This window comes from Bos javanicus, chromosome 5 (genome assembly GCF_032452875.1).
Source record: "Bos javanicus breed banteng chromosome 5, ARS-OSU_banteng_1.0, whole genome shotgun sequence".
Taxonomy (NCBI): domain Eukaryota; kingdom Metazoa; phylum Chordata; class Mammalia; order Artiodactyla; family Bovidae; genus Bos; species Bos javanicus.
The window spans coordinates 45,590,921-45,663,009 of NC_083872.1; the positions used below are offsets into that span (position 1 = coordinate 45,590,921).

A 72,089-nucleotide genomic window follows, 5' to 3' on the forward strand; every position below is an offset into this window, starting at 1 on the left:
GGACCTAGAGATGATCATACTAGGTGAAATCAGAAAGACAAATGCCATATGGTATCACTTACACTGGAAATCTAACATATGACACAAATGAACTTATTTCTGAAACAGAAAATTCACAGAGAACAGATTTGTAGTTGCCAAGGGGTAGGGAGGTTGGGGAGGGTTGGACTGGGAGTCTGGGACTCGAAGATGCAAACTATTATATACAGAATGGATAAACTACAAGGTCTTACTCTATAGCACAGGCAATTATATTCAATATCCTATAATAAATCATAATGGGAAAAAAAACCCCAAGAATACTCCTAATTCAGAAAGAGAAGTCAAAATACCAACATTAATAGAACTTGGAAGAAGGTGACTCCAACTTCATGGATGACTTTGAGGAGTTCAAGATTTCAGTAGACGAAGTAACGGTAGATGTGGTGGAAGCAGCAAAAGAACTAGCACTAGATGTGGAGCCTGAAGATGTGACGGAATTGTTGCAATCTCACAATAAAACTTCAAACGGATGAGGAGTCACTTCTTATGGATCAACAGAGTGGTTTCTTGAGATGCAATCTATTCCTGCTTAAGGTGCTATGAAAATGCTGAAATGACAACGAAGGATTTAGAGTATTATGCAAACAATACACCAGCAGCAGGGTTTGAGACGATTGACTCCAATTTTGAAAGAAATGCTACTGTGGGTTCAGTTCAGTTCAGTTCAGTCGCTCAGTCGTGTCCGACTCTTTGTGACATGAATCGCAGCCCGCCAGGCCTCCCTGTCCATCACCATCTCCTGAATTCACTCAGACTCACGTCCATCGAGTCGGTGATGCCACCCAGCCATCTCATCCTCTGTCATCCCCTTTTCCTCCTGTTAAATACTACCAACCAAACAGCATTGCATGCTACAGAAAAGTTGTTCATGAAGGGAAGAGCTGACCCATGTGGCAAACCTCACTGTTGCCTTATTTTAAGAAACTGCCACAGCCTTTCTGGCTTTCAGCAAGTACTCCCCTGATCCATCAGCAGCCATCAACACTGAGGCAAGACTCCCCACCACCAAAAAGATTAGGACACGATGAAGGCTGGAATGATGATTAGCATCTTTTTAGTAATAAACTACTTTTAAATGATGTTTGTATTTTTTTTAAGACATGTTATTGTACACTTTATACACTATAGTATAGTACAATTTTTACATGCATTGGGAAACTAAAAAAATTCGTTGACTTCCATTACTGCAATATTCACTTTATTAGAGTGGTCTGAATTAAACCTGCCAATAACTCTGAAGTGTACCTGTAGCTGCTGCAGACATACACGGACCTGGTACTAACAAGAAGATGGTATTTCCAAAACTATCCTATCATTTCCTCAGATCAGTAGCCAATTCCCCACCAAGAAGTATATGAAGAGACAAATATAAATTATGATACATCTAGAGAATGAATTGCTGCTGGCCTATGAATGTCAGAGTTGGACTGTAAAGAAAGCTGAGCTGAAGAATTGATGCTTTTGAACTGTGGTGTTGGAGAAGACTCTTGAGAGTCCCTTGGACTGCAAGGAGATCCAACCAGTCCATCCTAAAGGAGACCAGTCCTGGGTGTTCATTGGAAGGACTGATGCTGAAGCTGAAATTCCAATACTTTGGCCACCTGATGCGAAGAACTGACTCATTGGAAAAGACTATGATGCTGGGAGGGACCAGGGACAGGGGGAGAAGGGGACGACAGAAGATGAGATGGTTGGATGGCATCACTGACTCAATGGACGTGGGTTTGGGTGGACTCCGGCTGTTGGTGATGGACAGGGAGGCCTGGCGTGCTGCGGTTCATGGGGTTGCAGAGTCGGACATGACTGAGCGACTGAACTGAACAGTGCAAGACAAATAGTAGGGTCACAGTCTTACTCTTTTGCCATTGAAGATGCTGTATTCTCTGGCTATAGAAGGCTATTTGCTGCCTCCTCTGCCCTTATCTTTTTTTTTTTTTTTGCCCTTATCTTTCTAAGAACAATCCTTTGCACTCCAATCTTTCTCTTCCCCACCCCATTTAGACCAGGTTTTCTTATATTTCTCTATATTTAATCCTTATAATTTTATTCACTGTGGTTTCAGTTGCCTCTTGTACACCAATGACTTCAAAGTCTGTTAAAATCCATCTCTCCTCAGAAGATACTCTTTAAAGCATCTCACTTAAACTTTGTCATACCAAAAAGTTCTTTATTCATGCACTAAAACCCGAAATTCCTTGCTGGCTTCTGTATTTTATCACCATTGGTGTTCATCTCCTCCAAACTGGCTAATATAATCCACTGTCTGTCTTTCCTTCAGCTCCCACACCTAAGCCACTAACCAATTCTCCAATTATTCCTTTTAAAAACTTTTTGGGCTCCCTTTCTCACCACAGCTCCAGCGAATCACTTCATGCTTACAGAATCAAGCAGCATACACACTGGGCGGGTTGGCTCTAGCTCTAACATCACACTTCCTGAGCTATCTTTCACACAGCTGTCAAAATTTGTTGCTTTAACCTAGATGTCCATTATCACACAGACAGATAAAGGAACTGTAGTACATATACACAGTGGAATATTACTCAGCCATTGAAAAGGAATCCATGAGTCAGTTCTAATGACATGGATGAACCCAGAGCCCATTATACAGTGAAGTCAGTCAGAAAGAGCAATATTGCATAGGAACCTGGAATGTTAGGTCCATGAAATCAAGGAAAATTGGAAGTGATCAAACAAGAGATGGCAAATTTTAGCAATCGAACTAAAATAGACTGGAATGGGTGAATCTAACTTAGATGACCATTATATCTACTACTGTGGGCAAGAATCCCTTAGAAGAAATGGAGTAGCCATCACAGTCAAAAGTTTGAAATGCAGTACTTGGGTACAATCTCAAAACCGAGAGAATGATCTCTGTTCGTTTACAAGGCAAACCATTCACTATCACAGAAATCCAAGTCTATGCCCTGAGCAGTAATGCTGAAGAAGCTGAATGGTTCTATGAAGACCTACAAGACCTTCTAGAACTAACACCCAAAAAAGATGTCCTTTTCACTGTAAGGGACTGGAATGCAAAAGTATGGAGTTAAGAAATACCTGGAGTAACAGGCAAATTTGGCCTTGGAGTACAGAATAAAGCAGGGCAAAGGCTAATAGTTTTGCCAAGAGAACACACTCGTCATAGCAAACACCCTCTTCCAACAACACAAGAGAAGACTCTATACCTGGACATCACCAGATGGTCAATACCAAAATCAGATTGATTATATCCTTTGCACCCAAAGATGGAGCTCTATACAGTCAGCAAAAACAAGACGGGGAGCTGACTGTGGCTCAGATTATGAACTCCTTATTGCCAAATTCAGACTTAAATTGAAGAAAAGTACGGAAAAACCACTAGACCATTCTGGTATGATGTAAATCAAATCCTTTATGATTATACAGTGGAAGTGACAAATACATTCAAGGGATTAGATCTGATAGAGTATCTGAAGAACTATGGATAGAGGTTCGTGACATTGTACAGGAGGCAGGGATCAAGATCATCCCCAAGAAAAGAAATGCAAAAAGGCAAAATGGTTGTCTTAGGAGGCCTTACAAATAGCTGAGAAAAGAGAGAAGCGAAAGGCAAAGGAGAAGAGGAAAAATATACCCATTTGAAAGCAGAGTTCCAAAGAACAGCAAGGAAGGAAAGAAAGCCTTTCTCAGTGATCAATGCAAAGAAATAAAGGAAAACAATAGAATGGGTAAGTCTAGAGATCTCTTCAAGAAAATTAGAGATACCACAGGAAATCTTCATGCAAAGACGGGCACAATAAAGGACAGAAATGGTATGGACCTAACAGAAGCAGAAGATATTAAGAAGAGGTGGCAAGAATACACAGAAGAACTATAAAAAAAGATCTTCATGACCCAGATAATCACCATGGTGTGATCACTCACCTACAGCCAGACATCCTGGAGTGCGAAGTCAAGTGGGCTTTGGAAAGCATTACTACAAACAAAGCTAGTGGAGGTGATGGAATTCCAGTTGCGCTATTTCAAATCCTAAAAGATGATGCTGTGAAAATGCTGCACTCAAAATGCCAGCAAATTTGGAAAACTCAGCAGTGGCCATAGGACTGGAAAAGGTCAGTTTTCATTCCAATCCCAAAGAAAGGCAATGCCAAAGAATGCTCAAACTACCGCACAATTGCACTCATCTCACACGCTAGTAAAGTAATGCTTAAAATTCTCCAAGCCAGGCATCAACAGTACATGAACCATGAACTTCCAGATGTTCAAGCTGGATTAAGAAAAGGCAGAGGAGGCAGAGGAACCAGAGATCAAACTGCCAACATCACTGGATCATCGAAAAAGCAAGAGAGTTCCAGAAAAACATCTATTTCTGCTTTATTGACTATGCCAAAGCCTTTGACTGTGTGGATCACAATAAACTGTGGAAAATTCTGAAAGAGATGGGCATACCAGATCACCTGACCTGCCTCTTGAGAAACCTGTATACAGGTCAGGAAGCAACAGTTAGAACTGGACATGGAACAACAGACTGGTTCTAAATTGGGAAAGGAGTATGTCAAGGCTGTATATTGTCACCCTGCTTATTTAACTTCTATGCAGAGTACATCATGAGAAACGCTGGGCTGGAGGAAGCACAAGCTGGAATCAAGATTGCTGCAAGAAATATCAATAACCTCAGAAATGCAGATGACACCACTCTTAAGGCAGAAAAACAAAAAAGAAATAACAAGCCTCTTGATGAAAGTGAAAGAGGAGAGTGAAAAAGTTGGCTTAAAACTCAACATTCAGGAAACTAAGATCATGGCATCTGGTCCCATCACTTCATGGCAAATAGATGGGGAAGCACTGGCAAAAGCGACAGACTTTATTTTCTTGGGCTCCAAAATCACTGCAGACAGTGACTGCAGCCATGAAATTAAAAGATGCTTGCTCCTTGGAAGAAAAGTTATGACCAACCTAGACAGCCATTACTTTGCCAACAAAGGTCCGTCTAGTCAAGGCTATGGTTTTTCTAGTAGTCATGTATGGATGTGCGAGTTTGACTATAAGGAAAGCTGAGTGCCAAAGAACTGGCACTTTTGCTTTTGAATTGTGGTGTTGGAGAAGACTCTTGACAGTCCCTTGGACTGCAAGGAGCTCCAACCAGTCAATCATAAAGGAAGTCAGTCCTAAGTATACATTGGAAGGACTTACGCTGAAGCTGAAACTCCAGTAATGCGAAGAACTGACTCATTTGAAAAGACCCTGATGCAGGGCAAGACTGAAGGTGGGTAGAGAAGGGGACGACAGAGGATAAGATGGTTGGATGGCATCACCGACTCAACGGACATGAGCTTGAATAAACTCTGGGAGTTGGTGATGGACAGGGAGGCCTCACATGCTGCAGTCCATGGGGTTGCAAAGAGTCGGACACGAATGAATGAACTGAACTGAGTCAGAATGAGAAAAACAAATACTGTGTATTAATGCATATATATAGAATCTGGAAAGATGGTACTGATGAACCTATTTACAGGGCAAAAATGGCAATGCAGACATAGAGAACAGACTTATGGACATGGGCTAGCAGAAGGGTGGGCTGAATGAAGAGAATAATGGAAGGATATATACCACCATGTGTAAAACGGATAACCAATGGGAATCTGCTATACGACTCAGGGACTCAAACCGGGACTCGAGGGTAAGACGTGTGAGGGGCATTAAAAAGGGAGAGGATATATATATATATATGTATGTATATACACACACACACATACCTATGGTTGACTCATGTTGATGTATGGCAGAGGCCAACACAATATTAATACTGTGAGGCGATTTTCCTTCAATTAAGTTTGAAAAAAAATTACACTGCTTTCCTTTACTCCCATTTAGAACAGCAGAGCGGCTCTCTAGTAACTACCCCCTCTGTACTACTTTATCTTCTCCATTTCCAGTATGTAAAGACACTCATTTCTTTCTGTCTAGTTTTCCATCACTGGTTGATCTGCTCTGAGAATCTAATTAACACTGACCTGAATAAAAGAGAAATATAAATCAACAGTCCATACATTTTAAAGCAAAATACAATTTTTTATGTTAGTCACTTGGATTAGTATGGATAACGGAGCATGAACTCTGTGGTTAGAAATGAGGTATTGGATTTTTGCTTATTCTGACTGGCCTTCCCCACCACTGAAGCATTAAGAAACTTGGCAACAGGGACTGGGTTTATTCTCTCGTTTACTTTTTGCTACTCCCCTCTCCTCCAAGCACAGCACCTTTCTTATTCAGAAGTTTGACAGTAACAGAATTTCCCATTATGAACTTAGTTCTCCCAGGCGACATAAAGTAACACACTATAAATAGAAATTTGAGTGAGTAATAATGACAGATGACAAAAACACTGAAGGCTTTTGAAAACTCCTATAACCTTTTGATGTAACTGAATACATTATTCATATTCAAATTTTGTAGAATCTGCATTATTTAGTTTTCAGGAAAAAAAGGCTGTGTTCTGACTCAAACACTAAATATAGATAATTTTGCATTTAAGACATTGTATAAGGAAAATCAGGTTAAACTAAGTTTAACCTGCTTTTGTAAGGTTAAAAATCAGGTTGACCGTTTTGTAACACAACAAAAGAACAGTAAAAATTCTCTCCATACCCTTTCAGACAATTCTGCCGATAAATGATAAAATCTTTATACATATTAAATGATACTATGCTTTCCTAAATCATTCAATTGTCCCAAATGAAAGTTCTGAGATATTTAATGCTCATTTGATGACTCCCTCTCCTCCAGTAGAATCTAAGCTCTGTGAGGACAGAACATCCCTGCTCTATCCCCACTAGCATAGTAAACAGTGCCTGGAACATAGTAAATATGATACCAAATGCGTTTGTTGATGCTTTATGATACAAAATGTGCGTGGATACCCCTAATTTTGGAAAAAATAAATCATTTCCAAGGTCAGTAATCTATAGGTAACCCAAAGGATTTTAAGGGACCAAGTTCAGAGTATGTGCAACATATGGAATGCTTCTGCAGAATTAAGAAAACTGACCTATTTAGCAGTATTTTATTTGTACCTTTCAAAGATAAACTAATGTTAAGCCTACAAACTTAGTTGTTTCATTAACAGGTTTAGAGTTTTGACAAGTATCATCAATATCATAACAAGGACTCATACATTCTTCTTTTAATGGTCAGTTAAGGGAACAGAAGTTTAGTTCTATTTTCAATCTATTTCACTTCTCTCATGCAGTCACAAAATACCAGATGTATGGATGCACTGTAACAAATTACAGAATGGATTAAAATTTTTTGAGTCTTATAAGTCACAATTTAAGGCTCATTGTTAGTTTGAGAGATAAAACTGCAAACACTGATTTCTAAGACAAGGTCATAGGAGTATTAATTATAAAATACTAACAAACTCTACACTTCATGATTTAAAGAGGTAGAATAATAGATAAGGATTAAATTCAATGAAAAACAGATAAACTAGAATAAAAAATGTTGCACTAAAAAGTACTGATTCTAAGTTTGCTGCCCCACATCTAAAGATGACTTTTAAAAAAGCAAACATTTTCATAAATAGAGATTTTAAAACTTCCTACTCATAATATCCACATGTGGTAAAGACTATACATTTAAGAAAAAGAGCTGAATCAACATGAAAGTTAAAACAGGGTTTTTACACTTTTTAGAAAAAAGTGAAATACCACTGTTTTCTCCAAAAACTTAAACCTTTCTCCAAGTATCCTTGGGGACATGAAAAAGAACTCAAGTTTTTTGACTTATTTTTAGTCCCCCCCCGCCAATTAAGCACCAGAAAAGTCCATTATTTGCATTCCTAAGCTGCAGTTATTTTGTATAGGAGACAAATGGTGCATTTGCCAAACCCCAGCCCTATTTCTGTTAGCAGGATACAAAATAAGAAACAACACAAATACTGACCTGGAGGATGACACCGGCCAAGTACTTCACTCTCTTTGTGCATGCATGCTAAGTCGCCTCAGTTGTGTCCGACTGTGAACCATGGACTGTAGCCCACCAGGTTTCTCTGTCCATGGGTTTCTCCAGTTAAGAATACTGGAGTGGGTTGTCCTTCTCCAGGGGATCTTCTCAACCCAGGAATCGAACCCGCGTCTCTTATGTTGCAGGGTTTTTACCACTAGCACCACCTGGGAAGCCCCTTTAAAGCCTATGAAATAGATGTTACTAACATTCCGTTTTACAGATAAAGCAACTGAGGAACCTACCCAGGCTTTCATGCTAGGAGGTGGCAGAGCAAGGATTAGAAATCCAGGAAATATGGTTCCAGAGCCCATGTTCTTATTAACTATAGTAAGCTGTCCACTCTGTATCCCTAACCCTTATCTATAATTAATGTTCTGGTTCCCAACAGATTGACAGTTCTCAGCTGGGGCAATCTTGCCCTTCAATACCCCTCTCCCTCTTCCCTGAATCTAACTTAAGGACACCTGACAATATCTGGAGATAATTGTGGTTGTTTCAACTTGGGGGTGGTATTACATCCAGTGGGTAGAGTCTAGAGATGGTGCTAAAAATCCCATAATATGAGGGGAAAACTCATTATCTAGCACACTGAAAAACCCTAAATGGAGTATAAATTCTAAGGAGGGCAGGGTCCTAAATTGACCTTGGTTTCTGCTCTATCCTCAGATATAGAAATTGCTTGAGTTTATCTGTTGAATATTTATCTGTGTTTAAGAGCCTAGAATTCAGCCTGGCACATAGCTGGTAGGCAACAAACATTTATTAAAGTACCTGAATTAATGGTGGTGCCCCCCAAAAGGACCAGAGATATAACAGGACATAACAAATTGAAGTGATTTCAATGCTCCACAATGCCACTTTTTTCAGATTTAATTTTCTCCCAATGACTATAAATAAAAACAATCCTGCCAAAACAAGTGGGTTAAGTGGTATTTCTGAGAGAACAACAGTTTTTTCTTTAGATACACTGAACCTTTAAATACATGGAACTCTGTGAGTTAAATATGTAAGGAATAAGATTTCTTTTTAAAATAAAAGCTTCGAAATGTATCTAAGGGATTAACAGACATCCCTAAATTAGATGGTATTACTAATTAACTGCTGATATTCTCCGGTGGCTGGAAAATATTTTGAGAAAGTTTAAGATTCATTTACAGATTTCAAAAAAGAATGGAATTACAGCACATCTGAGACAAAGACCCATTATATAAAAAGTAGTACTTGAGTCCACTTCATTAAAAGATTTTTATGACCATAAGTGTAATTGCATCCTCTAGTTTAAAAAAATCTGTAAGTGTAACACCTGCTGAAGTATTTTCAATTCTTTCTCCTATACCTCAAAGAGCTACTGAACACTACCCAGAAGGCATACGTTTGTAAGTAATATTGCTTGATTTACAGAACTCTTTCCAAAGGAAAAATTCAAAACATGGTTATGTGGATATTCAAACAATACTAAGAAAAATACCTGACATTTCTCTCTCATCATTTCTGTAATTAATAAATGAATCTGGCTTGCCCAAACATTAAATTATGAAACCACACTATGCAAAATGCACCTATCACATTTAAAAAGAAGTTAAACCCATATTTATTTAACTAGCACTGTTAAATATTACACAAAACACATTCAAGTGGCAAGTAATTATAATGCAAGCCCTTGCATGGCAATCCAAATTTATTGAACTACTGATGCTAAGTTATACAAAATTGCACCACTTTAATTAAGGCTTTTAGTTTACATTTGGCCACCTCAAAAGTAGTTGTAACATTAGGTTGGTCAATTTAAATACTGTGGCTCCCTGTTGGATAGACACACAATCTTTACACCCAAACGTTAATGCATACAAAACAACAAGGCATTGTTAAATAAAACAGCAATAGTTACTGCAACTTAGGCCTTGTGACCAATTACACATGATTAAAATTACTTCCCACATTCACATCCACAGTACTCTTCCACCATTTAACATCTCAACCAAAACGTTACACATGGGAAACAATCACTAACAGGCAAAAATACTAAACCTGTATATTTGGTATTGCAAATACACTTATGCATGAGCAAGCAGGGGATTCACAGTGAGAATCTACAGCTGCAGAAGCCTGAAAATGATTTACAAAAATTGTTAAATCATTAAAAAATTGTTGGAAAATATACACTTCTTGTTGTAGACCCCCACTGTACACACAACTATAAACATTGTTCCCTATGTAAACAAAAAAGGAAACATATAATAAAAGATTTGAAAAGTCTGGACATTTCCTTCCCAACAGATATTAAAGGCAACGTCTTTAATCTAAGACATTATACTGAAAGGACTATCATATTTTAAAGACAAGATCACTGTCTCCACAGGTTTTTTAAAAATTAAAAAAACTATATAGCTGTGTTAATCAAAGCGCTTATTTGTACAATACAATGATAATGACCTTGAATTTCTTAAAAAAAAAATTACAATAAGCTACAAGTATCAAAGAAGCAAAGTTATCTGGAGTAGTCTATATAGGAGCTCTTTGGACTTTCTTTTATTATGCTAAAATAGTGGTGCTTTTAGGATTTACATTATTGTACTCTCCAATACAAAGTATGGGGTGTGTTAAAGTATACAGTACACCATTTTCATACATGTACAACATTGGTGGATGAAAAATGTCTCTTAGCAGTAATACTGGATTGTAGCCTCTGGTTTTACCAGCTGCATACTCTAGGACTATTATATAAGTAAAAATCTCTCTGTGATACTGGAAAGTGATTAGAATGTGCAAACTGATGTAGTAGTTTTCATCCGCCTCTTAAAGGGTACCACCACAGAAAGTCCATTTAAGATGTTGGTAGGTTTAACAAAGTTGGAATGCTGGCACTGTTGAATTGGGCAACAGTTCTTCAGACCTGTCAAAAGGAGAAAATTAATTGAAAACATAGGTTGTAAATAGCACACTAAAGATCAAAAGGACGTATTAAGACAACAGTGCCAAAGTGTCAGAAATAAATATAATACAGCTTCCTATCCTCATCATTACATTATGACCATGTACTATGATTCACAGCAAAGCACGGATAGATATATTCTGCTGCCTTCTTAAATGCCACTCAAGTGGAAGTTGAATGTACTTAAATACAAATTTCTTTGTATTACGTCTCAAAGATTAAAAGCAGGAAAACTAAAAACAAAAACAAAACCCCATATTAAAATTTTACATCAAGTCGACTTGACTAGAATCAAACAGACAGCAATACTAACAAAATGGCTGGTCTGTAAGAGTGTTTATAATCCTAGAATGACATCATGAGTACAGAATGCACATCTAACCAAGCTTTCCAAGACTTTTCTTCCCTACTCTTCCAGTAAGTGGCTAAAAAGCTGGTGTAGAGAAGTCAATAAAATAAATTTATTTCATGAAGGCTCTCTACAGTTGACAGTTATATATATATTAATTCTATAAAACAGATCCTACTTAAAGAGAAATGTCAGAAAAGGCTGTTATTACACTAAAATCTTATCTAACTAAACTTAAAAGGGTAAAATCAGCATTCATCAGTCTGTCATTTATTTATTTACTTTGGATGATTTTCTGTACATATGCCTGGGCTAAAAAAATCCTTCCTTTTTATATTGGTTTTCTGGGAATCAGACTTGCTCCAGAATGTTAATATAGATGTGGCTGATGAAATAATTTCCACAAATGCTTTGAACTTTAAGCCCTCGTTTAGAGACTGAATGAGTTTCCTAAGTTTTCTAAATCTTAGCAGATCGAATGGAGCAAGTTGTAAAGGACAGATGGCAATGTGAGCTCAGGCATAAGTGTGCTGTTAAGAAAGGGCAAGTGGTTGGAAAGGAGAGGATATAAAAAATGAAAAGTTGTATCTCTAAGCAGAAAACCGTAAGTGGAGAGTAGGGACAAAACTCTAGAAAACTACAGAATCAGAGTACTATGGTTGTACAGGGTCATTTAACATGGAAGAAGCAGAGGTAGTAACATCCGAAACTCCCAAGGGTAAGAATACAGTAAAAAAAAAAAATATGGCTTAATGATACTTGGCAAACAGCAGCTAACAGATGAGGGTTTACCATGGTGCCAGGTACTGAACTAACTGCTTTGAAAGTATTAACTCATTTGATATAACTGTTTTCAAAGACTATGTTATAGTGATGTTTGCTCAATTTTCCTTTGCTGTCTCATCTCAAGGTTGTATCCATGGTTCTCTCTGCCCAGGAACTCTTCACCCTCTAATTTCTACTTTTCCATCTGATTTCAACTTGGATGCTTTCACTCTGAGATTTTCCCTGAATCCATAGTTCACATCTGACTGGTTTGGTACCCCAATTAAATACTCTTGATAGTACCCATAATAGCATAGTGACTAATTATGGACTTTGGGAATCAGTTCAAATTCTGAGCCATGTACTCAGATCATTAGATTCAATTCTGACTCTGCTATTCACTAACTATAGGGCTTGAACAATGTTTCTGTGCCTCAGTTCACTCATCTGTAATATGGGAATTATAATAATTCTGCCACACAGAATTGTGAGAATTCAAGTAACATGTAGGCAGTACTTTGTCTGCTACATGATGTCAGGGGTTTTAACTATCGGTAACATGCTGCATTTATTCCGCCAACAGCATTTATAATATTTTGCAATGATTTGTCTGACTTTTACACTAGACCTTAATTAGCTTAAGGCAACAAAGAGAGCAGAGAAGACTGGTTTTGATCATCACTATGTTGTCAGCACAAACCAGTGACCCACTGAGACGTGAGTATATACTGGATAAACTCATTTAGAATACTTATGTGGAATAACTTACTTCTCGTGATCATATATAAGTGAAATAATTATTTCAATTACTAGGATATCATATTAACTCATAAGAATAACCATTTGTTTTCTACAACAGAAAATTCTATACTTGCTTTTTGGACCTTTAATAAAGTTGAGGTTAAAAATTAGAGGAAACAAACAAAACAGAAGAAAAGATAAATTAACATACCTGGCTCAGAGCTACAATGCATTTAGTATATTAAAGCAGCTGACATGACGACTTTTTGCGGGCCTTCCCAGGCACTGGAGTTTTTCTGTTAATTTGTCGCACTAGGTCATAAAAGATCTGCAAACATTTATTAATTTTTTATTTTGATTTGCAGGGAAAACCCCCCCACCCAAAACTACAAGTGAGAGAGTACAATGAAAAAAATTGAACTTTCCATAACTCTTCTCCAGAAAGCAAATATTCTGTTCATTTAAGGAATGAGAGTAAAGCCAGGTATTCCTATAATTGTCAAGTGCTTTTCTGTTTATTTTTTGGGAGGGCTAACATCATTCTCCTTAAAGTAAATACTGAGTAGCTGCAGAAACCTTAGTTTAGTCAGAACATTTACCATCATCCAAGAGAACAATCCTTTACTCTTCTTTGACTCTATGTATTCTTATTCTACAACATAATTTTAAGTTCCTTTAAGGCAAGAGCCATTCATGCCTTCTTGAATTTGTCTTCATCTTTTACGTAACATTGTTCATACATCTGAAGATTAAATCTGTCTTCCCCACCCCTATTCTTTTCCATCTAATCTTACCTCATTTTATGGTAAATTCTACTGTACCACCAGTGTTTAATAAAGAGGCTCAAATAGTAGTATTGCTTGTTAGCATGCTAATTAACATATTTAATTAACTTGGGGTTGTGTTAATATACACTCATTATTTTCCATTAATTCTGAATGCTAAATTCCAAATCAAGAGTTCTATTACACCATACCTCATTAACATTTATTTTTGATTTTGCAGAGGATTCTAAGAATGCACAGTTGTTCCACTGTCTTGCTAGATTTTGACCTTGTTCCTTTCCTACAACTCTTTCATCTTCCAAGTCACACTTATTACCAACCAGAATCATTGGAACCTAAATGGGTAAAAACAAATAAGTAAACAAATATGCTACATAAATTCAAGTCAAAATTCTAAGAGTCAACCATAAGGATTAGATTTTATTTTATGCCAGAGAAAAACACTAAATTAATAAGGTGTACTAAAACTGATAGTTAAATATAAAAGCATTAACAATTAACTTAAGAACTTGTCACATAAGGGTTTTTTAGAAAACTAGCTATGATCTACTTATAAAAGAGGGAAGAAAAACCTGAAAATTGTTATCAAAACAGACTTTTATTTTAGGCACCCTGTGCAGCACGCAGGATCTTAGCTCCCTGATCAGGGACTGAAGCCATGCTCTTGCAGTGGAAGCACAGACTTAATCACTGGACTGCCAGGGAAGTTCCTTACAACAAACTAATTATAGTAAGAAAACACAAAACCTTTTAAAAAGGAAATATCATAAAAAGTCAATATATTCCAAAATTTTAAAGTGTTTCTCCAAGGGACATATATCAATTTCAGATTTTTTGGTTTCTTAACAAGTATTTATCAAATAACTCATTCTCAATTTCATAACACAAAAAAGGAGAAATTTAGAAGGTAGATAAAATTCAAGGTAGAATTTTTAGCTTTTCATATAGTCTAAATGAAAAGCCAAAAATTAAAATCACCTTAATTTACTAAAAATATAGACCATATTAATCATGTTTTTGGACACTACAGGGAAAAATAATCCTTATTCTGTAAAACTCCTATTAATCCTTTAGAGATTGGCTCTCTAGTTTTGGAAAAAATCCAAACTAGAAAATCAAGATTTGTGGCTTTTTAAGGAACAGATACCTAGTATTATACTAATAAATACCTGTTTAATGTAACTGATAGAAAACTATAGTAGTCACCAGAGACACTGGTGAAACAGCTTTACCAACTAAAGCTGCTTTAAGTATGTTAAAGAAAGAAAAGAAAGAAAGTGAAGTCTCTCAGTCATGCCCAACTGTTTGCGACCCCATGGACAGTAGCCTGCAACAAGCTTCTCTGTCCACGGGATTTTCCAGGCAACAGTACTGGAGTGGGTTGCCATTTCCTTCTCTAGGGAATCTTCCCGACCCAGGGATCGAACCCAGGTTTCCTGCATTGTAGATAAATGCTTTACTGTCTGAGCCACCAGGGAAGCCCTAAGTATGTTAAGGTCCCCCCCCCAAAGTCCTCCTGCTTCAGAAGTCCAGGAAATTAGGATATTTCTAATAGGTGCTCCCAAGCTCTAGAAATATTTGCTATAATTAAACTATACCTAGTACAGTGGTTCTTAAAAGTGTGATGCCCAGACCGGTAGCACCAATACCACCTGGAAATATGTTAGAAATGCAAATTTCTGAGCCCTATTCCAGACCTACTGAATCAGAAACTCTGGGAGTGGGACCTGGCAATCTGTTTTAACTAGCTCTACAGGTGATTCTGATGCAAGATGAATTTATATACATAGCGTGAAGAGTAATTTAAAAAAACCTTTTGTAGTTTCCTACAGGGTTAAACTCCATTATGGTGTACTCGGAAGGGGCATGTTACTTAACATTAGAATTGAATATATTTATTGGCTTTCTTGCTCCTTCTGTCATAGTTGTTTGAGATGTGTTCACATGTTGTTCTGATTCCTATTAAAAAGGCTCTTAAATCTACCAGAACGTCATCTGCTCTATTAGTAATATTTGCCACTGACACCTCTCCCCCTTCTCCACCAAATGCAAGATTTAAAAATATGAAGGGAAAAAAATAGGAAGGATATAGATTTTATTTTACACAAGAGGAAGGTATTTCTCACTTTTTACACTATATATAGTGTTAAAGGTACGTTTTTCCCTTTCAAAGAAAAAGCTTTTGAAAAACAAACTCCTCAAAATAGATGAAGTTTAAATTGGATTTAAATTCAAACTTTTAAATCGGATATCACTACAATAAGTGTTTGAAAGAAAATATATTTATTATGAAGCCATCTTACATCATCCGTGTCTTTAACTCGAAGTATCTGTTCTCTCAGATCTTGTAAATCGTTAAATGTGGACTGTGCTGTGATGGAATAAACTAACGCAAAGCCTTGTCCATTTTTCATGTACAAATCCCTCATTGCTGTGAATTGTTCCTACAGTCGAAAGAAAAGAATCATTTTAAAAAAATAATGTTTTGACAGTTAATTTGACAATTTTCAAAGTCTATAATTAGAGCTCAAAGAATGTAGTAGTGTTATGTAACATCTCTTAAAACTGTAGTCTGTGGCTATTTGAAAAATTGGTATTTCAAGAAATAAGTGTTTTATTTAAAAATAATACACCAGGGCAGATTTATGTGCAGTAAATGCACTCAAGTGGAAATGTCCCATCTTCAAATGCTGCTTGAAAGCAGCTTTTCAAGACACCATATGGAAGGCACCCAAATCGAATCACCGTTACTCACAGCTAGCTCACAATGCTCCAGTTATCCGAGGTCCGCCAGCAAGTTACCTATATGGTGCCATTTTCCCACACTTCCTCTTTCGCTAGACTGTAAGCTTTTGAGTGTAAGAATACAGGCCATGACATGTATCAGGTACTCAAACATTAGATGAACGAATACCACACATCCAGAGTAAATCTTCCCTTCACTTTCAGATACCATCAGATCTAGCTGTTCTGTAAATATACTGAAGGATGAAAGATACTATTCAAAATACTTCACAGTCACTGAGGAATCTCAGGCATTTTCCACATTACTCAATATATGGAAATATAGTCTAACTTACATTAAAAGTAGTAGTGAAGGTATGAAAATTTTCATACAAATTTTCTACTTATTTCTTCAGTAAATGACCCATGCACACAAGAAAAGAATTCAAGAGGATAAGACAGCTTTAAGATTTAATGCAAGCCTTACTTTTAAATAATGTTTGTCTATAAGAATGCTAGCATTTATAAGGTCAATACTGCACAAGTTATGCATATACTTTGGTATTGTTTTACATACCGTTCCTGCAGTATCCAAGATTTCAAGCATACACTGCTGTGCATCTACTTCAACTTGCTAGGGAGGAAATTAAGGTAGATCTTCATTTTTTTTCCTGTATATAAGACTACTTTAATATGTATAATATTAATACGATATTTAAAACAGACACAGATTATAGCAACTTTGATACTAATCTCAAGTAATATATACTTTAATGAAACAGGAGAAAAAAATAGCTGGATAACTAAAGTCTACTGACCCTCAAACTGCATTAAGTGTAAAAACCATGAGTTCTCAATTTAATATAAGGATATCTACAAGATATACAAGCTCCAACCTCAATGTGAATTACTCAGCAGTTAACTCTGGAGAGGAAATAATTTCAAATCAGCTCAAAAAATTTTTATTTAATGCAGTAATAGTTCCAATAATGTCAGAAGTAACTATCTATATAAATTCTGCCACACTTTAGATATACTTTCCTTTTGCTTATAACTACATCCCCTTCACTATATTGGAACAAAGTTTTTGGTAGCAAGGAAGGACAACTATCAAATAAATTATATATCTATATATCCCTGTTACCCTTTAAACCTAACATTTCCTAGGAAAAAAAGATACAGATGCAGAAAAAAGAGTAATGCTGCCTCAGAGCTGGGGTCCAGAAAGGGTTTCTAGTTTTAGCAGACTGTGGACACAGAAGAGGAATGGAAACACAGTGTCTGCACCGCAGCAGGGGCCAGGCTGGCTGCTTTAAGGTGGCGGGTAATTCTCTCCCTTCTAAATTAAAAATGTCTGCATATTAAGTTTTATTGTCACGTGTTATATAAATGAACTTAGAAATAAACTTTTCTACTATTATGAGCAGTGGAACTTTCTCAAAGAATTGTAAATAGGAAGGTTAGGGAGACTTTTGTACTTACATCTTTATATAAAAAGCAGGGAGCCTGAGAGTCATTCAAGTCTTTGGTGGGCAGAAAGAGGGGAGAAACATGGAACTACCACCTGAAGTGGATGTCTCCACTCTAAAGTCAAATAGCAACAAATTACAACTTGGGGGTCAGTGTAAACCTAAAATTCTTTGTGAGCAAGAAAGAGAGATAAAGCAAGAGTGATTAAGATTCTTGGTAAACATGCAATGCCAGGAAATAGTCAGATGTGAGTTCTACCCACTAATTTTATAAATTAACTCTGTTCCTCATCCTATACTCTATAGACAACATTTAATATTTATTAAGCTAAAAACAATAATTTATGTTTACAGTAAAGTTGAAAGCAAAGGCCTTCTAAAGTAACATACCTTTCTATAAGAATCTTCTATCGTAGGATCATATTTTTCAACAAAAATTCCTTGAACAAATTGTACAGTCTGAAAAAAATTAACATACCATTATACTCCCTCAAAAAGAACAAATCCAAGTCTGCACATTCAAAAATATTAATTTCACTTAAGTAGTTATACCACTGATAAAAAAAAAATAACCACAACTACCTTTGAACATAAATATTTGGTGGGAAAATTACTTCAGAAAGCTTTTTTTAAAAATTAATAATCATAACATTCTGTTATGGGTAGGTCTAAATTTAGAGCTCATATATTTAAAAATTGTTAAATGGTTCCTATTTCAGTTTTAGGGCCTAAATGTGAATTTTAGTTAGAAAGTGGCTAATTATTTGGTGAACACACATACGTGCACACTCACAATGCCTCCCCGTCACTTTGGATATATTTACAAATGAAAACACAGTTCATACTCCATTGTACACACTTCTCAGTTTGATCCAAGCAAGTCAAATTCTGTGCTGGGTGTTTATGTGACAAACAAATGGCAAAGTAAGATGGTCAGTCTATCTTGAGGTGGGGCTTTGCTGAACTCTGAACTATTCACCAAGTTTCTTCCCCTAAGTTTCTCCCCTTCCTACCTACCATTGTCAAGTTGTGTCTTCCTTCTTACTTTACTATTTCTTGATATAAAAAACACTGTGGGACAGTCAAAGGTAAACTTTGAAAAAAGTTTTAAAAATATAGTTATTCAATTTTTATAACATAAAATTTATATTTTAAGCCGACTCACAATGAAATGGACCAAAATTTATTTCTATCTTGCTCTGAAATGCAGACAGACATAGGCATGTATGTGCTGAAGTCCAAACTGGGCTTAAGTCCAAATTGTATTCTGGTCTGGAGCCCATGTTGAAGAGAGAATATGATCTACTCAGATACAACTAAAAGTTGACTAAATTTTAAGAAAAATATATTACTTCTAAAATCAATGAGATTTCACCTTAACAAAAAAAATAAGCAAACCCTAACACTCAACAGAAAAAGAACATGTCTTAAGAGTGAATAGCTTGGGTACAGTGAGAATGTCTTACCAGAGCAGATTTTCCAACGCCTCCCGAGCCAAGAACGACTAGCTTATACTCACGCATGGTGCAAACTTGTAAAAGCTAGTACCTTATTAAGAAAAAAAAAAAAAGAATTCTTAAGTAATATCTTTGCATTCATGTGCCTCTTATATAAACAAAACATTCAAGCATTTATTTAAAATGACTACTATACCATACCAAGATGGAGCATTTCATAAACAAACTTACTAAAAGATGCTACTGGTAGGGCTCTTTATAAAACATCACAAGAAAGAAATTGCAGAATTCTAGACGTGATTCTTAGTCCTATCCTATATTCAGTTACTATAAAATACTCTATCAAGAAAAAAGGGGGGGCACTGAAAAACTGCATTAAGGGGCATTCTGTTGGCTAAAAGATGGCAGTGATAGACATGTTATCTCTTTTCTGAACCACCTGTAATCCTGAATCACAAGTACTTGAGGTCTACTAAGTACAAGGATATCCCCAATGAACAGCAAATAAAATTCCTGCCCTCAACTGAGCTAACTTTCTGGTAAAGATGAACAGGACAGACGAGGGATTTGCAAACAAATCCAACCCCCTGTTTTTGTACATAAAGCTTTATTGAAATACAGCCACATCCATTCATTTGTGTATTGTCTGTGGCTGCTGTCTTGTAATGGCAGAGTTAAGTCCTTATAACAGAAGCTATCTGGTCCACAGAGTCTAAAATATTTACTATTAATATGAAGCATTCACAGAAAAAACTTGCTGGCCTCTGAGATACATAAATGGTAAATGAGTTAGCAGAGAAAGTTGACCAAATATCTATTACTGAAGTTTGTGTGCGTGTGTGTGTGAGAGAAGGTTGAGGGTGGTGTGTGGTTGGGGTGGCACAGAGAATCAAAAGTAAATCTCAAGAACATGAGTGTCCAGACCGATAAAAGTCTACTGAGTGTTCGGTATGATGAAACAGGGGAAATCAAATAAACATAAAACCCAAAAGAAACAATCCATAGCAAGGCTCATCATTTTAAAATTTCAGCTTACTACTGAGAGAGAAAGAAGCTCCTGAAAGTTTCCAGGATGGGGAATAACATGAGAATACAAAGCTCCCACATTTCTAGGGAAAAAAATAATAATTTGCCAGTGGCTATGGTACAAAAGTAGCCACCAGACCAGGCTTTAAATCCTCTTCAATCAAGAGATGACAGTTCTTTACTTATAGTAACACAATACCAGGACTGGTCTGAACACATTTAACCCACCAATAACCATTTACTTTAGTGAATATGCTTCTGTGATCAGCCTATTATTGATAGCCTCTTACTTCTGAACGTCAGTCAATTAAGAATGGGCTCACTTTGACATATTTCTTTGTATTAAACCTCTTTATATGTTCTTTCCTTCTGGTCCATACTCTTGGAAGAAATCCTGTGCTTTATCTATCTGGTAGCTCAGATGGTAAAAGAATCTCCCAGCAACGCAGAAGACCCAGGAGACCTGGGTTCGATCCCTAGGTTGGGAAGATCCCCCAGAGAAGGAAGTGGCAATCCACTTCAGTATTCTTGCCTGGAGAATTCCATGGACAGAGGAGCCTCGAACAGGGCTACAGGCCATGGGGTTGCCAAAGGGTAGGACACGACTGAGCAACGAACACTATTACTACATGCCATCCTTTTATTTCTCCTTAGGATGCCGTGTTTAATACCAAGGACGACTTTTCAAAAATTTCTCCTTCACTTGTGCCTTTAAATACATAGATCACGTACTATATTTTTCTCCATTCCTTAATTGGGGGGTGGGGATGGGGGGAGCTGGAAGAGACCAAATTAAAAAAATACCAAAAAAGTCAGTTGCTAACTTTCCCACTTACTAGTTGCTATATTTTATTTCTAAACTTAGTGACCTTATCATTCCTAAACACTTCTCTCCAGTCCTGGAACACTGTCTCCTTAATTTTTGTGAACTGCACAGTTCTTACCAGATATTTCATGAAAAAAGATATTAAATAAAAGTTGAACCACCTTTCAGTTTCAAGAATATCCCACATGGTAGTGTGCATTTAATTTATGACAAATAAGTTGTTTTCTGTAAATGTGTAGCTGAAGTCAGATTTATTTATTTTAAAGTCATTTAAAAATAGGATTAGTTAGGTGGTAATTCTATTCAGTTCCATGTAGACATTATCCAACCACACAGACCTACATTAATATTTGAGAAATATTTAAGAATAAACTTAGGACTCTAATGAAAGACACCTTCAAATTTGTGTTTCTTAACCCAGCTAGAGGGAACATGGTAACTTTGGGGTCAATTATTTACTAAACAGCATCCCAAAGAGCAAATCAATTAACTTTAACACAAACAGACTTATTTCCCTGCATCTTTTATCCTTTAGGTAGCTGGGCTGTGCCACTTTTTGATTCACTTCTTTGCAATTGTTATAACTTAAAAAAAAAAGAGAGAGACTTCAGTGAACACCCAGCAAAATGCCAACAATCAGCAACCGTCTCACTTGACTGACACTGCTTTTACAGTTGGTAATTAATTCATTCCTGCCTTTGAAAGTTTGTGGATCTTTGGACTTTGAAATTCCCTAAAGACTCTGTAAGACTAGTAGTCTGCTCTGTTCAGGGCAGGCAATATCAGACCAGGGTAGCTTTTCCTTAAGTAATCAATAACTTCAGCTATTGAATGGTGTTGCTCATTCTTTGATAGTCCACTTAAGATCCTCAGCTGGCATCATTCCAAATGATGCCCTCAGACAAACAAGCGTACTGAATGGGCTGCCTGTGTTCAACTTGTTTGTTCTTAGATTTTGCTATCACATGAGTCAGTAACGACAATGATGGGCGCTCCAATCAGTCCCTTGAACTCACACTGTTAAATCTGTTATTCTAGGATTTATACCAAATAGGTTTTTGTATAAGGCAATTTAGGCTTTTGATTTTGGCCTGGAGTGTACTATTTAATACATATTTTTGCCATTAGTTCATAATTCTTCAGCTACTTGCTTTGTTTTTTGTTAGTCTACTTGTGCAAAATTTTGTCTCATGTTCTGTTTTGTTTACATTCACTGTATAAAGGAGAGCTGTTTGGAATGGATGGACACGTAGGTCTGAAAAGCCTCCAGTGAAATTCAAACTGGCCCCAAGCACTAAAGGTTGAAGATGAGTACAATCAGTGACCAATTTAGGCAAAGGTGAGTGATGGGCCAAACTTCACCGTGGGTCACTCACTTTCATGACAGCATTACAGGGTCATGAACTGTGGGGCTAATTATGGGGCACCTTCCTAACTTCTGCTTGGTCAAGAGACCTGAAGATCTGTTTGTAAGAACACATTTGTTAAAAAGAATTTTTTAAACTCTTTCTGTGCTGCTATAATGGTGCACACGAAAGTCCCAGTTGATGTTCTCAAGAGCATCAATAATGCTGAAACGAGAGGCAAGTGCCAGCTTCTTACTAGGCTTGCTCCAGTCAGTGTCTGTGCTAATATGATAATGAAGCATGATTACACTGCTGCTGCTGCTAAGTCGCTTCAGTCGTGTCTGACTCTGTGCGACCCCATAGACGGCAGCCCACCAGGCTCCGCTGTCCCTGGGATACTCCAGGCAAGAACACTGGAGTGGGTTGCCATTTCCTTCTCCAATGCATGAAAGTGAAAAGTGGAAGTGAAGTTGCTCAGTCGTGTCCGACTTTTAGGGACCCCATAGACTGCAGCCTACCAGGCTCCTCCGTCCATGGATTTTCCAGGCAAGAGTACTGGAGTCGGGTGCCATCACCTTCTCCGATGATTACACTAGTGAATTTGAAATCAATGATTGCAGAGTTGAGAAAACTGTTGTGAACCTCACAGGCAGGTCAAACAAGTGTGGAGTGATCAGCCCCTAGATTTGAGGTGCCACTAAAAGATCTAGAAAAATGGCAGAATAATATGCTCCTAACCTGTCAGTATGGTTTCACTGAACTGACAACTTCAGCTGGCAGCACGGACCATGAAGAAGCAAGATAAAAACACAGGAGAGAAATTCCTGGGATTCTTTTTCTAGGGATAATACAAATATGAAAATAAAATGCCTCAACGGAAAAAAAAAATTAAAAGCACACTTATATCATATCATATTCCCTCATAGCTCAGTTGGTAAAGATCGGCCTGCAATGCAGGAAACCTCGGTTTGATTCCTGGGTTGGGAAGATACCCTGGAGAAGGGATAGGCTACCCACTCCAGTATTCTTGGGCTTCCCTTATGGCTCAGCTGGTAAAGAATCCACCTGCAATGCAGGAGACCTGGGTTCGATCCCTGGGTTGGGAAGATCCCTTGGAGAAGGGAAAGGCTACCCACTCCAGTATTCTGGACTGGAGAATTCCACGGACTATACAGTCCATGGTGTCGCAAAGAGTCAGACACAACTGAGCGACCTTTACTTTCACTTACTTTCATTTTCACTTTATATCATATTGAGGAATAATTTACATCCAGTAAACAAGTAGATCTTAAGCATACAGTTAAATGAATCTTGGCATATGACAATACCCTCCAACCTCAAACACATCTCTCATTAACATTTAAAACACTTCCATTATCCAAACAGTTCCCAATGTATCTCTTTCCAGTTAATTACCCCAACACCTTTTTTTTTTTTGACTCTAGTGATCTCTTTCTTATTTGTCAAGGCCATACCTTTTCTAGGAAAAACTTCTGTGTCTTTTATAAACTTCCAATATAATCTTTTGACTCTTGCACTTACATCGGTAAATTACAAAAATGGGGACTTTGACAACTACATACAGCGTAACAACAGGACTTACGGCCAACTTTTAAAATGTAAAAATTAACACTTTCAAAGGAATTATAAACACAGAAAAATTATGAGAAAAAAATAACATTCAATAATCAACTCCTCTAATTGGTATTCCAAAGATTCAAAATAAGATGACTAAGACAGCCTTCCTTTACTCCCCTGCTCAAACCTTTGGAAACCTACCCTCTGAACATTTGTCTTTTTATACTTCCCAAAATGCCTTTCTATTCCACTTACTCCTTGACCATACCACTGAAATGCACTACCTTTCTTGACAGTTTTTTAGCAAAGAAATCTCTTAAATTGCTAGAGTAGAAAGAAGTCAGAGCTGTAGAAACTGAATTTAAAAACTGGTCTAGAGTTTAGTTGGAGTAATATTTAAAGATTTTTCTAAATCTCAGGTAGACAAACAGAAATTTGTTGTAGAATCCCAACTGAATTACTAAGTACTTAATTTTATCATAGAAGAAAGAGATTAAGAGCAGGACAGTAAAGACCAGATTCAAACAGTCCAGCACATTAAAAAAAACTGGCCTCGAGAGAAGAAAAATCTATTTAGGAAATATACTATTTCAGGGGTAGATTGGTCAACATTTAAAACTATAAACAAAATGAACACAGGAAACAAAATTAAAAAATTAACTTCAGGAAATTTGAAAGAGAAACATGTTCTTTCTTTCTGTAAATGGTCTAAAGACCTGAACAGGAAACTGAAAATGAAAAACTGGAAACTCTACAGTAGTTGAGCATTTTCAGAGATCCTCACAAAGTAAACAAGCTAGAAAGAAAAACTAAACCAAAAGGTTTTTGTTTTCTAAGAAATGGGAAGCTGTGAAAGAGGACACTTGTACATACTATAAAAAGTAAACATTTCTGGGAATTACATTTCTTAATGAGATGACTAGGGTCCTTCTTTCTTCCCAGTTGCTTCATTTATCCATAGTATTACTTATTGCTAGAATGAGACAGGTTCACCCACATTACTGCTTTATTAGTAATTTGTTCCTTCTATTTATTATTGATAAAAAGCATAGTATGGATATAGATCATATTATCTTTATCCATTCACCAGCTTATGGATATTTGGTTTGTTTCCAGCTTGTGGAAATTATAAATAACACTTATCAATTTAATTTTAGTAACACAAACAAGAATTTTAACTGCAGAGCCCTAAGTTCACAAGAAATTGAAAACTTTTCAAATTTTCAAGTAGGAAATATGAAAATTATCAACAGACTTTCAAATACAAAAACACAGTGACAAAACACATTTAACTTACTAATAAGCAGCTTTCTAACAAGAACACTGATAAGAAGGAACCACAAATGAAGTTAAGTCATCCTCTTTCATTAATTTTTTTGCCAATGTTTCCTTATATGGACAAAAAAGCAAAATATTTTTATTTAAATCCTACTAAGTACCAACTCTTGGGATAGTATTTTCCTTAAAAAAAATAAAAAAGCCAAGACTGGAACTAATACCTATTTTTCAAATCTGTGCCTTATACTACACCAGCTTTGAAAAACTGTTTACAGATTCTAAGCCAAAGATAAAAAGAGGATTTCATTATGAATGCCAAATCCGACTGGTTGGCAATGGCCATTAGTTCAGTTTTCAAAATTTCATGCATAATTTTAAGATGGGTAGAGTTATATCAGAATTTCAAAGGGGTTATGATAATTGTTGTTTGAGTCACTGAAAACAATTGTTCTCATTCACTGAACCCCAAAGGACAATTTTGACAGCATAGCTGTCATGCTATGAACAGTGGTTCATAGCATCTACATTTTAAATCCTGATTTTGTATAATCTTTGGCAAGTCATGAAACCTTTTAGAGCTTCACTTTCCTTACAGGGAAAATGGAGACAGTAATGCCTATTCGGTAAGATTGTGAGATGGATATACAAGAACGTAAACTCCACAAAAATGACAATGTTTGTCTTTTATTATATCCCCAGAACCTCAAACAATGACTGGCATATGAAATGTGGTAATTTCCCTCAAGAGTCCTTGCACATAGTAATAATCAGTAAAAGACAGCTTTAAAAATAATTGTAATAGCAATGGTCTGGGCTACTGCTCGATACAGTGTAGCAGAACTGATGTTCCCTCATCTGAGAATCACTGCTCTACCCTTTTACCTACTAGTTTAATAAAACACTAAGAAAGTAGGAGGAGCACTGCTATTCAGTTTTTGTCTAGTTTATTAATAGAAAGTTTCTTCTAGGTAGGCAAAAAGATACCATGCATAGGCTAAAACTATTTTCCAATCATATGTGGGTTTCCATCCATAATTTAGTCCTCCTATTACTACAACCAGTTTGGAATACGTTATGTTAAAAACTAACTGAACTATATTATAAATTTCGCTATACTTACTATATTCTACTAAAATCTAAGAGGCATTTTTAAAATATATTTTAACATCTCTGAAACTGGAATGTATCTTACAGGAAACTCTCGCTGTCAATACAAAATGTAATATATATATATATATTAATATATACTAATCTATCAGTATTTTGAATCATTTTAAGATGTAGTTTTTCTTCTGACAGTTTTATTACTAATAAACAGTAAATTTATAATACACAAATGAAAATGAAAGCCAGAAGGTGAAAAAGGAGTCATGGAGTTGTCTTGTAATTGTAGCATGTTATTATAACTTAAAAATGGTGAAATCTGTTGGAATTAAAAAAAGGGGGGGGAGTACACGAAGGCAGTCAGAAGGTATAAAGGTAGTATAAATAAAACTAACACTGCTTATGTTATATAAAAGTTCTTAACAGAGTAAATCTTAAGAGATCTCATTACAAGGAAAAACACTTTAATTTTCTATGTATATGAGACAATGGATGTTCACTAACTTGTGGTAATCATTTCACAGTGTATCTAAGTCAATTCATTATGCTGAACACCTGAAACTTTTACAGTGCTGTATACCAATTTTATCTCAATAAAACCAGGGGAAAAAAGGTGGCCAATATAAACTCACAAATGCCAAGTTTAGCCAATCACTCAACTCACAATGAATAATAATTATAAAATATTGATAAAAATATTTACTATTCTGTATTACATATAATGGGCTTCCCACATGGTGCAGTGGTAAAGAACCCACCTACCTATCAATGCAGGAGACGCAAGAGATATTGGTTTGATCCCTGGGTCAGGAAGATACCCTGGAGTAGGAAATGTCAACCCACTTCACTATTCTTGCCTGGAAAATTCTATGGACAGAGGAGCCTGGTGAATTACAGTCCATGGGGTCACAGAGTCAGACATGACTGAGACTGCACACATACGTGTGCATACACACACACGTTGCATATAATATTCTTCATTAATAAGACTCAGGGCACACCCAAGGTCAGATATTACTGCCCCTAATTAAGATCTACAAGATTATAAATCTAAAAATCATTGGGGAGGGACTTCCCTGGTGGTCCAGTGGTTAGAGTCTGCCTTGCAGTGCAGGGAACATGGGTTTGACTCCTGGTGGGGGAACTAAGATCCCAGATGCCATGGAGCAACTAAGCCTACACGCCACAACTAGAGAGCCCACCTGCAGAAACTACTGAGCCCATGCACCACAACTAGAGTCCGAGTGCCCCAACAAAAGATCACACATGACACAATCTGAGACCTGATGCAGTCAAACAAGCAAACAAACAAAAAACACCGAGGAAACTTTAAACACCATTACAAAATGAAAAACAGATGCAGTAAAAAACCTCTTGGCTCTTTAGTTCATGTTGACATATACTGAAGACCTACTCAGAACAGAGAATTGTGCTAAAACCTGAGAATTAAAAACTATAGAACTAATTAAGGGAGATAGCAAGGAATGGAGAGATTATTTTAATCAGGGTGGTAATGAAGGACTTAAAGTCAAAGTACTATTTAGCTCAGTACTCAATCATTTCAACAAATTGATATTAAATCCTATTTTTCAACAAAAGACTATCAATCAGGCTTTGTTCTGCTCAGTATTTTTAAATCAACATCTTTGGTGGGGTGATGTTCAATTAATTTGTGGCTGAACTTAAATTTGGATTTGAGATAGTTATAGACATTTGTTTAGGATCCACAAGAGAGCTCAAGACTTCAATGTCCTTCCTTCCTTTGCTATTTGGGGTATAAATGGGATTTCTGGTGGCTCAGACGGTAAAGCATCTGTCTGCAATGCAGGAGACCCAGGTTCGATGCCTGGGTTGGGAAGGTCCCCTGGAGAAGGCAATGGCATCCCACTCCAGGACTCTTGCCTGGAAAATCCCATGGACGGCAGAGCCTGGTAGGCTACCGTCCCTGGGGTCGCAAAGAGTTGGACATGACTGAGCGACTTCACTGTCACTTTTCAAACACAGTTGGTCTTATGAGGTAGCATTATTCAATATGCACAAAATGCCCCTTGGTGATTTTCTTTGCTAACTCTATATAGGAGAATATTCATTGTTATCCTTCACTGTAGGAAAAAATAACACATGGACCAGGACAGAATGTTCCTGACTCACAAATACTTGGGATGCAGTCCTTAGGAGGGTAACGTCAGAAACATCTGAAGTATTTTCACACCATCTCAGCCCATAGTGACTGCTCCTCTTTCTGACAGGCTGCATCAAATACTGTAGAACTTGATTATACACTCTCTTGTTTTGCTTTCTAAGAGGAAACAAAAGGTTGTAGAAAGCAATATTATCTTTTGATTTAAGAGGCGTGGCTCTATTTTAAAAGTTGTAGGCATGTAAACGCCTCCAGGAGCAAGGTGTTACTATTAGCGAATAGTGTGGATTATGGCCAAATAAAGTGAACACTTATACAGCTAAAGTCATTCCAAATCTAAAAACTGTGAATATTGTTAAAACCAACACACTTAAAATTATGGAGATCTGGACTCTGGGTCACCAGTATTTTTTTTTACTTCTGGACAAAATGAACTCTAAGGTCCCTTTCAATTCCAAAATGTATTGTTACATCAAGTTTTGAAGAATTATAAAGAGAAATAATTTTTTTAAAGTATCCTACTGTTATACTCCTTCTTAATTAGTATAAAATGATATATCACTGTCCATTGAACAACATGGGTTTGAACCATGTGGGTCCACTTATTTAAGAAAATAAATCTGTATCACACAACTGGAGGTGGGCTGACTCCTTGGATGCTGAGGGCTGACTGTAAAGTTATACTTGAATTTTTGTCTGCCAAACCTTCACGCTATTCAAGGGCCAACTGTAAAATTCTGTTTTGGTAATAAAATTTAATGATAATGTAAATATTTTTTTCCTAACTACATAATGGAGGCTTAATATTATAGACATTTTAGAATTATCTTTCAAATACAATACAGATAAAGCTAAATAAAAAGGCTCGAAACAATAAGGACAATCTTCCTGTTCATTTGCTGTCCTATCTATCAATACTACTGGGCACCAAGGCAAGATACATTTTCTTCTTCCTTCTGGCATGCTAGTCCAAAATGTTTTGTGAGGTCAATCAAGGGTTCTTTCAAACTAATTTAAGATTAGGGCCTAGGCATGAGGTTCTCCCTCAGGAAATATACTTCAACTATCAACCCAAATGAAGAGATTGGTTGTACAGGATTATACATATTGATTACAAGGATTAAGACTGGGAAGTAAAATATAAAAAGAAGCAAAAGGTCGTTGCAAGAGGAAAGTTTACATATAAAATATGCAAAAATGTGGAGTGGGGACCAAATGTCACCAGGGTGACCGATAAAACACTGAATAATGGATTTTAATTAAAGACTGCTTTACTTCTATTCCAGATAAAATACAATACACCATCAAACCAAAGGAACTTGGTAAACTTTGTTTATATTAATCCAGTAACAAAATTGTATCCATAAAGTTACCATGAAAATGCTTGAAATCAAGATTATCTTAAAAAGCAAACACATATTCTTTTTTTTTTTTTAATGATGGACCTATGTTTTAATAAAACAATCCTATATTTTAAGAAGATGAAACCAAACAAATACTCAACTGACATTTTTAGCAACTTTCCTTAGTCAACTATGGCCAATTCAGTTATCAATAAGGAAGTCATTTAGCTAAGTTTGAGGACCAAAGTTAACTTCTCCTTATACCATAAAAGTAAAAACTATACTACCTTTGCAGTCCAGGGTTGTAAAACATGGATTCCAGAAATAAGAAGATCTAGAAAACTGGCTATTTATTCAATTTACCAGTGAGTTTTCACTGATTTCTAGGCTTGTGTTTTACCTATAAAACAGTGATTCCAATTTTCACAGAGTTAATGGGCAGGTTAAATAAGAACACATACTGTCTATAAAAGCCTTAAATGTTTAGTCATTACCGTATTTATTTTGGTGTTCCCTATTTGGTTCAGAAATGTTTGTCAAAAGAATGACTTAAAGACTAATAATTCATTTCAGCAAAGGAAAGAAATATTTAAAAATTTTTAAAGGCCACTAACAAGTTAACTCGGAGAAGGCAATGGCACCCCACTCCAGTACTCTTGCCTGGAAAATCCCATGGACAGAGGAGCCTGGTAGGCTGCAGTCCATGGGGTCGCTACGAGTCGGACACGACTGAGCGACTTCACCTTCACTTTTCACTTTCATGCACTGGAGAAGGAAATAGTAACCCACTCCAGTGTTCTTGCCTGGAGAATCCCAGGGACGGGGGAGCCTGGTGGGCTGCTGCCTATGGGGTCGCACAGAGTTGGACACGACTGAAGTGACTTAGCAGCAGTAGCAACAAGTTAACTATTTTTAGATAAAATGCCATTTAAGTTCATTAGTTGTTGACAGATTATCATGAATTCCAATGGAAAATGAATTACACAAATCCTGACATTAAACACAAATTAAGGGTCTTCCCTGGTGGTCCAGTGGTTAACACTCTGCACTTCCACTGCAGGGGACACAGGCTCAATCCCTGGTTGGGGAACCAAGATCCCGCATGCCATGCAGGGCAGCCAAAAAAATACATACATACATACATGAGATGCTCTGGGCATATATCTCAAAAATTCAATTAAAAAAAATTAGTTTCTTATACTTGTCCGGTAGGAACTGTAACTTCAGTTGAAAACAAAATGCCCTACAGCAGGAACAGTACGAAAACCAACAACTTTTGGGTTCCAGAGACACTTGCCTGCTCTTAACTCTATAATCGGAGAAGGCAATGGCACCCCACTCCAGTGCTCTTGCCCGGAAAATCCCATGGACGAGGAGCCTGGTAGGCTGCAGTCCATGGGGTCGCTAAGAGTTGGACATGACTGAGCGACTCTTACTTTCACTTTCACTTTTCACTTTCATGCACTGGAGAAGGAAATGGCAACCCACTCCAGTGGAGCCTGGTGGGCTGCCTTCTATGGGGTCGCACAGAGTCGGACACAACTGAAGTGACTTAGCAGCAGCAGCAACTCTATATAATCTTGTTCTTTAAATCAATCTCATTAATAAATGTAGAAAGTAGGTTATAAGAAAGTGAAAGAAAGAAGGTGAAGTTGCTCAGTTGTGTCCAATAGCTACAATCAAATTAAAATTCTCCCAAAATTGCTGTGTGACACAGGGAGCTCAACCAAATGTTCTGTGACAACCAAGAAGGGTGGTAGAGGATGGGACAGAAGTTCAAGAGGGAGGGGACATATATATACCTGTGGCTGATTCATGCTGATGTAAGGCAGAAACAAACACAACATTGTAAACCAATTATCCTCCAATTAAAAATAAATAAAAGTCTACTAAAACATTGGTAATTCAAGTGATTTTCCTATCCTCAAGTTGTTTAGCTACAACCCTCCCTTCATACCCCTACTCCACTCCCATTTGAAATTCTGTGATTTTAAACTATAAAGGGCTAAGTAAAAACACTTAACTACTGGTTCCTAAAGTCAAGTGACACTACCTCTCCCACTGAACACTTTCTGGAAGAGATATTTGATTTCTCCTTTCTGCCTCCTACTCCCAAAGTAGTATTTTAGTAGCTAAAGAGGATTACTGTGCCCTCTTCTCACTCTTAAATAAAATTAACTAATTCAAATGTTGAAAGAATCTGGACTAATCTTTTAGACACAATGTTAGAGTACAAAACTTCTGAGTAGATTAAAAAATTATCTTTTTGGAGGAAAAATTAAGATGTCCAACCACTAACTCATACCGTCTCTTAAAAATAAAACGTCTGGAGCTTCTGGAACTGAAAGGTCCAGTGGTTAAGACTGTGCACCCCCAGTGCAGGGGCACGGTTCGATTCCTGGTAGGGGAACAAAGATCCTACATATCTCACAACACAGCCAAAAAACAAAACACCCTCCCAAACAAACAAAACCAAACAACTACTAACAGGGAACTGCAAAATAAACAGTAACTTAAAAACAAATACTACTGATATGAGAGGACAAATGGAAAATGTTTGCAATCTTACTAATTTTATACTCCACCAAGAAAAAGGCCTTTTTTGTAAACTAGATTTCTAAATCTACTCAAGCACAGAATTTGCAGACCATCAAACTGTTCATAGCATTTTCTCTAGCCTGACTGTATTTATAACACTTCACAAGAGGAAAAAAATTCTTCCTTTCACACTTTTCATGGATTAATATTGTCTGTAAATGAAGCTTATTTCAACATACACTATGATGTGCAATTTAAGCTGTTTCCAGTTTTATTACTGAACTTTTTACTGCATTTCCTTTCAGTTCAGTACCTGATGACATCTCTGAGAGAATATACTAACTAGAGTATAACTATTAGTAATCTGACAACTGCAGAAGAACCACATAAAGAAATCCTAATAGATTTCTTGTCAATACATGAGCAGGGCAGTTAAGTGAACCAAAAAAAAAAAAAAATCACAAAAAAAGGAGACCCCAACAATGTTTCAAAAGCAGGCAAGAATAGATTAATGGGGGCTCAAGATCACCTTATTAGTTTCTATCAGCTGGATTTGTGTCCCCCCTGGTCCCCCAGGTCCTCGGACATGTCCTAAAAATTACCTGTCAGCTTTTTACCTCTTGTCAGATCTAGCTGTAAATTGTAAATTCTACAGGCATACATAATGACTCAAAGATTTGCTGTGCTTGCCGAACTGAATTTAGGTAACGCAGTGTGGACACTGGCTTTATTATTTGCTACATATCTTAGAATTCCATACATACACATAACTAAGAGGCCTTAGTTAACTATATTTTAAATTGGAAAAAAACCAAAGGTAAAATAGGAAAATATAACAACAGTTAAAGAGCACAGATTTTAGATCACCCAGGTTAGAATGCTGGTTCTAACACCTATTATTAGCTAAATGATCTTGGTCATGTAATTTAACCTCTCTGTGCCTCATTTCCTCATCTGAAAATGGGAAAAAATAGTACTTCTTTAAGCTAAAAAAAATTCAAACAAAGTAACTAATTCCACACAAAATGCTTAACACAATGGTACTTAAATTTTTTTAACCTAGGCTGTCTACAGCGCTTAAAACCTGAAGCACCTGAAAGGCTTCAAAAGCACACTACAGTATACTAGGAAACCGTATACCCCAGGGAGTTGTCATTTGTCTCTCTTTTTCACCCCATTACCAAGTCTGATCCATTCTACCTTGATGTCTCTGAAATCAATTCCATTCTCTCCAGTCCATTACCTTATAAGGGCTCTCATTATTTCTCATGTGGAAAAAGTGGGATATAGGATGCAAATATGAAGGGAAAACATTAATTTATTACACACTTGAATGTTCATGACCAGATGAGAGATGTTAGCCTTAATTGCAAAGATAAAGAGGCAGGGCATTCCAGAAACTTGAGAAAAAACAAATATGACAGCTATATTTCAGTAGCTTTTTAAAATGTTTATAGCATTTGTACTGTGTTAGCTCACAATCAAGTAGAGTTTATAGAACAAAATACTACTACACAGAAGAGAACTGACTGCCTAGAAGGACATGCTTAGTCGTGTCCAACACTTTGTGACCCCATGGACTGCAGCCCATGAACCTCCTTGTCCAAGGAATTCTCCAAGCAATAATACTGGAGTGGGTAGCCATTCCCTTTTCCAGGGTATCTTCCAGTCCCAGGAACCAAACCCACGTCTTCCACACTGCGAGAGACCACTTGCAATGCAGGAGACCTGAGTTCAATTCCTGGGCTAGGAAGATCCCCACTTCTTCCAATCCTTGGAAAAGCAGATGGCAACCCACTCCAGTCTTCTTGCCTGGGAAATCCCACAGTCAGGGAAGCCTGGAGGAATACAGTCCATAGGGTTATAAGAGTCGGTCACGACTTGAGAGACTAAACCACCACCAAGGATATGGCTAGGCAAGGTTTCCCTAAATGGATATTTAATCCAGACCATAGGCAGATTCACAGGGAGATGAGGGCATTCCGGGAAAAAAAGATTAGCATGAGAATTCATTACATCATGAGTACATGGGAAAGGGTGGCAGGTCAAAGAGGATGGGGACTCCTGACCTGTATTCTGTAAGAAACTGAGAAACAAAAAAGAGTTGCCAAGTTGGAAAATGAACATGTGTGTTTTAAAAGAAAACAGAAGAAGAGTATTAGTTTTCTGAACTCTAGGAAATAGTTTAGTGCAGGTAAAAGATCACGACTTAAGTCAGGACAGTGATAGAAGGAATAAAGAGAACGGATACTTGGGAAATGTCTAAGAATCAAGAGAACATGGGGACAGACTAGAATGGGTGAGGAAAGGAAAATGAGATGTAGCATGATCAAACAAATGGACATAGAGGAACTAAACAGCCTCTTGATGAAGGTGAAAGAGGAGAGTGAAAAAGCTGGCTTAGAACTCAACATTCAAAAAACAAGATCATGGCATCTGGTCCCATCACTTCATGACAAATAGATGGTGAAAAATGCAAACGGCGAGAGACTTTAGTTTCTTGGGCTCCAATGTCACAGCAGAGAGTGACTGCAGCCATGAAATTAAAAGATACTTGTTCCCTGGGAGGACAAACCTAGACAGCATACTAAAAAGCAGAGACATCACATTGCCAGCTAAGGTCCATACAGTTAAAGCTATGGTTTTTCCAGTAGTCATGTATGGATATGAGACTTGGACCATAAAGAAGGCTAAGTGCTGAAGAATTGATGCTTTCAAACTGTGATGCTGGAGAAGACTCTTGAGAGTCCCTTAAAGGAGATCAAACTAGTCAATCCTAAAGGAAATCAACCCTGAATATTCACTGGAAGGACTGATGCTGAAGCTCTAATAATTTGGCCATCTGATGCAAAGAACTAACTCATTGGAAAAGACCCTGATGCTGGGAAAGACTAGGGCAGGAGGAGAAGGGGGCAACAGAATGAGATGGTTGGAAGGCATCACTGACTCAAAGGACATGAGTTTGCAAGACAGGGAAGGACTCTGTCAAACAGTAAAGGACAGGGAAGCCTGGTGTGCTGCAATCCATGGGGTCACAAAGAGTCGGATGCGACTTAACAACAACAAATCTCAATTTTAAGGTTTTATCATTTTAGTTGTCAACCTTTATCAAATGAACTCTGATGGAGTCTTTTGCCTGTTTATGAGAAAAAGAAATAGGAACAGAAAAAAATGCTGTACAAAACCAAAAACCCTTCTAGTCTTAATGAGTTTCTCAGTATAAAACACTCAAGTGACTAGCCTGTACTGTACAACCAACCATAACATATAAAAATTATTTGCCTACACTGTGTCTTTCGACTTTGTCTTTTTCCTCTTTATCTTTTTACATGGGAGAGTAAGCACCTTACATCCTATTTCTGATTTCTCTAGGAACAGATACAACTGCTATGGTGACACTATTGCCAGTGTTTGTTCCGTATTTTTTAAAAGAAAGTCTAGCCTAAAAATAAAATGTATCTATTAAAAATCAATAAAAACTACTATAAGCAAAAAAGGGCAGATTTCTTTCTCATGTGAAAAGGATATAGCTCTTCTCAACTTTAATGTAAATGTTCCTGTTTTCTTGTCTTCTCACGTTTTTTCAACATCCAGATCCCTCTTTACATTTCTACACAAGACTTAATGTTGGATACACTAGCTTTAAGGGAACAAGTAATTTTTCTACAACAATGTGGTCCAGGATATAAGCCTCAAGTCTCACAAGGTGGCAAAAAGAACCATAAAAAGCTAAAATACCAAATGGAGTCTATTCACATTCTTAAAACAAGAAAAATAACAAAAGAATAACAACCAAAAAAACTATCCCCAAAGAGCCTATTTTAGCCCTCAAATTAAGGACACTATTTAGTGCATGTCCCAGAATAGTTTCTGTCCCACAATGGCTTAACTGCTGACAAAATTTCTAAGGATTTTTAGTAGCCACTTTAAGTTATACACCTGCTAGTAAAGATATTCTCAGCCAAACTCTGATTTACATAACATGAACAGACACAAAAGCTAATTCCTGCACAGGAATGACTATGCACACATTACCCTAGATGTTTCTTTACAAACACAGTCTCTGTTAATCCATGGTCCAAGCTTAAATCACTTGAAGAGGTAAATTTCAAGCTGCCTTGGATTTTGCTGTATCTTATAAAAAAGTACATTTAAATAAAGCATTAATCATGTGACAGATGTTAAAAAATTTAGCACTACGTTCTGATAAAGGTACCACTACGTTCTGATAAAGGAATACACATATTCCAAATAGATAATTAGTCAAATGCATTTTTTTTTTCTTTTTTTTTTTTTTTTTTGGCATTTATTCTTCCAATTTTATTTTATTTTTAAACTTTACATAATTGTATTAGTTTTGCCAAATATAAAAATGAATCCGCCACAGGTATACATGTGTTCCCCATCCCGAACCCTCCTCCCTCCTCCCTCCCCATACCATCCGTCTGGGCCGTCCCAGTGCACCAGCCCCAAGCATCCAGCATCATGCATCGAACCTGGACTGGCAACTCGTTTCTTACATGATATTTTACATGTTTCATTGCCATTCTCCCACATCTTCCCACCCTCTCCCTCTCCCACAGTGTCCATAAGACTGTTCTATACATCAGTGTCTCTTTTGCTGTCTCGTACACCGGGTTATTGTTAAATGCATTTTTATTTGAACATTAAAGAATGTCTGTCCAAAATAAGTAATATTCAGAAACTTAATAAAAGCCCAAGTGTCCCAACACTCCTCTACTCTGAAGCCAATCACCTAGTTACCAGGCATTTATTAAACTGTCCTAACAGTTATAGGGCTTTCGAGGAGGCTTAGTGGTAAACAACCTGCCTGACAATGCAGGAGACACAGGTTGGATCCCTGGGTCAGGAAGGCCCCCTGGAGAAAGAAACGGCAACTCACTCTAGTCTCCTTGTCTGGGAAATCCCATGGAAGGAGACTGGCAGGCTACAGTCCATGGGGTTGCAAAGAGTTGGACACAACTTAGCGACTGAATAACAACAAACAGTTATAAGCAAAAAAGACAGCTACGTCATAAAGTGGACGTAGGGTGACCACCAGTCGTGGTTTTAGCATTCCAAGTCTTGCGTCCCAGAACTTCCCAGTCCAAGCAAAACAAGGTAGCGGGTCACCTTTGGTGGAACACATACTGATAGGAATCTTCTTCCTCTCATGTTTCATAGTTTTAAACATGTGAAACTGTGAAAGCTTAGAAAAAATCTTGCAAACGTACTACAAAGCTTATCTTTTTTCACTATCATTTTTTTCTCTGAAACAAAACATGGAAATTAAAAAGCAAACTGTGCATAGCAGCAGTTGTATGAGCCAAGTTTGAGTGTTTATGGTACCAAACAGTATTTGTACAGCCTTTACAATTTACAATGTATTTTGACATGACTTTTCTCATTTGGATAAAAATCCAAGGAATTTGTCATGAAGGAACAGTGTCCCTTGCTTAAGCAGGAAATCACAGTTTTCATCGAATTAGTATCTGAATATGTATTCAGTGCAAATGATCACGAGGGTTACAAAGATGAACAAAACATACTTGTTCTCAAGAAGCTTACAATTTTTTAAGAAAGATGAGACAAAAATCATGCAAACTGTGAGAAACACAACAATACTATGGAAATTGAGGAAAAGGTCAGGAACAGATTTATGAAGAAGATAGCAAATGACTAAAAGTTTTGGCGTTAAGGAAAACATACCAGAGAAAAGTGAAAGCAAAGGCACAGAAGGCAGCAAAATGTAGGAATATGACTAGACTACAAGAGAAAGCACGGTCTGAGTGGACCTCAAGGTAAAAAAGAACAAGACGGTAAAAATAGCGAGAAAGTCTACAGTTAAGATAAAATGAAGATCTCTGAGTTCTGGTCAAGAGATCTGACTCATTTTGTAACCAACCACAGTGGATATTTTGAAGAAAACTATACCAATATGGAGAAAATTAAAGGCACTTCCCCTTCTTAAAATCTATCAATTTTTAATTGAAGGATAGTTGCTTTACGCTTTACAGTACGGTGTTGATGTCTGCCATACCTCAATGTGATTCAGCCGTGTGTGTGCGCCCAGTCACTTCAGTCGTGTCCAACTCCTTGCGGCCCCATGGACCGTAGCCCGCCAGGCTCCTCTGTCCCTGGGATTCTCCATGCAAGAATACTGGAGTGGGTTGCCATGCCCTCCTCCAGGGGATCATCCCAACCCAGCAATCGAACCCAGGTCTCCTGCATCTTCTGCATTGCAGGCAGTTTCTTTAGCACTAAGCCACCAGGGAAGTCCCATACATACATCCCCTCCCTCTTGAAGCTCCCTCTCACCTCCCACCCCATCCCAGCCCTCTGTTGTCACAAAGCCCTGGTTTGAGTTCTCTGAGTCACCCATCTGGTTTACATGCAGTGTTGTGTATGTCTCCATGCTGCTCTCTCCATGCGCTCCGCCCTCTCCTCCCGCCCCCACGGTCCGGGAGTCTGTTCTCTATGTCTGTGTCTAGACTGCTGCCCTGCAAATTGGCTCATCAGTATCGTTTTTCTAGATTCCATATATATATATGCGTTGTTAATACATGAGGTACTTTTTAAATGAATAAAAGGAATTCTAACAGAAACCAGGATAATACATATAGAAAAGTTCAGCATTTTATTAAATATGATTAATATATGACCTACTTTTAAAATGCATGAATTGATTTGTAAGATAAAATCTATTAACAAATATGATGAAAATCAAAATGAAGAGGTTAGAAGCAATATGCTGCATAGAGGAAAGAAACTGCAGGAGACTAACAGAAGACAGTTAAAACAACTGGTCATTTCAGTTTTATCCCACAACACCGTATGAATACGAAGCAGCTATTACATTCAGACAGAGCAGATACTAGACCCAGGCATCCTAGGTGCCCCCCCCCCTCCTTTTTATAACAAGATGCTAACTTTCACACCTCGCCATCTGGTATCTAAAGCATCCTGAGATTACTGTTAGTAACACTACCACAGAACACCGCACTTAGGGTACTTGCCTAAGATCTCATCTGTACTGACAAATGAGGCAAATATATGGGGCAGGCCATATTTTTTGGACTTTCCTGAAGCTCAAACAGTAAAGAATCTGCCTGCAATGCAGGAGACCTGGGTTCAATCCCTGGGTCAGGAAGATTCCTCTGGAGAAGGGAATGGCAATCCACTCCAGTATTCTTGCTTAGAGAATCCCATAGACAGAGAAGCCTGGAGGGCTACAGTTCATGGGGTCGCAAACAGTCGGATATGATTGAGAGACTAACACTTATTTCTTACATTTTTCCTCAAGCTGCTTTGAGTATACCTAAAGCATTAAAGGGCTTCCCTGGTGGCTCAGATGGTAAAGAATCTGCCTGCAATGCAAGAGACCTGGGTTTGATCCCTGGGTTGGGAAGCTCTGCTGAAGGAGGGCATGGCCACCCACTCCAATATTCTTGCCTGGAGAATCCCCATGAACAGAGCAGCCTGGTGAGCTACAAGCTGCGGGGTCAAGAAGAGTTGGATATGACTGAGTGACTAAGCACATAGAAAGCATTAAAAAAATAATCAGTTAAGGCTTAAATACCTCATGGCCAGAGATCTACATATAATGTTAATTGCCGTATAACCAACACTTAACACAGTGTCTGGAATACAAAGGCAATTATTTGTTGAATGAATCAAAACCAGTTTCCAGCCCTAGAGCACAGGTTGGCTAACTCCAGCCCACAGGCCAAATTTTACCATGTCTGTCTTAGGTAAATAATGTTTTGTTGGAACACAGCCATGCAATTGCGTACTGTCTACAGTTACTCATACTAAAACAGCAGAGTTGAGTGGTTGTGACTATATGGTCCACAAAGCCCAATTAACTGGCCCTTTACAGAAAGTTTGCTGATACTGTCCTGGAAGAGCTAAGGATAGATCTTGTCTATTAATTCACTGGTGGCAAAAGGGCTTTATTTTTTATTTTTTTTTGCAAAAGGGCTTTAGTTCAAACAGCTACTCAAAATATTAATGGCTACCAGGAGTACAGTTGTTAATGATTCGGGACACAAAGGGAAAAGAGTACAGTCCTCAATGATCAATGTCTGTTATGGTTTAGGGAAAGCAGAAACAGGATTGTAAATAAAAAACCTTTGAAAACTTCTGCTGTAGAATATTTTATAAAGTTAGCATTGTTGTCTGATAGTTTCATAAAGATGAACTAGCTGCAAAATAATATGCAAAAACCTCAACAGAAAACCCCAAAAGGAATAAAGAATGGTCCACGTGAACGCTTAGGACTGTCTCACAAACAACAATTTTGGTTCTGGCATGGTTGATGTTGCTCTATTTCACAACATTCAAGAGGCACCTTATTCACTTGGTCCACAGATTCGATTGTTTATTTGTGAGGATGAAAAAAGTATTATTAGGAGAACTTAAGGTAAGACTCCAACATATCCCAAAACTCCATCATGTTTCACAGGTAAAACAGGAAAGGGTGTCTTGGTTAAAGTATATTCTTTACATGTGAAGCTAAATTTGATTTATTAAATCTTCTCACTTTGATTATGGAAGTAGTTAATATAATAAACAGCCTAACATTAAAAGTATTCATGCCACTAGGACTCTGCAAAGTTTTCTTTCAGATTATTTTAAAAAGTTCTTTGTTTCTTGGGCCTATGTCAAGTACTTGTGCCCCAGCTACCAAGGGAGTCTGCAAAAGCTAGTACTTGGCATTTTCAGATTATCCACCAAGACTCATTTAGGTCTGCGTGTTTTCAGACACTGAGTCTCTCTAAAGATAAATGTGAACACCCACATCTGTCTGTTCATATACGACACTTATAGTCAGATATTATGTTTCTGTTAGATGCAGCCTGGCCGGGGTATTAGCCATACCCTGGCAGGCTAGGAAGTAAAGAGCCATGCATTCGATATTTAAGTGGCAAGGCACCGATGGGAATGGTTGGACGGGATGTCTCAAGGTCAGATCAAATTTATATCTTAAAGCCCCCAAAGTCTAGGAGAATTAAGTGATATTAGACCAGTGGTTATCAGTAACATCTCTCAATATCATAGGAATTAGATATGTGTGTTTTTAAAGTACTGATAAAACCTCCTTTCCTCAAGATCCTAAGACCTATATCCCTTTTTTTTGCTTCCAATTAAGTGTTCCCAATTTAGTACAGAAAGGTCTTTGTGTTCCCGAGGCCTCCAGAATATTTTAAACAATCCTTAGTCATTCAAATAATCCATTCTTAACCGCTTAGCTTCCACACATCACACAAAAGAAGAGATACCACCACTCCAAAGGGATGACTATTTGGGGGAGTAAGAAGGTTAACCAGATATTTTACTATGTTCCTAGTGAAGCCACATTTCTCCAAGCCTCCTGAATTTGTGAGTCCAGAATTTAACACTTATACCAAAGGTGCTCAATACTGTTTGCTGAACAGGTTGCAGAATGAAATGATTATATCAATTACAAAGATATCCTTATTAGTTAGGAAAAGTACTTGTTTTCATGCATCTCAAGAAATCAGAAGTGAAGCTCTTTACTACCAGCAGATAGATTAGAATTCAAGTTAAGGGTAAGGATTCCCGAACAAATCACATTCATTTCTATGAGTGGAAAAATGTCACAAACATTTAACAGATATTCAGATTTTATAATACACTACCCTCCACAAGGATGGGGGAACACTTTTTAAACAGAACTTTATGGTCTGTTTCAATATAAGGCTGAATTCAGAAATAAACCGAATTAGTCTTCTACGAGAAAAGGAACAAATGACTACACAAATTTTTATTTCATTTTAGTGTTCCCTTCCTGAGATTTTAATGACAAAGCTTAATATGACTGTCCCCAAATGCATTTGAAACCATAATAAGAATGCCATAATTTTAGACTGTGGGTTTATATAATTTGCATTATATTCTAAGTGAAATTTCAAGACCAGGGCACTCCTAATGGAAAATTTCCTAATAAATGTGCCACAAGTTTAGAAGAGAAAAATTAACCAACTAACAAAAGATAGTGGAAACACAAGTACTTAACATAGTTTTCTCTAATAATGTTATTACCTTAATGTAAGCAACAGTTTATGTTATTTAATGCCCACACTGGTTTATGTAGCTAGCTGTCTAATTTAATGGTTCTTCCTGTTACACTCTAGCCTCCTCAGTTTATTTACAGATGCACTTAGTACCCAGTAAAATAAAGACCACTTAGAAAAATAAAAGGCATACCACACTTTGGAAGCCATAAACAATGCTTACATTTGGCTTTGTCATACATTATTCCACTTATGAGTATAATTATTAGGTCAATAAGCACTTTTTAAAATAAAGTAGCTTTGAAACATGCCTGCCTTGGCAATTATGGATACAAGTCAATATCTAAAAATAGCACACACGTTTGCATTCTTGGACATTAACATACACCAAATGAATGGATAAAGGCAATGAGGACTGAAGTTAGAGGTAATTAGGCTGCTAGAATGAGGTGAGCATATGTGGAAAACACAAAAAGTGGGAAGGTACTTATGATCAATCCTGAGTTTCAAAGAAGGATCTTCAGATTTTTAAAATTCTTTCCTTGTCAATACCAAGTAATTCCACCAAGGATGTTACAATAGAGATTATGTTAGTCCTCCCATATGCCTATTCTAATTTTCTCTTGTGCTCTCAGCTCACAATTAAATGTATTATATAATTCTTAGAAACCTATCAATTGGGAGACAAACTGCAGGGTATAAGACTTTCAAAATCAAAGACGAAACCTTAGCTAAAATATGAGCTCTCAAGCATTAAAAACAAAAAACTACTCCTTTCCAGGCACTAATATACACTCATGAATCTCTACTACTTTCAAACATTTAACTGGACTCGAATTAGGTGGTTCTCCTATACCTTTAAAGACTTAACACCCTCAGCAGTGCCTTCCACCCTAAGTCTGTGTCAAAATGAACTCCTTGGCAGAGACTGTTTCTATACTAACTGCTTCAAAGTAACATTTTCAGACCCTGATGTCCTCACCAAAGACACAAAGTAATAAAGAAGAAAGTCTTTCCAACTATTTAAGACCCATTTCTCAGAAAATCTGAAATCAGAAAATCTCTGAAACCTGAAGTTTAATTTAGTGGCAAAACCTGACCTAATATAACATTTTTATACAGCCAGATTTCACCTAAGCACTGATGTGAAGCTATTTACAGTTTTTGTTTATCCCATTTACTGTAATTATTCATGCTTCACTTTAGAAATATTAAGTGCTTGATTACTCTCACTAAAATTCAAAACAAATCTTTCCCCAAAGTTCTGAATTCCTAATTACCTGGCACCAAGGGTTATAGGTAAAGTATTATGGACCTATAATCCATTTCATAAACATCTACTACAGCAAAATACTCTTGAACAACTTTTCACCTTTCTAATTTCTGTGCTGTCTACCTGGGGTTCACTGTTAGTCTAAAACTTACCCCTTCAATATCATGTACACTCTCACCTCATTTTCAAGGTCATCTTGGACTACTAAAGTCTAAGAGTTTTCACTTCTTTCTTTGATTCTATAAGCACTCATCTATATCACTCATTTGGGTACTATTTGGAACTTCCATTTACATTTTGTGATTATTAAATTTTCATGTCTTTGCTAAGAATCTTTTGTGCATAATAACGCAATTTAATCATAACATACAGTAACTGAGATCAACTAGCTCTCAATTACAGCAGTCAGATGAATGAGTCCTCAAGAAACAGATGCCCTAAATAATGAGGGATTATAGCTGGAAATAAATGTAACACTTAAAAAAAATTCAGTGTAAGAAATAGCCTATGATGGGAATTGATAACGACAAGCCATTGAACACTGTATTCTCTCAACTAAAATTATACAATTTGTCAGACTAGCCATCATCAAAAATCTACAAACAATAAATGTTGGAGAGGGTGTGGAGAAAAGGGAACCCTATTGCACAGTTAAGTGGAAATGTAAATTGATACAGCCACTATGGAGAACAATATGGAGATTCCTTAAAAAACTAGGAATAAAATTACCAAATGACCCAACAACCCCATATACTGGGCATATACCCTAAGAAAACCATAACTGAAAAAGACACATGTACCCCAATGTTCACTGCAGCACTATTTATAATAGCTAGGATATGGAAGCAACCTAGATGTCCACTGACAGATGAACGGATAAAGAAGTTGTGGTACATATACACAATGGAATATTACTCAGACGTAAAAGGGAATGCATTTGAGTCAGCTCTGGTGAGGTGAATGAACCTAGAGCCTGTTATACAGAGTGAAGGCAGTCAGAAAGAGAAAAACTAATGCCGTATATGAACGCATAGATACAGAATCTAGAAATGTGGTACTGATGACCCTATTTGCAGGGCAGGAATAGAGACACAGACAGAAAACAGACTTTGGACACAGCAGGGGAAGGAGGGGGGACAAACAGAGTAAAAACAGCAAAGTACTCTCACCTCATACACATAGTGATCAAACTTTTACTCTAAAACTATAATTTCTAACTGATAGATAATATTGATTTATCCTCTACAGAGGACCTGCTGGTGGACAAGATATATCAGTCACTAAAGCACCATAGTGCTTTTCATAGTGGAGTTTACCACTTTTGCTCAATAGCAGCCCTGCTCCCTAGAAAAAGAACTTCTTAATCATCATTCTCTTTCTTTTTGTTCTACTTCCTGCCCTTTCACCTCTTCCTCGCCTATTATTACCATCATTACTACTACTACTACTACTACTACTACTAAGTCGCTTCAGTCGTGTCCGACTCTGTGCAACCCCATGGACTGCAGCCTACCAGGCTCCTCCATCCATGGGATTTTCCAGGCAAGAGTACTGGAGTGGGGTGCCATTGCCTTCTCCCATTACCATCATTACTTTCATGTAAACAATAGCAAAGTGTTATAAATGCTCTTCTGTATTTAAAAGCTTGCAAATCTAATCTTTTCTTTGGTGGTGGTGGTGGTGGTGGTTTAGTCGCCAAGTCTCTCCGACTCTTGCGATCCCATGGACTGTAGCCTGTCAGGCTCCTCTGTCCATGGGATTCTCCAGGCAAGAATACTGGAGTGGGTTGCCATTTCCTTCTCCAGGGAATCTTCCCGACCCAGGAATCGAACCCAGGTCTCCGAATTGCAGGCAGATGATTTACCAACTGAGCTATGAGAGAAGCCCTTTCTTTATTGAAGGATGACCAAATACGAGACAGAGCTCTCAAAAAAAAAAAAAAAGCTTAAGTATAAAAAATCCTAAAATAGAGGGAATTTCAAATATTTTTTTAGCTAGCAAATAAAACTATATAAGCAATAGCAAGTGGCAACTTTGTGACTAGTTTGCATGTCCAGGACATAAAATATGATCACAGTATGTTCTCTAATTCAGAACAGCCAGAATGGCTGACCAGTTAATTATTTAATATAGGGAGCACTAAAGCTTCCTATTAAACTCCCCTACCTTACTGCAGGATTAGCTCATGGAAGCAGGAATTCTAAATACTTAATCCCTGAAACTATCCTGAAGTTATTACCTTTTCACACTTTTCTAAACCACGTCGTATCCTCTCTCTGATACAAACCCTGTTCTTTCAAGTAGTGATGTTCAGACTCAATACTCTGTTTCCTCACAGAACGTACCCATTATTTCCAGGGAAATAACTGGCACTAAATTTCCAAGAAACTAGGTACACTACAGACTATAATTTATGTATCTTACTTCTTTCATAATCTGAAATTACTTGAACTGCATGCAGGTTAGCTTAAAAATCCTTTAAAATTTGGAATAACCCTAAGACACGACTTTTATAAAAATGGTTGTTTAATGAGGTTTGTTATGAAACAAACATAAAAAAGGAACAACTTTCTTCTAGAAGGTGAAAAAATAATTTGTTTTGGAGAACTATCATGTCAAATTCTCAGGTCAAGGAGGCATTATTAACCTCGAAAGGGGAAAAAATCCATAGCTTCACTGTATGAAAGCTACTGTGCTCTGCTCAGTCGCTCAGTCATGTCCGACTCTTTCTGACTCCATGGACTGTAGCCCACCAGTCTCCTCTGTTCTGGGGATTCTCCAGGCAAGAATACTGGAGTGGGTGGCCATACCTCCTTCAGGGGATCATTCCAACCCAGGGGTCAAACCCAGGTCTCCCACATTGATTATTTATTTATTTATTGTCTGAATTACCAGATGAAAGCTACTACATATCCTAAAATTGTGAAAGACAACTATTAAAAATATATTCAAGGTTATGTGAAAACCTGAATACAGCATATGCAACCTATCTATGGTTAAATCATCAGATGTACAAAACAAGTATTAAAACCAGAAAGTGGCTTAAAAAATTACATAATCTATTACTGTGATCAAAAATTGAATGGGAGGAATTCCCTGTTGGTCCAGTAGTTAGGACTCGGTGCTTTCACTGCCAGGAAACCTGGCAGTTCAATGCCTGGCCAGGGAACTAAAACTCTGCAAGCAGTGAGATGTGGCCCACCCCCACCCCCCAAATGTTGAATAGACTGTTCAACAGGAAAAAACAAACGAACAAAAAAACTGCCAAGAAACTAAACTTGCCTCACAGTGTTCATCTATGGTTCCTATTCTTCTCTTCCCCCGCAACAAAAATTTGTTCAATATATTGTAAAGCACAGAAAAATGAGTAATATACACAAAAAAGTAATAACGAGATGAACAGATGGGAATATCTTAACAGCCTTTCAAATAAATGTTGATATTCTCTTTTGATGCTATACCAACCTCTATTAGCTGCAATATACTAGAATGTATCAATAAATCAATAAACCTTATCAAGAAACCTTGTGTTCTCTATTACATTACGACTCAGTGGTCTAGCTAGAACTCTGGAAGGATTTCTTATCCCCACATGATTTTCACGCACTGGTGACCTGGAAAATACTTGCTTATAGAATCATGTTGATCTTCAAATACTGACATATTTTATTACATAGTATTTTAAAAACCATGTTCATTAACATCACCAATATCATCAGAAAACTTTTTTAAGATATTAAGAAGCTGTGAGGAGCACAGTTGCTTACTAACACAAATTTTACAAAATTCTAAGTTTCACTTGAAAATTAGAACTTTAACCACTGCTCGTAAATACTGTCAATCTTTTCCTTTTAAAGCAACAGGTTCACTTTAGGGAATATGTAATACCCAAGTCTGAAACACTTCTTCAGTCTGTCAAGCATTCTTTTAAGTAAAAACAGAGTTCATTAAAAAAGTGGCTGATTCAGCTTGCAACTCAAATAATCACACAAATGCTTTCCGTAGAGACAACCATTATACTTAAGTAAGGAGTGAAAAAAAAAAAGAAAAATATTTTAAGCATACTTTCTATTTAGTTATAGTATACTAAAATAGTGTGTATAAAGTTGACGTTTGATTTTTTTTTTTAAACTTCTTCATCAAGTGTGTTTAGGTTTTCTTTTTTAAAGTGTGGGTATATGGCAATGAAGAATACAGACAATGACTGCTAATACGGTGTGGTACTCTGACCTGATTTAAGATGTCAAGCTTTATTGACTTTTGCTTTTGTGCTCTGGTACAGCTATCAATACAGTGAAAACGCAAAGAACATCTCAGTATTACTGTAAAAAGTTTTCTACTTGTAGATTCCCTGCAAATGTCGAGGCAATCCTCAGGATTCCTTCAACCATTCTTTGAAAACCACTGAGCTAGACAATTTATTTGTTCACAATCACAATTTTCTTCCTTAGTTCTCATTCACATCTTAGTAGGAATCTTAAAAATTAAGTAACTTAATCAACTTTACTTGGCACCAGCAATGCTAAAGGTGAAGAGAAGTTTTATCATAAAGAACAAAAAATACTACCCGTTAGTGTATTTTATAAACATTTATGAATAATACTGCACTGAATCCTCAACATCTCTAAGTAGTATATGCCATCTTTCCCACCAAGGAAGCAAAGAGGTTAGGAAAACTTCAGAAAAGAAGTACAAATTTTGCCTTAAAATTCACTGCACTGGTAAAAATTACAAGTGATACTAATTTTCTTCATTATACTTATCTGTATTCAAAGCACTTTTGTGTAATATCTCAAGTTCAACAATTTCAAGAGCAGCACAATAATAAATGCACATGTTTATATACCTTATTACCATCCTCTGTTATTATCTGTACAGTACAGAATTCAAGATTCCTGAGGGATTCCTCAGTTTTGCTATAGATACTGAAGAGCTTAACTACAAATCTTAGAAGCAGCAGACCTAACTATGCTAGCATAATGTAGTCTCACTACAACCTTAAAACCCAAGGTGAAAGCTGGATGCAATATGCACACCACTTTGACACCAACATACTATTAATTAAACAAAAAGAGCTTTTATTTATAGTCCTTATTCCCAGTATCTAAGAACTTTTAGAAACTCCATTTTTTTTTTAGAACACAGTGACTTGAAAAATATATTCTAATAAGGAAAAATTATACAAAACACAGATAATTAGAATTTTGAGTAACATTTTCCATTTCCTCTTTAGAAGCTTTTGCCAAAAACTGCTATTACATGGACAAAACAGATTTTCTTTCATCTTTGTTTCTTTCCCAGAAGGCAAAGAGGAAAGCAACAGGTAGAAGTGATCCACCAATAGAGCAATTAGTCCACTGTATACTTTCAAAATAAAGTTACTTAGCAAAATGCTAAGTTTTAAATACAGGAGAGAAAACTATTTTATTAAAAGTACAGATTTACTGAAATAAATACTCAAAGCAACTACTGAAAAACTCAAGAAGCAGCTCTATCATGTAGTAAAAGTGATGATTTCAAGAAATCAGTAGTGATCAAAATTATGTGTAACTGCTTTAAATGGATGCTCTCTTCCTTTAATATCTTTAAGTCTACCTGTACAAGTTAAAACCTCTCACCATCCACCACTGGACAAGACCACCTAGTGCACGCTCAACTACAAAATTACAAAATAGTAAAAGCACAAATGTTAAGCATTAGGAACCAGTCCAATATAAAATTCAAAATCAGAACACTAGATAATTATTCTGTAAGTTTTTAATAGACTAAGATTCTTAATTTAAATGTGAACATATTTCTAGTACTTGAGCACCTCATATACAATTTTAGACTTAGTAATATCCCAGAATATTGTTCTACATAGTAAATTCCAGATGGAAATTCTTCAGTTCATGTGGCAAATATACATCCTTTTTCTTTTTTTGGCCTCAGGGTATCTTGTGGGATCTTAGTTTCCTGACCAGGGATTGAACCCAGGCCCTGTGCAGTTGAAGTGTGGAGTTCTAAGCGCTGGACCACCAGGGAATTCCCCCAGTATTTTTTCTTTTGATAAGTAATTTAAATATTATTTAAAACCCTGGTACATTTCCTCAAATTGTCATTTCTTTCTTTTATAAGTTTTAAGGCTGGCTCCTTTAAAAAAGTTTGAATATCTTGATCCATTATTGATACAATGAAAATTTTTTTAAGACATTACTGAAATAATAATCAGTTGCTATGTAGCCTTTATTTGACTAATATCAGTAATAAACACACTAGTATTAGGAAGTATGGAGAACTGACGTTTCTTTTTGTTAGTGATGTACTTTAAAAAGTGATTTTAATTTTTTTAAGGCAGCAAAAAGTTCCTGGTAACTTTTCTTCTATAAAACATAAAATATAAGATTAAAAGGATTGGTCTTAGAATCCAGTGACCAAATAGGTTCAAACAAACTACGAGATTAAACAGCAAGCCAGTCTTTACTGCAAATAGATAAATTCATTCTATTCCTTGTACCTACTGCTTCCATTGTATTCATAAAATTTCCAAACGACTAATAAATGACTTAAAAGTCTTTTCATGACTTTTAAGTTCTCAAAAGGTAATAATTAGTACCTTTTAGTACTACTGCAAAATATTTTAAGAACACTGAAAAACATTAGCTTCTCAGCACAAGGGCAAGTCATTTGCAGATGTCTAATATTACAATGAATCATTACATCAGCCAAAATATGTTTCTTAACTTTTTCTAAAAGAAATCCAATTTGAAAAGGGTAAATTAAGAGTCTTCAAAAATGATAGGAGAAGAAAAAAAAATCAAGGCATAAATTTAGTTACAACCTTATATGGTCTTACAAAGTTTATAACCAATCTTTATCAAGATTTTCTATAGACTGAACATGTGACATCATTGCCATAATAGAAGACAGCTTTTGACTATTCAGTTCATAAATACTAAACTACTCCCCGTGTCAGTCAAATCTAAACACTACAGATCAATAACCACTCCCTCTTTACCAATACATAACCCCAAAACATGAAGAACTGGCAACCCACTCCAGTGTTCTTGCCTGGAGAATCCCAGGGACTGGGGAGCCTGGTCTATGGGGTTGCACAGAGTCGGACAGGACTGAAGCGACTTAGCAGCAGCAGCAGCAACCCAAAAACACATTAAGTCTTTGGGAAAATGATACATGCATACCAATAAGATCCTGATATTCAATAATAAAACTGTCTACTTACACTTTTGGAAGAAAAATAAATGACACCTTTGAAAAATTAACCAAATTCTATTTGTATGAGATCCATTCCCTATGTAATTTCACTGCCTTAATAAACACTGATCAAATACCTACAACAAAAGTCAAAGAAAACTGAACATGGATAATTTCTCATCCAAAGCTTAGACTTCATATTTAAAACAACATGTATAATTAGTTGCTATGTTATCAATCTCCCCAGCAGCCTTCTACCAATATTGAATTATATCAGAGGACACACTTGCTAACACACTCCTTACATGGTGGCTTCTTACCATGGGGACTCTTTCACTTTATACAGCTAAGAGGAAATACTGAAACGCCACAGTACAAGATTGCTTTGAGGATAAAAATCAGTCTGTAAAGTTAAAATGGCTCCAAAGCCAATGTGGAAAAGTTTCTTTTTGAAGGAATACAAAGATCTCTTCAAATATCATCTCTTTTAAATATTCATTAGTTAATACCAAATATAAATGCTAAACACTGCATGCATAGGCAAGGTTCTAGGAATGAAGATACAGTAGAGAATAAAGTGGATCAAGTTCCTACCCTCATGGTACTTACATTTAACAAACCAGTATTGTCTCTATGTTAAGATACTATGCCTGTGTTTCAGGGCATACAAACAATACATGGAGTTTATAATTTAGTGGGATAACAAAAAACAGGTAAAATAACAGACTGCAGGAAGCGATACTTGTCATAGAAGAGACGATTTTCATAGGGTGGGGGAGGGTGGTGTTAGGGGGCAGAAGGAACAACAGTGTCATGAACCCATACCACATTTTAAAATTAACTCAGTTTATTATTGGGTTCTTCAGTTGTATTCCCATACCTGGCACATTAAAACCAAACTGGATACAGGTGTTTCAAAGATTTACTTTCTGGCTTCTTCAGATAAGGGAGTCTCACAATTTATTATGAATGACAAAAAGAAAATGCAAGTGAAACCACCTTCACAATAATGCAGAGACCAAAAGTATGGATGGGCTCAAATAAGACTATCATTCACGGCTCTGTATCCTTAAAGTTATTTAATCATTCTGAATATCAACTTCCTCTCTTAAAACCTGGTAATGAAACTACCCAAAGGGTTCTTCTACACTGACTAAGGTACTTATATTTTTGGAGTATGATGGGACGTCTATCCTCTACAAAATGTAATAATTCACCATAAAAACTTCGTATTTTTTCCTCCAGCTTCCCTACTATGGATAGACTGCTGCTGCTGCTAAGTCGCTTCAGTCATGTCGGACTCTATGCGACCCCATAGACGGCAGCCCACCAGGCTCCGCCGTCCCTGGGATTCTCCAGGCAAGAACATTGGAGGGGGTTGCCATTTACTGTCCTTCAAGTCAGCAGGACCACTGACTAGTTATCTTATATTTTCTAGGCCTCAGTTTCCTCCACCGTAAATTCAGAGGGTGAGAGTGGATGATCTAAATAGCCCTTTCCGGCCCTTAAAAAGTCCCATGACTACATTATGACTCAAATACTATTCAAGGTTCAGCTTTCACGAGTGATACCAGCTTTAAATGAACGGCTCCCCTTTTCATGTTATCTCTTGCTAAAATTTTGTTGAGCAAGTCCAAACAGCATTCTAATTACAAAATAAGAGGATAAAAAAATGAATTTTCGAGTTGAAACCTTAAAGTTTTATAAGAAACATAAATTATATTTTAGATGTTTATATAGTAGATGCTATGCTAGTAGCAAAACAAAAACCCTATCAGCTTGAATTTTAAAATATTAAAATCACAATTTTCATTCAGTGTCAACTTTCTACCCCGTTAAAACGTGATTTCCCATTACCGTAACACACAACTGCTCATCTTCACTCCGAACAAGAGCTGCAGGGCAAAAATGTTCTAAACTAGTAAGAGGGAGCAAGCAAATCGTCAGCTTAAACTCAGCAAGGACAGTCTTTTCTCCAAAAGCTATCGGTGTTTTCAGAAGAAAAACTAGGATGGCTAGATTCAATGGGGGTAGTTTTAAATAATATTCATGGTGCTGACAGTCAGTGTTAGGACATCTCGGATTTCGGACCGAGATGTCCGAAAAAGAGAAGAGCACAAACTTCCTGGATTTTCTTTCCCTCTCTAAGAGAAAGAGATTTCCTCTTGCTGACGATGGGAAAGGCCCCTTTAACAGTTTTTCTCTTCGCGGTGGCTGCTGCCAGATTAGGTGGGGCTCCCTCCGCTGCCTTCCTCCTGCCACTTCCCGCAACAAATGGAGCAAACCAGCCCGGTTTCAGGCAAACTTTTCCCCTGTCAGGCTCGAGCCCGCAAGGCGCCGGGGAGTGGTTTCCCCCGAAAGCTCTCCGCCCCTGCTCGGGACTAGGGGAAGCTGAGTCTCCGCAAAAGACAACTTTCTGGTTTCCGTTCTAACTTCCACTCACACCCGGGAAGGAACCGAGGCGGCCGGCAAGGGGGCTCCGGGGCGGGGAGATGAGTCTTCCGGCGAGGGACGGCGGGCAGCTGAGAGGCAGCGGCGGCCGCGGCCAGAAAAGAGCAGGCGGGTGGGGGGGTCCTCGGGCTCTCACTTCCTCCGCCATATTTCAGACATTTGACCCCTTCCGCAAAGCGCGCTGTTCCCCCGCGGCGGCGGCTCGTCCCCGCTGGCCTGGGAGGCAGCGCGCTCGCCGCACCGGCGCCGAGCTCCAGCACCACCTGCCGCGCTGCGAGGCAGCCGTCGCCGCCGCCGCCGCCGCCCTGGCCCCCTGACCGTCGCGCGCGCCCCGCCCGGCCCGCGCCGCACCCCATCAGCTCCCCTCAGCAGGCGCCCGGCCCCCGCCCCGCGCGGCCGCCGCAGCCGCTCCCTCAGTGGCCACGCACGCACTCTGCGAACCTCTCGCGCTGTCACCGGGTGCCCGCAGCCAGCGTCGCCTCACGCTCCCTCCGAGTCGCTGCTCCCGGCGCCACGGCGGTCCTGCCGCTACCCCTGCTGCTGCCGCCGCCGCCGCCGCTCCGGCTGGTTTACACGCCTGACTCTGGGCGAGGTTTGGCGGTGTCGCCTTGACGTCAGGCGTTCAGCCTCGCTCTCGCTTCCGTCCGCGGGCGGGGCGCGCGGGTGCGCGGCCCGGGAAGGGGCGGCACCGAAGGGCGGGGCGAGAGAGTCGAGGGGCGGGGCCACTTGTGCCGACGCCGGGCCCCTTTCGCAGCGTTTCCTCCGCGGTGTTTCTCTTCCTCCTCCACCTAGCCCCTTCGATCTCGCCTTGACTTCTGAGACCTTAGTGGGTTTACACTGGTGCCGAGAGCTTAGAAACCGTCCGAAACTCAAAAGATGCCTTTAGTGCAAACTGTAATTTAATCAACGACGCCACCAAACAGTTGGTGCTCGCGTATTCCTTTGTGTTGGGGAAAGTGGCCGGAGAAGTAACAGCGCTGTTTCCACACCTAGAGCTCCCGCGAAGGTACCTAGGCCAGGGCACAGTCTTTTTCATTCTTGAAATGGTTTCTCCTGAAAGGTCGGGTGTCTTAATCTATTACAGTTCTTTCCAAATTACCCCGTCAAACTCAGTTAATCAATACATAATCCCGAACAACTTTGTACCTAAATCAACTATATGAGTGAAATAAAGCGTATATTTAAATGCATGACTCGAGCAGTCTTAAAGAATTACCCATAGGGGTCTTTGTGATGTGACTACTGGGCAACAGAAAGCACTTTCTGTTCCAAAATGCCTTGTTTCAAAAAGGGTGGGGACTTAACAGTGGAATTTACCACAATTAGAGAAAAGATTAAAATACAACTACCCTTTATACAAGATGTTAGCTTTTATGAAATTGAGTTTTGGTGGACAAAAGTATTCAAACAGCAAAGTGCAGGGAAAAGTTGGGATTGGGAGGTCATTAAAGATTTATTTTTGCTTAGTCCATAGTTTAACTGGACCCTGTTATAAAGCATTCTTGAAATAAATTTTTATGAATTTTTGTAAATTTGGAAGATTAGCAAAAATATGATTACTTTTACTCTTTTTAAGAATATAGTAATTGAAAACTAAGTTAAAGGAATAGATAAGAATGAACTATAATTATCCTTAGTTTTTTTGTATGTAAGTGCTTTCTAGATTTTTCATGATTTAGGTTGATTGAATATGTTACGTATTTTGGTAATTTGTTTCCTTAGAAAACCCTTTTAAAATGGAGATTTCAAAGGCAAGTGTCAGAGCAGTCTGTAGGAATTATTGTAAATTCTGAATGAATGAATCTCCAATAAACTTAAATTTATTGACCTTTCCTGAAACTGAGTTCATGGGAGCAATGTTACTTGGCTATACTGTTTTTCCCTTTCTCTCTCTCTCTTTAAACTCTTTGACCTTTGGGCAAGTGATTTTCTTTTTTCCTCAGAAAGAGTAGGTTTTAGAAGATTGGAACTAGAATTATTTCGAGTTTGAGAGAATATGTAAACTAGTTTAATTAAAATATATTTGTAAGAAAAGAAAAACATTTGTTTTCTTCTGTTAAACTGGAAATCATTCCACTCGTATTAGGCTATTATCTCTATGCGGAGAATGCCAGACTGTACATCTTTTAAGCATGCATGTATGCTCAGTCACTTCAGTCGTGTCCGACTCTTTGCGACCCCATGGACTGTAGTCCACTAGGCTTCTCTGTCCATGGGATTTTCCAGGCAAAGATCTTTTAAGCACTGAATTCATTTTTGGGTTTGAGTTCTTGAAAGCTCCTGTCACCTTAAAAACTTCACCACGATATTCCACTGGCAACTTTAACAGGTCATGTGTGCAAACTGAACTCATCACCTTTGTCACCAAACCAGTTTCTTCTTTGTTAATTATATCATCTTTTAAATTACCCTAAATTGTCTAATTTAAATTAGACTACATTATCAGTCTTAAATCCTGATACTCCTTTTTCTGCCTTTCCTGAAGCCATCAGTCAATTGGCAGGTCTATCAGATAGTAATTCATTTCTCCTGAGACTGTGCTGTTTGCTTGGCATTTCTTCTCCACTGTTGGACTTCGGGGGCACCTTCCTACCTTGCCTGTGGCCTTGTATCTGTTCCTACTGTCATCCATTCTACACATTGTTGCCAGATATTACCTTAAAGCTTACTAAGCAAGCCACTCTCTTCCTAAGAGTATTCAGTTACTCCCCTGCCCTACTAAAATTAAAATCCTTGTATCTTATTTTTCCCTTCCACTTAAAAATGGCTTACAGTCAGAGTAGACTTCTCATCTTGCCCAGACATAGTGCTTCCCCACCTCTCCGGTGTGCAGAGGTGATTTCCTCTGTCTGGAATGCCCCTTCCTACCTCTGCCCTTCATTCAAGGTCCATTCACTTTCTCCAAGAAAGAGCATCTTTTCTGATAGTTCCAATTTAATGTGGTCTCTTCTCTACTGAATCCCCGTAACACTACTGCTCCCTTTTCTTGTCACTTATTTTCTACCTTCCTACTAGGGCAGTGGCTTACAAACTTTTTATATAAAGCCAGATAGAAAATATTTAAGGTTTTGTGGGCCAGATTTACAGCTACTCAACTCTGCCTTTGTTGTGCAAACAGCCATAGGATACATAAAGAATGAGTGTGACTATTTCTAATAAAACTTTATTTATGGATACTAATTTGAATTTCATATAATTCAAATATTTTTCTTTTTAAAAGAATCATTAAACATGTGAAAATTATTCTTAGCTCATGGCTGTAACAAAAACAGGCGGTGGGCTGCCATTGTTTGCCCGGCTGTACTCAGGGCCAGCTTTGTGGGCATGTGATAGGGCTCTATGCTTAGAAAGTCCCCATAATTGTTTCAGTGAGCTCTGATGTCACCATCTTGAAATTTTTAATGATATTTGAACAAAGAGGTCTGCGTTGTTATTTTGCTCTAGGTCCCTCAAATCATCTAGTGGGTCTTACTGGTACTAGGAGATAGTCTATAAGATAAGGATATATATTTCTCATGTTTGGCATGGTGGTTTTCCTCTAATAGACAGTGTTAGATTTTCTGTTCCTTAAGTACTGTGGAATAGTGGAGAACACCAGAGTCAGAGTTCAGCTCCACCCCTTACTAGCTGCATGTGATGGTGGTGTTCAATCTTTCAGTCATGTCTGAATCTTTGTGACCCTATGGACTATAGCCCGCCAGGCTTCTCTGTCCATGGAATTTTCCAGGCAAGAATACTGGAGTTGGTTACCGTTTCCTGCTCCAAGGGATCTTCCTAACCCAGGGATTGAACCACATCTCTTGCATCTCTTGCTATGGCAGGTAGATTCTTTACCACTGTGCCATCTGGGAAGCCAACTAGCTGCATGCTGCTGCTGCTGCTAAGTTGCCTCAGTCGTGTCCGACTCTGTGCGACCCCATAGACAGCAGCCCACCAGGCTCCCCTGTCCCTGGGATTCTCAAGGCAAAAACACTGGAGTGGGTTGCCATTTCCTTCTCCAATGCATGGAAGTGAAAAGTGAAAGTGAAGTCATTCACTCGTGTCTGACCCTCAGTAACCCCATGGACTGCAGCCTTCCAGGCTCCTCCTTCCATGGATTTTCCAGGCAAGAGTACTGGAGTGGGGTGCCATTGCCTTCTCCAAATTAGCTGCCTAGTCTTGGGCAAATTCCTTAATTCTATCAAGGCATAGTTTTCTCATCTGCAACATGGGGATATATAACCTCTGCCTTACAAAACTGTTGTAAGATAGAGAAAATAACCATATCTTAGCTCCTGGGACTAGAAGAAAAAGCTCAAAATTAGTTTTCCCCTTTTTAGGGTAAGTGAATTAATAGTGTGAGTTCAGTTCAGTTCAGTCGCTCAGTCGTGTCCGACTCTTTTCGACCCCGTGAATCGCAGCACGCCAGGCCTCCCTGTCCATCACCATCTCCCAGAGTTCACTCAAACTCACGGCCATCGAGTCGGTGATGCCATCCAGCCATCTCATCCTCTGTCGTCCCCTTTTCCTCCTGCCCTCAATCCCTCCCAGCATCAGAGTCTTTTCCAATGAGTCAGCTCTTCACATGAGGTAGCCAAAGTATTGGAGTTTCAGCTTTAGCATCATTCCTTCCAAAGAAATCCCAGGGCTGATCTCCTTTAGAATGGACTGGTTGGATCTCCTTGGATCTCAAGAGTCTTCTCCAACACCACAGTTCAAAAGCATCAATTCTTCGGTGCTCAGCTTTCTTCACAGTCCAACTCTCACATCCATACATGACCACTGGAAAAACCATAGCCTTGACTAGATGGACCTTTGTTGGCAAAGTAATGTCTCTGCTTTTCAATACGCTATCTAGGTTGGTCATAACTTTCCTTCCAAGGAGTAAGCGTGTTTTAATTTCATGGCTGCAGTGATTGGACCACAGCCTTTTCTAACTCAATGAAACTAAGCCATGCCCTGTGGGGCCACCCAAGACAGGCAGGTCATGGTGGAGAGAAAGGTCTGATAGAATGTGGTCCACTGGAGAAGGGAATGGCAAACCACTTCAGTATTCTTGCCTTGAGAACCCCACGAACAGTATGAACAGTATTAATAGTGTGCTCACCCATAATTCTTGCTGTACTTAACCTGATATTATATTTCTGATTTTCTATGTACTTGCTCTCTTAAATGTTGTACTTCAAATACCGTTTATACCTCATTAGTTTCATTTCAACGGTCCACATAAGTAAAGGTCTTATTGCAAATGCAAAATTAGATTTTAAAGAACCTTCACATTTACAACTTTGCTAATTAACAATTAATGATTATTCACATTAACAAGAGTCATGCTGTTTAACTTCCAATTAAGCATGGTTATCAGTAGCATTGAGAATCGTTAAATATTATTATATTATTTCATTCACAAATGGATAATATTAAAATCTGATCCTTTCAAGACACTTTGTTATAAGTTTTTCTATTGTGTAAGTGTGTACGTGTGTGTGTGTATGTGTGTGTAATATATGATTATATAAATGTAGTTCTGTTTCTTTGCAACACCCTGCATAGCTGGAGTTGGAGGTTGAGAAGGATAAGAAGGCTGTTTGTTGATACAATAGAGGAAAAACAATGACTTAAATCCCAGGTTAGTTTTGTTCTGTTTTCTTGGTTCATGATTGTGTTTCAAACTCTATGCAGTTATTTTAGAAATTCTAGCATTTAATCATGTGAGAGAACAGGCAAGCATATTAGACCATTGCTATTATAGGAAAACAACTTAGGACTCATACTCTCATAGGGTAGTTTGTGTTTCTCTAAGATTTCTGATTTGAGGAAAGCTCATACTTATATATAAGAAAAATGAGGCAGTTTGGCATGGTTTCTATTCTGTGTAATAGCTATAACTGCTTATTTGTCTCAAGATATGTTTCAAATTCTGTCTGTACTCTATTTCAGTAGTTGTAGGCTCGACCACCAGGTCTGCCTACACCACGTCAAATAACTCTTAACAGCTCTATAATTTTGTCATTGATAATGTCTATAGTGTAAGGAACAGATTATACTTCATTTTTTTCCCCTTTCTTAAGCTATAGCTGAGAAAAACCATACAAATGAAAATTACATTCCCAGAGCCATCATGTAAATGAATGTTGAAGCAGAAAACCACTGGAAGAACCAGCTTCACAAAATTCCCCCTGTTGTGAAACTTTCAAAAGAAGCTTAAATTAAGAAAATCTTCAAAAACCACATAAAAGTACTTTCAGAATCTGGGTGTTCTCCAAATCAAGCATCTAATAAAAGTATGCCAAAGATATCCAATAGTTAGGTGTCCTCTCAGACTATCATTATGACAGTCCTGGCTTGTATTCTCAATCACTCCCAAGTCCGGTGTATGAATCACAGACTTAAGTAATGATGACCAATTCCAGGAGGTTGGTTTAAATAATCCATTATACAGATGAGAAGGCCAAAGCTTAGAAAGGCTAAGTGACCAAGGCTATATATAAAAATGTGGGTAGAGTTGAAATGTATATCTTAGTTTACCTACCTTCATTTGGCACCATACTGTCCTGTTATTCCTTTATTAAGGCTGTTCTTTCAGCCAGAAAATCTCTTCTGTCTCTTTTGTAATTTTCTAAATCTTAGTCATCGTTTAAGACCTTGTGGTTTCTTGCTTCTTTGAATTTCCTTAATAAATATTGTTTTTAACACTCATTTGGTACTTTTCAAACATTGCCTTACTTAAATTGCTTTTGTCTTCTCTCCGTCCTGAGAACCCAAACATATCTTACACTTCTTTGTACTTACCAAACTGCTTGGCATCACATATTAGAAATAAAAATGTAGTTTGAGGGGACATCTTGCCAATCTTGGTTGGATTCTCCAAGCTGATCGAAGTGGATTTGTGACCTCTGGTAGTTATTTAACCTTTCAGAGTTTCTTATTAGTAATCTTTAAAATGTACATAAAAGTATTTAAAATATAGTTTTGATATTTTAAAATAAGGGATCCTGTATAAAAATGGAAGTAATATAGAGTAACAATTAAGGGGATTGGCGCTGGCATCAGATTACAAGTTCAAATGGAGTCTCCATTCATCTTAGGGAACTTATTTCTGGTTCCTGTTTTCTCATTTGTAAAAGGAGTACACCAATAGAACCTATGTTATGGTTTTATTGTGAGGATTAAAAGAGTTAACAGTGCAAATAGAATAGTACCCACCACAAACTAAGCACTCTATAAATGTTGGCTACGTCATCATGAAAAGAGTCTCAATAAATGTTGGTTCATACTGCATCCTCTGGCACAATAAAACTTTGTACAAACATAGTAAGAGTTCAACAAATGCTTGTTAAACTTTCCTTTTGCTTTTTTTATGACAGTCGGACATGACTTAGTGACTGAACAATGTGACAGTCCTCAGTGAAGGATTGGTTGTGTTCTAAACTTTCTTCACGTCAACAGTTTGTAACTTGAAAATATTTATGGAATGGAAACAGTGCTATAAAGTTTATAGTGTGGCTACCTTAAAATATGACTGGATTATTAGGAAAGGTTAAAAAAAAAAAAAAAAGCCTGTTTTAATCCATTGACACTGAAAAACACAGTTCCAAAAGTACTATTTCAACTAGTACTAATCAGCATTTATAACACTTTTCCCTTAATTTTCATGGCACCTTATTCTCATGGTTTTTTCTCTCCAGCTTTCTCATCTTCCCCTTGCTATTGCTATCCCTTCTTCCTCCTGACCTTTAAGGGTTGGAGTCCCCAGGGCTTGATCCCGGGCCTTTTCTTCTTGGATACTTTCTTCTGGGCACTTCTAGTCTTTCCTATGGCTTTGTATGCCACTTAAGTGCCAGTGGCTTATAGATCTATATCTGCAGTTCAAACTTCTTTGCTGAGCTCCACATGCATAGAACCAGTTGCCTTCAGGAAACCTTTCCTTGGCTGACCTCCCCAAATATTCTCTTCCTCCAGGAATCCCCCTATCAACAAATGGTATCAACTCCCTACAACTGAGAACTATCACTTCCCTTTGCCTTACTCCACATATCAAATTCTTCACCAAGTCCTGTTGATTTTACAGTTGACCTTTGAATAATATGGGGGTTAGAGCCACTGACCCTCCACTCAGTCCAAAATCTGAGTGTAATTTGTAGTTGGATCTCCTTATGAGTTGGGAGGGTCCTCTAGATTCTCAGTTCCTCATGGGCAGATTCACCCAAACTTAGGTACTACAGAGCTGTTGTTTTTACTCTTGGAAAAATATCTATATATAAGTGGCTCAGCACAGTTCAAACCCATGTTGTTCAAGGATCAGCTGTACTTCCTAAACCACTAAAATATGACCACTTTTCTCCATTTTCATTGTCTGGTTCAGTTATGTATTTTTGCCCTTCCTTCCATCCATTCACTAAAAGTGGTCTTAATTAAAAAAAAAACTTTTTATAATGGAAAATTTCAGTTACACATAGAAGAATTAATGAGCCTCCATGTACACATCCTTCAATTCCAACATTTGTCCTAATTTTTGCCACTCTTGTTTCATCTGTCCCCTCTTTTTTTTTCTGGTTGGAGTAGTTTAAGGAAAATCCTATAAATAATTTAGTATGTATTTCCCACAGATAGGAACATTTAAAAAATATAACCGCAATGTCATTATCATACCTAATAAACTTTTAAAAGATTCCTTAACAAAATATGAGTCCCCAGGCTAAATTTAAAATTTTCTGATTGTATTGACGATGGCTCCTTACTGTTGATTTGTTCCATTTGTCATCCAAGCAAGTTCAAACATAATATTTAATTGAATATTATCTTAAATGTTGAATATTATCTTAAATCTCTCAATCTCTAATAGCTCTCTTCCTTTTGTCGAGTGGATAACCATTTGTGTTTTTCTTTTGTGATGTGCCTTTTTTTTTTTTTCATCTTTCAACTTCTGTAAAAATAATATGACTTTTGGTAGATAACTGTGGCAAAATCCTATAGCTTTGATATCACACATATTTATCTACAAATGCTAGACTGAGAAAATAAGGATCTTCCTTTCACGTATTTACATTATGTCGAAAAATATGGAAGATGGATCAAAAACTATTTATTTATCTCAAAATCTAGATAAGTGAATATACTCCATACTAGAACTTATCTCATTTGGTCCTTTAAAAAAATCCTTTGAGTTGGATATTTTTATCCCTGTCTTCAGGTTAAGAAACAGATTGAGAGAGGCTAAGTAAAAAATATGGGACTATGGCGTCAGTCTGAAACAGGGTCAGAATCGAAGCCCCAGACTCTTTCCCAGCGGCTCATGGTCTCTCCATCCAGCCACGCTGCTATAGTAATAAAGCAATGAAAGGTGGTTTCAATAGGGAAAAACTATCAAAAGACAATTCTGGTAGATCCTTCACCCAGCTTAAAAAATATATATATAAAAGAGTCCAAGTCCTACTTGAGTGTATATCAGCGGGAGTAGATTATTTTGATAGAAGGTAAATGTATATGAGAAAGTAACTACTCAGTGTAATTCCAATGAAAATTGGTAAAAGTCTGATAAAAGTTGAACAGTGACAGAAGCAGCCTCCTAAGGACATTTATCTCTCAATGCCTTCCTGCTCTAGCTGATTCTGTCCATTTCTTTTTTCTGTTTAAATTATATCCTTTTGCCTTTTTTAGATGGACTTTAACATCATTAATATGCTTATACATTTCCTTCCTGCTTTTCTGTAGACCTCAGAACCACAGCTTCTTTTCACTAGGATCCCTTGCCCCTCCTAACTGTCTCTATCTAAATTCTTCAGTGGCTTGTCATGTCCTTAATGCTTAAGAAGGCATGTTAGCCAAGGGAGAGAAATTATGTTTAAAATATATTTGGCTTGAAAAAATCTGTCTGTTTCACCAGTGTGCCTGCATGTTCCTGCAATTACTCCAGCTGTGAGCCAGCCTGGCCTCCTCCTGCTGTTCTCCATGCTACTAGCTTAAGATGACACAAGAAGCCCTGAAAAATCACACATTTATAATTGCTTCATGAATAGAGACATCCACAAGCAACAAACAAAAAGCAAAGAATAACTGACCAATAGCCAAGAGAAGGAAAGTATTTACAATGTCTTGGTTAATGGGTATATTTCCCAAAGAACTGAAGTGTCAGGGAGAATAGATCACAATAGCCAAAAGGTGGAAGCAACCGAAGTGTCCACTGACATATAGATGGAGAAACAAAATGTGGTGTATACATACAATGGAATATTATTCAGCCTTAAAGGAAATTCTGAAACATGTTATATCATAGGTGAACCTTGAAGACAGTATTATGCAAAGGGAAATAAAGCAGCCATCAAAAGACAAATTTGCATAAGCCCAATTATATGAGGTACCTAGAGTAGTCAAATTCATAGGGACAGAAAGTAAAATGGTGATTGTCAGAGGCTGGGGGTAATGGGGAGTTAGTGTTTAATGGGTACAGAGTTTTAATTTGGGAAGATGAAATTGTTCTGGAGATGGATGGTGGTGAAGGGTGCAGAGCAATGTAAATGTATTTAATGCCATGAAACTACACACATAAAGGTGGTTAAATTGGTAGATTTTAGGTTACCCAAATTTTACTATGATTAAAAAAAAAAACTGTTAAGAAACTGGACTCTGGGTCAGAAAATCTGTGTTCAAATTATGACTCCTTCACTTCACTTAGCTTTGAGAATCCACATTATTTCCACATCCTAAGTTTGAGTTGCTTCACCTAACATCTGGATTAAGAAGAGTACATACTTAAATATATGATGGGGAGAGCAACAATTCCTAACTAAACCTATTTCCTCCCTAAACAAACAAGTCTCTCTAATATCATTTATATTAATATGTTGCTTTGCACATAGCACTCAATCAATGTTAGACACTGTAATTTTATGACCATTTATTTACCTTTAGCTCACTTCTAAAGATTATACTACTTCATCGCTCAGTCGTGTCAAATTCTTTGTGACCCCATAGACTATATAGTCCATGGAATTCTCCAGGCCAGAATACTGTAGTGGGTAGCCTTTCCCGATTACAGGGGATCTTCCTAAACCCAGGGATCAAACCAAGGTCTCCCACATTGCAGGTGGACCACAAGGAAAGCCCAAGTTAGATGGGTAGATTTTCCTATGGGTTTTGGAAATTTACTCCAGATTTAGATCTCTTAATTATGTGGATCCAGGAAGGTGATTCAGGATCTAGATCAGCTCCGAAGGTAATCCAGAGATATTGATGAACAGCATGACATGTTGATGAGTTTGCAAAGTTTGGTGGAAAAAACAAAGATATTGGAATCATGTTAAAAGTATCCCTTTATGTTTGGGAAATGAAATTTTCAGCCACTTTCTCTCAGCAAGGAAAATAATGTTGATTTTTGAATAATCTGAAACTTGAGATCATTTTTCAATAGTTTCATGGCATTTGCTGCATAATCCGAGAGATACTCTTCAAGTTGCAACCATGGGGAAATTTCCTCCAGCCTGGATCATGCCTCTCTGGAAAGCTGGCACTGAGGATTCATCTGCTAACTTGAATAATTACAGAACTATAATTGTGAAATGTCTCAATTTTACACTCAGAATTATGATCTCTTTGTGAATCATTTTTCATCTATGTGTGTGTGTGTGTGTGTGTGTAGAAGAAACAGTAGAAAAAGCTGTGAAGTTGCTGCTTTTGGCAAAGGGTAAACCTGAATAATACAAAGGAGAAAGCGTGCCATGCTTTTTGCAAACAAATCCTCAAACCTTCAATGTGACCACTGTCATCATTGCATTTTTAAATTTTTTTTTAAGTTTTATTTATTTATTAAAAAACACTTTTTTTTTTTTTTTTTGCCATCACTGCATTTTAAAGACGAGGAAACAGGCTTGAATCTTGCCTGTGTGAGCAGTGAACTGGAATTTAAATATAGATTGGCTCCAATGCTGTGTTCTTTCTCTCAAACCACACTCTCCAAGCCAGAACGTCTTGCCGCTTGTTACTGTTATTGGAGTTAGTGTCACTAGCTGCTCAGGTTCTGAAATCATCTTCTGGAGATGGCCACTGTCCCTGGATGATTGTGATGGTGGCTCTGCTTGCCAACCCATCCTCTGCTAAGGTGGAAAGCTGCCACTCAGAGGAGGTGAACCAGAGGGCACAATAAAGCCCCCCTCATCCTGAAATATTTCTTCACCTCTTTCTTGACCTGAAATAGCCACTATTAAAGCCACTCAGTTGGGAAAACAAAAGGGCACTTGTCTTCAGAAAGCCCTAGTTAGAGTATATACCTGGGAGTCAGAAGCAGGAACTCCCAGTGTTTGCTCTCTCTCATTAGCACAGTTTATGACATAAGCTTGTTGTCTCCTGGAAAGCCTAGAAAGACTACTTCTGGGAAAACACACTTGACAAGCAAGTGTCACCAGTGCTCCAGGATCCCAGCAGGTCTGGATAGGGATCCTGAAACCCACATAATGATGGGGCCGACTGTGGAACCTGGGACAGTGTGGGCCTCAGTCACGGCTGCCTGGGATAATGATGGTCTCTTGGTTGTAAATAGCAGATACTAGCCTGAGGTACCTTAAGCAGAAAGGGAGCAGATTAAAAGAACAGGGAGGTATCTCGGGAATCCTGGAATTATGGGGCAACCAGGTCTTAGGAAATTCCCTTGTGGCTCAGATGGTAAAGAATCTTGCCTGTAATGCAGGAGACCCAGGTTCAATCCCTGGGTTGGGAAGATCCCCTGGAGGAGGGCATGGCAACCCACTCCAGTATCCTTGCCTGGAAAATCTCATGGACAGAGGAGCCTGGTCCATGGGGTTGCAAAAAGTCGGACACGACTTAGCAGCTAAACCATTACAGATCTCAGGAAAAGAGGAACCAAGGAAGGTTCTGAGATGACAGTGGTAGTTGGTAGAGGTCCCAGCCTATAGTAATCAGTGACTTTACTTGGCTCCTGATTCCAGTATATTTTAAGCCTCAAGTTAGAGTGAGAATACTGTGTTCAGCTTAGGTGACTGTTCACAGTTGACTTGATCACCAATGGCTGTGGGGGCAGGAAGGGGCAGGGATCCATACAGTGACAAGTTCACACAACAGAAACAGGAACCCTCCCCATGGGCAGTTTCCAGAGAAGAGGGGCTGGGCTAACACTGTATTAGAGAACTACCACACATTCCTACAGATGCAGATTTTATCTAGGGAGTCATTCTGTATAGGGAGTTGCTTGGACAGAATAGTGTGAGGTGGTCAAGAGCACTGGCTCTGGAGCTGCATTGCCTGAACTTGAATACCAGCACCGTCACTTCCTGGGCAACTCGCTTACGTATTCTGTGTGTCTGTGTGCTTTTCTCTAGAGTGATGATAGTAATAGTATTTACTACATAAGAACATCAGGATTAAATGAGCTAGTACCAGCAAGGAGCTTAAAACAGTGCCTGGCACACAGGAAGCCCTGGATAAATCACTATCATTATCTGGCTTTTGAGGCATCATAATATTCATTGAAATTACCAAATGGGCTCTCCTCACTTTAAAAATACCCAGTGGGGCTCTTTTAATATGTAACTTTAAGAAAGAAAGAGGAACACAATCAGATAAACACTTCATTATGAAATACCTATTTGGCTGAACTCAGGCATAAATACAGATGCAACAATATCAGATATCAAAAAAAGAAGTAAAACAAAAATAAAAACAATAAAAGAAAAAATATGGATGCAACATCAAAAGCACAATCCACAAAGAAAAGAATTAATAAATTGGGCTTCATCAAAATTAAAAACTTAGGCTCTTTAAAAGGTGCCATTAACTGATTCATGATGTTCGGCAGAAACCAACACAATTCTGTAAAGCAATTATCCTTCAATTAAGAAGTAAATAAATTAAAAAAAGAAAAAATAGAAAATAGGCTAAAATGGTTTAAAAAAAAAAGGTGCCATTAAAAGAATGGACAAGCCAAATACTTCTAGAAAATATTTGTAAATCATATATCTAATGAAGAACTTGAGTCCAAAAGAAAAGAGCACTTAAAATTCAATGATAAAAATAATAAGACAAACTGACTAATTGAAAAATGGGCAGAAGATTTGAAAGGTATTTCACCAGAAGCTATCTGAATGGCTAATAAACACATGAAGAGATGCTTGACATCCTTGTTTTGGGAAATGCAGATTAAAAATCACAGTGAGATACCAATATAAACTCTTTGGAATGACGGTGATGAAGAGTGACTTTATCAAGTATAGGAGGTGTGGGGAAACTGGAATGCATTCACAGTACTGGTGAGAATATGAAACAATACATCCACTTTGGCAAATAGTTTGGCAATGTCTTAAACAGTAAAACATACATTTAGCATATGACCCAGCCATGCCTTTCCTAGGTACATGCCTAAGCGAAATAAATAACATGTGTTCACACAAAGACTTGTCTAAAAATGCTCACACAATCATTGTTTGTAGTAGCTAAAAAATGTATCAGGTGGCACTGGTGGTAAAGAACCTGCCTGACAATTCAGGAGACGTAAGTGATGCCGGTTCAGTCCTTGGCTCAGGAAGATCCCCTGGAGAAGGAAATGGCAACCCACTCCAGAATTCTTGCCTGGAGAAGCCTATGGACAGAGGAGCCTGGTGGGCTACAGTCCATAGGATTGCAAAGAGTCGAACTTGACTAAAGTGACTTAGCATGCTCACATGCATTGGCTCTTGGCAAAATATGGATACAATCTGAATGTCCATTGACTGGTTAAATTGAATGTGGTATTATTATATAATACTATTTAGCAATAAGAAGAAACATATTATTGATATATGCACAACACAGGTGAATCTCAAAACCACCATGCAAAGTGAAAGAAGAAAGACACAAAAGATTATATATTGCATGATCCTATTTATATGAAATTTCTGGAAATGGTAAAGCTACAGAGACATATAAACAGAACAGTAATTGCCTGGGCTGGGCATGGGAGTGGGGATTAACTACAAATGGGAATGACAGAAATTTTGAAGGTGATAGAAAATATTCTTAAGCTAGATTGCTGTGATGGTTGTACAAATGCATGGATTTACCAAAATCATTGAAACATATACTAGTTAAAGGGTGAATTTTATGGTATGTAAGTTATATCTCAATAAAGCTTTTTCTGTCTTCTAGTCAGTCATTTTGACTGAGTTACCAGTAAAACCTATAGGTAAAAATAATTAAGAAAGAAGAAATCTCTATTTTAGTCCAACATTATTTGCTGAACCTTGTTTGGGCTTCATAATGTTTTATGCTCAGTCCCATTCCATCCCCTCACTGATCCACCCTGCTGCTGCTGCTGCTGCTGCTGCTAAGTCGCTTCAGTCGTGTCTGACTCTGTGTGACCCCGTAGACCGCAGCCCACCAGGCTCCCCAGTCCCTGGGATTCTCCAGGCAAGAACACTGGAGTGGGCTGCCATTTCCTTCTCCAATGCATGAAAGTGAAAAAATAAAGTGAAGTCGCTCAGTCGTGTCCGACTCCTAGCAACCCCATGGACTGCAGCCCATCAGGCTCCTCTGTCCATGGGATTTTCCAGGCAAGAGTACTGGAGTGGGTTGCCATTGCCTTCTCCACCCTAGTGCAGTGAATTTTTTTTATCAGGACTGGTAACTCACGTATAGACAATGGAGTCTAAGCATTGGACACTAAGCATTGAAACTTTAGGGAGGGAGTCTTTTAAGAACTATATTTACATAGCTCTAGCTATTCCCCGGAGAAGGCAATGGCACCCCACTCCAGTACTCTTGCCTGGAAAATCCCATGGACGAAGGAGCCTGGTGGGCTGCAGTTCATGGGGTCGCTGAGGGTCGGACACGACTGAGCGACTTCACTTTCACTTTTCACTTTCCTGCATTGGAGAATGAAATGGCAACCCACTCCAGTGTTCTTGCCTGTAGAATCCCAGGGACAGGGGAGCCTGGTGGGCTGCCATCTATGGGGTCACACAGAGTCAGACATGACTGAAGTGACTTAGCAGCAGCAGCAGCAGCAGCAGCAGCAGCTATTCCCATTTTTATTTGCTATTGTACAAATTCAGGTATTACTGGGGTATAAGAAATCATTCTCCAAGGAAAATGCTGATTTCTACAGTTGCCTGTGAATACCCTGAAATTTTTCTGTCTCTTCAATGTGTCATACTGCAGTAACCGTGACAGGAAGAAAACAACTTTTAGATTGAGTACGACATCAAAAAGGCTTCTCCTGATACTAAAAAAAAAAAAATCATCTGCTTGATAGCTATTTCCTGTGTCAAACTAAAACTATCAAATGTTTCTGCAGCCATCTGGGGGTTTGTTGTTTATTTCATGCCAATGCCAACATGTTAACACAAAGGACCAGAAGGGAACAACATTCATTCATCCTCCCATCCATCCATCCATCCTCCCCCCATTCATTCATCCTTCCATCCATCATCTACACATTCAATAATGATTTCTTGAGTTTCAGCTGTGTATCATACACTCTGCTACTAAAGTTTTAAAAATGAGTAAGAAACATGGTCTCCACCCTCCCAGAGCTTAAAGTCTTTTTTGGATGACAGCTAAAGGCCAGCATGAAGACATTTTTCCACTTTCCAGGTTTTCTTGGGCTGGTCTTGGTTCCTTCATTGGCTGCACAAGTGGCATTTGTGGTGACTTGGTGATTAGGCAGCACCTCTGATAGTGAATGCAAGGAGACCCCTGTTGCTGGTAACGCTTTTTACGCATTGGCAGTGGTCACTTTGATGGGCTTTGAAAGAACAGGCTTTGAAGCAGTCTGCTTGCTAATGACAAGTGCAGAAGTCTTAGGGGTGGCCACAAGAGGTCTTTAGGTGGTAGCTGTGGCCTCCAGCACCTCTGCAAATTACATGGAAGTCAAATGCAAGTAAGGATATTTTTAAGTGAAAATATGCCTTCTGTACTTACTTGGAAGTGTATTAGATCTGAAGGTAGTGATGAGAATTATTTATTTCTCAAATATTTCATATTTCCATGAATATGTAGTAAATCAAGATCACTCTACAACTCTTGCAGCATTTTCAGTTCAGTGGTATGAGGTAGCTACCCAATGTCGTTATATAACATTGTTTTTAGAAAGGGAAATTAAAAATAATGTGTTCAGTTAGGGCTCTCCAGAGAAAAAGACAGTAAATAATCACCCAGTTTATAACTAGGACCAAGAGGTAGAGTTCAAACGTTTACTCTGGAAAGAAACAATAAGAAAAAAATATAAAAATGGAACAGTGCTTCAGATAATATGTTAGTTAAAACCTCATAAGAACATTGTATTTGCTGGATAGCATTTCTGGTCTAAACTGATTCTGCATATGGTAAAGTCTGAGGCTTCTTGAATGAAATAATCTGCAGAAAGCCATAGAGTCTGATCTAGTTAAATACGTCAGTCACATGGAACTGCTATGATAGTTCCTTTTCTCCTGCATCTCTGGAGATTCCCTCTATTGAAAGTACTTCCTTGTGGTCAGGGATGACCAACACATGGCAGACATGCCCACTCCCAGAGCACCAACTCAGTATCACAGTCCTCTCCACCACTGAGCCTAGGTATGTCCTGAGCACCCCGACAAGCCCAGCATCCCAGGCCCCACTAACCAACCAGCTGGAATTAACAAGTGAGATGAAACCTACTTGTCATCCTTGGACTAGAGAATGAGAACAGAGGCCTGAACTTTAAAAGGTTATAGTAGAATGAAAATGTGTTTCCAAGGCAAGGAAGAGATTGCCTTGACCAGGAGTAAGAGCTTCATTTGGAGAGGGAAATGGCAACCCACTCCAGTATTCTTGCCTGGAAAATCCTATGAACAGAGGAGCCTGGCAGGCTACAGTCCACAGTGTTGTAAAGAGTCGGACACAACTGGGGCAATTTAGCCCAAAAGAGCTTCTTCTCTATGAAACTAATTGCTGGTTCTGAAGAATCTGAGTGAGGAAGACAACAATGACAGTGACAAGGTGTGGCAGCATGAGGGGCAGTCATGGCCAGGAAGGCAGCACAGAGAAGAGTGGGAAATCAGAGAAAAGAGCGGCGTATTTCACAGTTCCCTGGGGTCATGATGCTCTGGCTCTGTCTCTCCTTAACACTATCCTGAGAAGTTTGGTGGAGAATGACTCAGGATGAGGGCTCTGAACAGTGAGTCACCTGCAACTTCCTGCCTTACCTGGACTTTTGGGAAGCCTTTTACTAAATACTGGTTAGTGAGCCCAGCCCCTTCCACCTTATGACAACTGACAGCACTGTGCTTTGAGGCAAATCTGAGTAAACAGTCTAACCTCCATGTGGCCATCATTCCAGTAAGTAAAGCTTTTAGAGACCTCAGAGGTGGTGAGGTTTGTGGTTTTACCATGAATGGCCTGAAGTCATGTGAGCACAGCCAGGCAAATCTGGGAATGTCCCTTTAAAGTCCTCTGATAAAGCAACTCAATGATGGGGATAACTTTCTTGGCCCATTTAATAATAGAATGCTAAACACCTTAAGGCTATCTTGAAAATTGGCACTTTCTTTTTTAATCAGTTTGTAGCCCTCGGCAAGTCTTTTTATTTCTTCATTTTCTTTTCTATAAAGATGATACCTTTCATAAAAAGAAAAGTAATAGCAAAATGCATTGAATATATACTGTCTGCAAGACATGGAGGTTGGTCCTGGGGAGTCATCCAAGATGGAATAAGAAGGGCTTCCCAGTGGTTCAGTGGTAAAGATTTAGGTTGGAAAGGTGTTCAATAAGAGTTGTCAC

The 72,089-nt window shown here is 38.0% G+C and overlaps 1 protein-coding gene across 5 annotated transcripts; it reads right to left on the minus strand.

The window, feature by feature from the left end:
- Positions 1-8,880: 8,880 nt before the first annotated feature.
- On the minus strand, positions 8,881-53,913 carry RAP1B (RAP1B, member of RAS oncogene family). Of its 5 annotated transcripts, none has more exons than XM_061416550.1 (9): positions 53,826-53,913; positions 23,187-23,286; positions 19,260-19,341; positions 18,184-18,252; positions 16,902-16,958; positions 15,904-16,044; positions 13,792-13,935; positions 13,027-13,143; positions 8,881-10,921 (listed from the first exon to the last, which is right to left on the minus strand). In XM_061416550.1, exons 3-8 carry the CDS (start codon positions 19,314-19,316, stop codon positions 13,057-13,059), a joined length of 555 nt encoding a protein of 184 aa, XP_061272534.1. In that variant the 5' UTR covers positions 19,317-19,341; positions 23,187-23,286; positions 53,826-53,913; the 3' UTR covers positions 8,881-10,921; positions 13,027-13,056. The 5 variants fall into 5 exon arrangements, with proteins under 5 accessions (XP_061272534.1, XP_061272533.1, XP_061272530.1 ...); XM_061416549.1 differs by lacking the exon at positions 23,187-23,286 and adding an exon at positions 28,566-28,707 and having other exon boundaries at positions 53,826-53,912; XM_061416546.1 differs by lacking the exon at positions 23,187-23,286.
- Between the last annotated feature and the right edge of the window lie 18,176 nt (positions 53,914-72,089).

Excerpts from the sequence above, each read along its gene's own strand:
- RAP1B (XM_061416546.1), bottom strand. The coding sequence starts at position 19,316 with ATGCGTGAGTATAAGCTAGTCGTTCTTGGCTCGGGAGGCGTTGGAAAA. Across the intron at positions 16,959-18,183 it reads TAGAAGATTCTTATAGAAAG|CAAGTTGAAGTAGATGCACA; the intron begins GTATGTTACTTT and ends TTTCCTCCCTAG. Across the intron at positions 16,045-16,901 it reads TCTTGGATACTGCAGGAACG|GAACAATTCACAGCAATGAG; the intron begins GTATGTAAAACA and ends TTTCGACTGTAG.